The sequence below is a fragment of the Oncorhynchus clarkii genome, chromosome 20 (genome assembly GCF_045791955.1).
Source record: "Oncorhynchus clarkii lewisi isolate Uvic-CL-2024 chromosome 20, UVic_Ocla_1.0, whole genome shotgun sequence".
In the NCBI taxonomy this organism is placed as follows: Eukaryota; Metazoa; Chordata; class Actinopteri; order Salmoniformes; family Salmonidae; genus Oncorhynchus; species Oncorhynchus clarkii.
This window is the reverse complement of record NC_092166.1, coordinates 74235465-74307553: the sequence shown is the minus strand read 5'-3', so window position 1 is coordinate 74307553 and position 72089 is coordinate 74235465. Positions and strand designations below refer to the sequence as shown.

Sequence of the window (72089 nt, the reverse complement as noted above, 5' to 3'; positions counted from 1 at the left end):
TATGTGTTCACTTTCAGCTTCCTGTGTCAACCGGAAGTGCCTTAAATTGGGGTCATAGAAGCTGTTTCGAATGGTTAAAAAAAACACACACACGCACACGCACACGCACGCACACACACACACACACACACACACACACACACACACACACACACACACACACACACACACACACACACACACACACACACACACACACACACACACACACACACACACACACACACACACACACACACACAGCAAGGATGGAGTGACACAGTACGGGGCTTAAAGACACACAGAGCCTGCAATGGCATTACCATAATCTCTAGGCTGTGCCGAATTCAACGAGATGCCCCGCTTGACCGTAGCTCATTCGGTCTGAGCGCAGCGACCGGGGAAATATGTAGGCCCATAATGAAGCCTGGACCTACATTTAACCTGTTGCGACGACCAAACCCGGATCCGGGATTCTATTTATAGACCTAAGCTCATTACCATAACGCAACGTTAACTATTCATGAAAATCGCAAATGAAATGAAATAAATATGCTAGCTCTCAAGCTTAGCCTTTTGTTAACAACACTGTCATCTCAGATTTTCAAAATATGCTTTTCAACCATAGGAAAACAATCATTTGTGTAACAGTAGCTAGCTAGCGTAGCATTTAGCGTTAGCATTAGCGTTAGCATTTAGCAGGCAACTATCACAAAAACAAGTAAAGCCTTCAAATAAAATAACTTACCTTTGAAGAACTTCTGATGTTTTCAATGAGGAGACTCTCAGTTAGATAGCAGATGCTCCGTTTTTCCAAAAAGATTCTTTGTGTATTAGAAATAGCTCCGTTTTGTACATCACATTTGGCTACCAAAAAAAAAAAAAAAAAAAAAAAAAAAACGAAAATTCAGCCCTCAAAACGCGAACTTTTTTCCAAATTAACTCCATAATATCGACTGAAACATGGCAAACGTGGTTTAGAATCAATCCTCAAGGTGTTTTTCCACATATCTCTTCAATGATATATCCTTCGTGGAAGCCTGGTTTCTCCTTGCTCTCAAATGGAAAAATAATTGCACCTGGCTTTACGCTCCAATTTCGACGCAGGGACACCAGGCGGACACTTGGAAAATGTAGTCTCTTATGGTCAATCTTCCAATGATATGCCTACAAATACGTCACAATGCTGCTAACACTTTGGGGGAACGACAGAAAGTGTAGGCTCATTCCTTGCGCAATCACAGCCATATAAGGAGACAATGGAAAACAGAGCTTCAGAAATTCTGATCATTTCCTGGTTGATGCATCATCTTGGTTTCGCCTGTAGAATGAGTTCTGGGGCACTTACAGACAATATCTTTGCAGATTCTGAAACTTCAGAGTGTTTTCTTTCAAAAACTGTCAAGAATATGCATAGTCGAGCATCTTTTCGTGACAAAATATTGCGCTTAAAACGGGAACGTTTTTTATCCAAAAATGAAATAGCGCCCCTAGAGATCAAAGAGGTTAAAGTGCTTTTGGGTGACAGTGAGAGAACCGTTAGGGTTAGAAGTACAATTCAACCTCCGGAATCTTCCTGAGGTCCTCCCGATCTGTGCAAGCCTAACCTTGACCGTGTGGCGTTAACCCTTAACAGTGAAAATAATGTGTTTACATCAAACAGTTTGCAATGACTTCTCTTCCCATATGAATACATTGCCTGCCACCATAAATTCAACCTGAAGTCTATGTGGGTTATGAATGCCTTATGAACCTATCTTCGATGACAATTCATTAGGCCACTATGAGGTCTACCTGTGTTGATTCTAAGCTTCCTGGAGCAACTGGAAATGGTTAAAATCACCCTAAAGGTGTTTTGATGTACCAAACCTGCAATTTGTGTAACTCACTGCATTCAACCCTGTGTAAATCAGTCAATTCTTAACGTAAAGACTTTAAACACAGGATTCTGTAAAAGCCTACCCCAATGAGGATATGTGTTTACTTTCAGCTTCCTGTGCCAACCAGAGTCATAGGGGCTGTTTCGAAGGGTTAAAAAAGTAATATCTTTCCACAACTTAATATGTATGATTAGGCAACCCTCATGAACTGTAAATCAGTCATGTCTCCCATCAGATTTCCAAGAAAAACTCACACAAACACACAGCAAGGATGAAGTGACACAGTGACATCACTGCCCGGCCATCCCGAGTTCATCAGTCCAGTCAGTATTTTTGAGCATAAAAATTAAAATCCAACCAGGAAGTGCCGCATTTTTTGAAACCGCCTCATGCCAATGACTCCTTATATGGCTGTGAATGAGCTACGGATGAGCTTACATTTTCCACGTTTTCCCCAAGGAGTCTACAGCATTGTGATGTCTTTTTAGGAATTTCCCTTGAAGAATGGCTATAAGGGACCATATATGGCATGGTGTCTCCCGCAGAAAACCTTGCGTAAAATACTGAGGTAGCCATTTTTCCAATCGCTTCTTATGAGAAACCAACTGCCTCGAAGGATATATTATCAAATATATTTGTTAAAAACACCTTGAGGATGGATCCTAAACAACGTTTGCCATGTTTCTGTCGATATTATGTAGCTAATTTTGCAAAAAGTTTGCCGTTATAGTTGTAGCATTTTTCGGTCGATTTCTCAGCCAAGCGTGGTGAAGAAACGGGAGCTTTTTCGCCTACAAAAATAATATTTTTGGAAAAAAGGAACATTTGCTATCTAACTGGGAGTCTCCTGAGTGAAAGCATCTGAAGTTCTTCAAAGGTAAATTATTTAATTTGGTTGCTTTTCTTATTTTTGTGAAAACGTTGCCTGCTGCCAGCAGAGCCTAGCATAGCATTATGCCATGATAAACTTACACAAATGCTTGTCTAGCGTTGGCTGTAACGCATATTTTGAAAATCGGAGATGACAGTGTTGTTCACAAAAGGCTACGCTTGTGTTTGAATATATTTATTTAATTTAATTTGCAATTTTCATGAATAGGAAAAGTTTCTAGGGGTATTTATGTCCGTTGCGATATTCTAATGCATTTGAAGCTATGATTACGCTCCCGGATACGGGTTTGCTCGTCGCAACTGGTTAAAAAACAACAGAGTCCCACTTCTCCCTCATCATACATGACAAATAGACCGTCTAGGTTGATTCATGGCTTAACATAGTGCTATATATCATTTGGGCAGTATAAATGCCATTTGGACATGGTTCACTGACTTTTGGGTTTGGAAACCGACTTCCTATGATCGTACATGGCAAATGGACATAACATCCTGATTTGGCACTTTCAATACTTTCATAGTGCATTTGGACATTTCTTATGGCATTTTGCAATGGTTCACTGACTTTTGACTTCCTATGAACTCATATTGCAAATGGACAAAACATCCTGATTTGGCACTTTCAATACTTTCATATTGCATTTGGACGTTTCTTATGGCATTTGGAAATGGTTCACTGACTTTTGACTTCGACTTTTGACTTCCTATGAAATCATATTGCAAATGGACAAAACATATGTCTTATGGACAAGTTAAAAAAAAATATGACAATAAAATATGACAAAAGTATGTTCATACAGTTCTTATACATGTATAATTGATCATTTTTTTTGAAAGAATTTCGAAAAACAGTCCAGAAAGCACTTTTTTCAGGGGGTGATACGTTTTCAATATTTTTTCAAATTTTCAACATTTTACTCTTGAGTCTTGACTTGATGTGCATTTGCAATATGAAAATTTACTGTGGAGCGCACTTGCCATCTATTGGATTTTTGCTGTGTGACACTTGGCATTTGCCATATGACATTTGCAATAAGTTTTGAATGAAATGGCGCCCATTTGGGTGGTATTGTACATCGTGTATGTGTTTGGTACGGTGCCAATAAGTTCCAATTCATTTTTGTCCATTTCAGGGGGGGTTATTCCCTTACTCGTGTTTCTTGGCCCAAGCAAGTCTCTTCTTATTATTGGTGTCCTTCAGTAGTGGTTTCTTTGCAGAAATTCGACCATGAAGGCTTGATTAACACTGTCTCACCTGAACAGTTGGTGTTGAGATGTGTCTGTTACTTGAACTCTGTGAAGCATTTATTTGGCCTGCTATTTCTGAGGCTGGTAACTCGAATGAACTAGTCTTACATTCTTGTGGCAGTCCTCGTGACAGCCAGTTTCATCATAGCGCTTGAATGTTTTTGTGACTGCACCTGAAGAAACTTTCAAAGTTCTTGAAATGTTCTGGATTGACTGACCTTCATGTCTTAAAGTAATGATGTTGTTTGTCTTTGCTTATTTGAGCTGTTCTTGCCATAATATGGACTTGGTCTTTTACCAAATAGGGCTATCTTCTGTATACCCCCCCCCCTACCCTGTCTCAACACAACTGATTGGGTCAAACGCATTAAGAAGGAAATAAATTCCACAAATTAACTTTTAAGAAAGCACACCAGTTATTTGAAATGCATTCCAGTAGAATACCTCATGAAGCTGGTTGAGAGAATGATAAGAGTGTGCAAAGCTGTCATCAAGGCAAAGGGTGGCTATTTGAAGAATCTCAAAAATAAAATATATTTTGATTTGTTTAACACTTCTTTGGTTACTACATGATTCCATATGTGTTATTTCATAGTTTTAATGTATTATAGTAGTAAAAGTAAAGAAAAACCCTTGAATGAGTAGGTGTTCTTAAACCTTTGACCGATAGTGCACATGTACTGTAGGTATGGGTAAAAGTGACTCGGCAATCAGGATAATTAACAAAAAAAGAGTAGCAGCAGTGTATGTGAAGAGTGTGAAACTGTGAGTGTGGCATCATTATGCAAATGTGTGTGTGTTTTGTGTGTGTGTGTGAACGTGTGTGTGTGTGAGTGTGTGTGTATGTCTGTGTTGGAGTGTCAGTGTAGTATGTGTGAGTGTGTGTTTAGAGTCCAGTGATTGTGCATAGAGCTGATGCAAGAGAGTCATTGCAAATAAGAAGGGGGTCAATACAAATAGTCAGGTTGGCCATTTGATTAATGAGAGTAATTGCATTAAAAAAGGGTGTCAATGTAAATAGTCCGGGTAGCCATTTTATTAACTGTTCAGCAGTCTTTTGGCTTGGGGGTAGAAGCTGTTCAGGAGCCTTTTGGTCCCAGACTAAGTGCTCTGGTACTGCTTGCCGTGCGGTAGCAGATAGAAAAGTCTATGACTTGGGTGGCTAGGGTCTTTGACAATTTTTAGGGACACCTGGTAGAGAGGTCCTGGATGGCAGGGAGCTTGGCACCAGTGGGCTGGCCTTTATGCACTACCCTCTGTAGCGCCTTGAGGTTGGATGCCAAGCAGTTGCCATACCAAGTGGTGATGCAGCCAGTCAAGATACTCTCACCTGTGCAGCTGTATAACTATTTGAGTATCACAACTGTGTTGGTGTGTTTGGATCATGATAGGTTCTTAGTGATGTGGACACCGAGGAACTTGAAGCTTTCATCCCGCTCCACGACAGCACTGTCGATGTAAATGGGGGCGTACTCGCCCCTCCGTTTACTGGTGTCCATGATCAGCTCCTTTGTCTTGATGACGTTGAAAGAGTGGTTGTTGTCCTAGCACCACACTGCCAGGTCTCTGACCTCCTCCCTGTAGGCTGTCTCATTGTCGTCGGTGATCAGGCCTACCACCCTTGTGTTGTTGTCTAACTTAATGATGGTGTTGGAGTCATGCATGGCCACACAGTCGTGGGTGAACAGGGAGTACAGGGGGGACTAAGCACACACCCCTGAGGGGGTCTGTCCCCTGTTGAGGGTCAGAGTGTCTGATATGTTGTTGCCTACTCTCACCACCATTAGAAAGTCCAGGTTTCAGTTGCAAAGAGAGGTGTTCAGTTCCAGGGTCCTTAGCATGGTGATGAGCTTGGAGGGCACTATGGTGTTGAACGCTGAGCTATAGTCATTGAATAGCATTCTCACGTAGGTGTTATTTTGGTCCAGGTGGGAAAGGGCATTGTGGAGTGCAATAGAGATTGCATCATCTGTGGAACTTTTGGGGCGGTATGCAAATTGGAGTGGGTCCAGGGTGTCTGGGATGACAGTGTTGATGTGAGCCATGGCAAGTCTTTCAAAGCATTTCATGGCTACAGATGTGAGTGTTACGCGGCAATAGTCATTTAGACAGGTTACCTTGGCGTTCTTGGGTACAGGGAGAGGTTGAAAAGACACTTGTGAAGACTCTTGCCAGCTTGTCAGCGGATGCTCTGAGTATGCGTGCTGGTAATCCGTCTGGCCCTGCGGCTTTGTGAATGTTAACCTCTTTAAAGGTCTTACTCACATCGGCTACGGAGAGCTTGATCACATAGTCATCCGAAACAGCTGGTGCTCTCATGCATGGTTCAGTGTAGCTGGCCTCGGAGTGGGTATAGAAGGCATTTACCTCTTCTGGTAGGCTCGTGTCACTGGGAAGATCGTGGCTGGGTTTTCCTTTGTAATCCGTGATATTTAATAAGCCCTGACACATTCAACGAGGGTCAGAGCCGGTGTAGTAGGATTCGATCTTAGTCCTGTATTGATGCTTTGCCTGTTTGATGGTTTGGAGGGTGCAGTGGGATTTCTTATAAGCGTCCGGATTAGAGTCCCGGCAGCTCTAGCCATTAGCGCATTGCGGATGTTGCCTGTAATCCATTGCTTCTGGTTGGGATATGAACGTACAGTCACTGTGGGGACGATGTCATTGATGCACTTATTACTTGCACTTATAAGCCAGTGACTGTTGTGGTAAACTCCTTAACGTCATCGGATGAACCATATGGCCATATTCCAGTCTGTGCTAGCGAAACAGTCCTGTATCTTAGTATTCATCGGACCACTTCAGTATTGAGCTCGTCACTGGTACTTCCTGTTTGAGTTTTTGCTTTACGCAGGAATAGAGAAGATAGATTTATGGTCAGACTTGCCAAATGGAGGGTGAGGGAAATCTTTGGATGCCAGGTACGGAGGCCCATACAGTGAATTTATAAAATATACACTACATGCTCGTCGAATTTCTCATTCCAAAATATGGAGCTGGTCCCCCCTTTGCTGCCTAAACAGCCTCCACTCTTCTGAGAAGGCTTTCCACTAGATGTTGGAACATTGATGTGGGGACTTGCTGCGGGGACAAGAGCATTAGTGAGATCAGGCACTGATGTTGGGCGATTAGGCCTGTCTTGCAGTCAGTGTTCCAATTCAACCCATAGGTGTTTGATGGGGTTGAGGTCAGGGCTCTTTGCAGGCCAGTCAAGTTCTTCCACACTGATCTCAGCAAACCTTTCTGTATGGACCTTGCTTTGTGCACAGGGGCATTGTCATGCTAGAACAGGAAAAGTCCTTCCTCAAACTATTGCCACAAAGTTGGAAGCACAGAATCGTTTAGAGCGTCATTGTATGCTGTAGCATTAAGATTTCCATTCACTGGAACTAAGGGGCCTAGCCTGAACCATGAAAAACGGCCCCATACCAATTGTTCTCCTTCTTTAACGTGTGCACTATGCATTCGGGCAGGAAGCGTTCTCCTGGCATCCATCAAACTCAGATTCGTCCATCAGACTGCCAGATGGTGAAGCATGATTCTTCACTCCAGAACGTGTTTCCACTGCTCCAGAGTCCAATGGCGGTGAGCTTTACACCACTCCAGCCGATACTTGGCATTGCACATGGTGATCTTAGGCTTGTGTGCAGCTGCTCAGCCATGGAAACCTGTTTCATAAAGCTCCTGACAAACAATTATTGTGCTGACGTTGCTTCCAGAGTTTGAAAATTGGTACTGAGTGTTGCAAACGAGAACAGACAATTTCTTCCTAGAACTGTCTATGAATGGTTCCACCATCCTTATCAGCATTTAGAATTTAATTATTTATGGCAATAATTACATATATCGTAAGGCCTTTCTTTGAGGGCCTAGTTATACCCTACACAATGGTGTCAGGAAACTTCTGGTACAGGCCTCATCAGGCCTGCAAGTCACATTTGGCTGGCGTGCATAGTGATGTGTAATTCCTATTAGAATCCAGACAGAGTTAGGATATCCAACAGATGGAATTTTTTAGCACCAGCAACCTGCATTCAGAATGAGTGTCAAAGTAGGGAAGATTGAATACTGAGACTACCTCAATAATTTAAACAGGAACAACTATCCCAGTAACGGGATAACTAAGTTGTATAACCACTAACAGATTATATTAGTTTAGAAAAATGTTATTTATCTTAGTGTAGCATACAAGTAATCAGCAAATAAATGTACATGCAAAAACACAGATATCCTGTACATTTATATACAATTAAAAAAATCTGAAGATCACTCTGCAATAGAGCATGCTGTGAATATGGCTCTATGTAGAACCCTTCTTTCCTTCCAAAGAACCCTTATTGCCTTCTAAAGAATCATCAAAGGATGTTAAAGGTTCTAGGTAAAACCCTTTGCCTTTGTTAGTGCATTGTGGGGGGGTTGCTCTGTATGTCGCTCTGGATGGGAGGCTGTTAAATGACTAATGTGATGTAGTTTTTGAGCGGCTTCACTGCAAGTATATTGCATTTTTTAAATATTCAATGTAAAAAATATATATAAAAAAATAATTATATCCTTCTACAAAGAACCCTTTTGGAACCCTTCTTTTAAAGACTGTACATGCATATTCATTTTGAAGCCATGTTGAGAAACCAAAACCTACAGGGTGTATTTCTGTCCATGGAGCAACAGGAAGAGAGACGTCCCAAATGGTACGCTATTCCATATGGGCCCTGGTTAAAAGTAGTGCACTCAACAAGGAGCGTGGCGTGACTGAAGAGAAAGGCGATGCTGGGTCCTTTTTATTATGAGAATGTCTGTCTGTCTGTCTGTCTGTCTGTCTGTCTGTCTGTCTGTCTGTAGTTCTGTCTGTCCATATCTCTCTCTCTCTATCTCTCTCTCTCTCTCTCTCTCTCTCTCTCTCACTCTCTCTCTCTCTCTCTCCCTCTCTCTCTCTCTCTCTCTCTCTCTCTCTCTCTCTCTCTCTCTCTCCATTGCACCAGTGTAAACAAGTGATCACAGTATATCCTCTTACATCTCTGATGACTTTCTCCTTCCCACTGGGAACAGACATCAGTTCAACATCTAGTTTTAATTTACATGTGATTGAGTTGTCAACTAACTATAATTCAATGCGAAATAAACAAACATTTAACCATGTCATTGGATTTAGGTTAAAAGTTTATTACTTTTTGCAATTCCAATTCGTTTTTCACGTTGATGCAACATCATCACATAGATTTTAGGGGTTGAAATGACGTGGAAACAACGTTTATTCAACCGTTTTTTGCCCAATGGGAGGTTCCATCTGTGTCGCAATGGAACATCTTTTCAGTCGTGAAAATACGCATGATGGAAAAACTCTAAAGATATCAGACATAATTTTTTATTTTCCTTTCTCTTTTGTGTGTGTGTGATTTGCCAGTTGGAGAACTGCATGCTGGAAAATCTGCAACAAATTTCCACAGTCTGAGCCAAAGCAGTTCATTATTTTTTTTATTTTTTTATTTTTTCAGTTTTATGTCAATCAGGTTTAGTGTTTGTAGGAACACATGTGTTATGCACATACAGACCTAAATATATTTGGCTTTTAATTCTTCAACTGACATTGAATCTTGAAGTGTTGCCATCATGATTATTATCTGACCCTGCTGGTCATCTATGAAGTTACGTCTTCAAAAACAATCTGGACTTAATCAGGAGTGGATGTCCACGCCCACATGGAAATCAAATTAGTATAATAATTTCATCCGTCAGTTAAAGCTAGAGACAGCTGTTTGTTTTTTACATGGGCTGTGTCTCAATCCGCTGCATCCGATGGTGTCGGCCATTCGGCTCTACGATGGAACCTACAACAATGTTTGGTTGACCAGGAGGCATCCAGGAAACAGGTCTTCGAACAAAAAAGTCAGTAAAGTCAGAGCGGTTTGAGATACAAATGAATGCAACCCCACTATGGAAAGCTGAGACTCTCACCAACACGGACATGTCTGTTGTGAATGGAAGTGGATTGAACATTTCCAAGTCACAGAACTATTTCCTGAGCTTTTCTATATCTCTCAGAATATAGAAACACACCTACCTGGTCATAAAATAACAAATTAAATAGATAAATGATCCATGGTATGACCATCTTAAAACAGTTGCATATGTATGCTAGCTTAATAGATATTTCCCTCTCGAGCAGGGATGGGCAGCTGGCGGCCCACTTTTGTAGGCCTGCGGACCAATAATAATGGTGCAGTCTGTTCACAATGTTTACATCAGCAAACCGCTTGCCCACATGATGCCATACGCGTGGTCTGCAGTCGTGAGGCTGGTTATTGTGTGACAAAACTGCACATTTTAGTGTCCTTTTATTGTCCCTAGCACACCTGTGTAATGATGCACCTGTCTAATGATCATGCTGTTTATGATATACCACACCTGTCAGGTGGATGGATTATCTTGGTAAATGAGAAATGCTCACTAAAAAGGATGTATACAAATTTGTGCACAAGAGAAATAAGCTTTTTGTGTGAATGAGTGAAATACTTTTCCTTCCAAAGAATTGTAATTAAGTATGTTACAAAGCAGCTTTTCTGTGTAGGAATGGTGTGGGCGTACTTCAACAACAGAATGGTGTGGGCGAACCTCAACAACAGAATGGTGTGGGCGAACCCCAACAACAGAATGGTGTGGGCGAACCCCAACAACAGAATGGTGTGGGCGAACCCCAACAACAGAATGGTGTGGGCCTACCCCAACAACAGAATGGTGTGGTCCTACCCCAACAACAGAATGGTGTGGGCGAACCCCAACAACAGAATGGTGTGGGCGAACCCCAACAACAGAATGGTGTGGGCGAACCCCAACAACAGAATGGTGTGGGCGAACTCCAACAACAGAATGGTGTGGGCCTACCCCAACAACAGAATGATGTGGGCCTACCCCAACAACAGAATGGTGTGGGCGAACCCCAACAACAGAATGGTGTGGGCGAACCCCAACAACAGAATGGTGTGGGCGTACCCCAACAACAGAATGGTGTGGGCCTACCCCAACAACAGAATGGTGTGGGCCTACCCCAACAACAGAATGGTGTGGGCCTACCCCAACAACAGAATGGTGTGGGCGAACCCCAACAACAGAATGGTGTGGGCCTACCCCAACAACAGAATGGTGTGGGCCTACCCCAACAACAGAATGGTGTGGGCCTACCCCAACAACAGAATGGTGTGGGCGAACCCCAACAACAGAATGGTGTCGGCATATACTGGTCATTAAAAATATCCATGCGAGTGGACCTCAGGAGGATGACATCATCTATGAGGAAATAGCATGCAATTTTTAAACGGTCTGTTTGAGAAACAAGTTTGAGGTGGAGGTTTTGAAGTGTATTTTCTCCAATTTATATTTTTGTTAACTATAGAATGAGTCGGCAACATTTGGGTATGAGTGAACAGAATATTAACTTTAAAAGATTTTCACTGGACAGTTACATTAAAATGGCATCATTTTCTCTCAGCCTCATGGCAAAATGTGAAGAATAGAATTAAATTAGCTATAAAAGAGCAAAACAAATGTATCTGCCCCATGGCAGAATGTGTTGAAATGCAGGAAGTTAGCTGTTTTCCCCCCAACAAATCTGTTTTCCCTGTTATTCTTCCACTTAGACTGTGTTTTCAAAATACCCCTCCGTATACTCCTCAAAATACATCTCAAGAGAAGCAAAATAAGTCATGTCAAACTGTGTAGAATTGCAGGAAATGGACTCACGGACTCCCTGTCAACTGTTCATCTCCCCCTTAATATGTACACCACTATTTGGCCCTTGTTGCAGACAGTCCAGATATAAACTCAATCGTGTCTGTTAATCCAATTGGCCCACTCAGTCTGTTAATTCAATTGGTCCATTCCATCTCTAGTGATTTCCTCCAAGTCCCTAGCACCCCCACAGCTACGTGTGTGTGTGTGTGTGTGTGTGTGTGTGTGTGTGTGTGTGTGTGTGTGTGTGTGTGTGTGTGTGTGTCTAACTTCCATGTCACCAGCACCCCCACAGCTGCCATGCACCTAAATAGTTCCTGAATGTTGAAAATACCTTTGAAGGATAGTAAAACAAACGTGTGTGTGTGTGGATCTTCCTCTTGACTGTGATGTTGTTTGGCATCTCCTGACTCATGCTTCGTACCTGTTTCCCACAGACCTGTGCTGGATTAGTGGCTCCCACTGTTTTACTGCAGACTGGATGTGTGTGGGGGGGAGGGGGGTTACAATGCCCCTGATGGAGTCAGTGAACCACAGAGGCAGATTCACACTTCTCACACCAGGTTCTCATTATTCCCCTGAAATGCTTGTTGGCAGTCACACCTCACACACGTCTGCTCTTCCATGTGGTTATTTACAGACATATGAGGAGTTTGTGTGTTTGCACACACTTTTTTACAATTAGGCCCTCATCTCCCACTTCTAATGTAGGCAGTACAGTACAGTATATGCACCAACTAAAATAACAACTAACTATACAGTAACTGCCCATGCACTGCCTCACACACATATCTCACTTCTAGAACGATTTCATTGTCCCATCTAGATTTTGCAGGCTGAAGTTTAGTTATTAGGTCTATGGTTAAATTCAGCTTTTTTTTCCTTCGAGAGACATTTAATATTTCAAGCCCTAAGAGGAACTTGTATAGGGGATGATATACTGGCATAAGGGAAGGTCCGACCATGAACTTGACATCCCTCAGGAAGGCAATTCTCCTCTGGGGTCAACTCATAAAGATGACAGTTTGGTCTGCTCAAAGCATCAACCCTCCCTGGACTGGAAAACCTGCTGATTCACTCAAGTGCTCTCCCCTCTCTCTCTATTTCCTGCATTAAAGGCCAAAGACAGTGAGAGAGGCTAACGCTGCATTTATAACCAAGTGGGAAGGTGGAAATGACCAAGTGGGAAGGTGGAAATGGCCAGTTGTGAAGATGCATTCACATTCACATGCTTTGAACTCGTTGAGAATGCCGATTGGCTAATGTCCAACAAGCTGAATCAACCAAAAACTAAAAGCTTTCCTATAAATAATGTTTTGTTATTGAATTTAACTGCTGAAAATGCCGTTACCGAGGTAATTTCCTTAGTAGGTGATAGGTTAAATACCCCCTTCCCACTTGATTATGAACACACCATTATGCACTTTGTCATAGAGGCGGGAGAAAAGGTGAGGTTAGAGGTAGCCTAAAGACCTTACGGTCGCTGTAATAGCATCTTCCCTGTAAGGTTTGAATAGAAGGCTGCCGTGATCAGGGCACAGAGCCAGCACAAGATATGGCTCGGAAAGCATACCTTAATCCAGGGATGAGAGATGGCATTGTACGCCTAATCATCCCATTCTCTAAAATGGTACATCAAGAAGATTGAAATACTGATTGCCTATTAAATTGCATGCTAGGCTAGTTAATGTTAAAGCAACCCATTGGATTCAGCAACGCTCCAGTAACTACTCACCCCAAACGCTAGGCATCACATTTTCATGGAATTCATTGGGCTGCTGTAGCATTAGCTAGCCTAGCATGCTGACGAAAACAGCAGTTTAATAAAAAACTAGCAGTATTCCAATCTTCTTGACATTCATCATTTCAGGAGAATTAGGAGTACATTGACATATTCCATCCCCGAACTGAGGTATGTTTTCCCAGCCATATACTGCGCTAGGCCCTCCACATTCTGGCATAGCACCTTTCCGACTAGAGGGAAGAAATTAACGAAAGTGGGATTCTGGCTGGGTCAGAAACTGTATGTATTAAGTCTCAGAGTAGGAGTGTTGATCTAGGATACATTTTGTTATTTCAATCCAAATAAATATATATATATATACACTACCAGTCAAAAGTTTGGACACACCTACTCATTCCAGGGTTTTTCATTCTTATTTTTACTATTTTCTACATTGTAGAATAATAGTGAAGACATCAAAGATATTAAATAACACGTATGGAATCATTTAACCAAAAAAGTGTTAAACAAATGTTATATTTTATATTTGAGATTCTTCAAAAAGCCCCCACTTTGCCTTGATGACAGCTTTACACACTCTTGGCATTCTCCCAACCAGCTTCATGAGGTAGTCACCTGGAAGGCATTTCGATTAACAGGTGTGCCTTCTTAAAAGTGAATTTCTGGAATTTATTTCCTTCTTAATGCGTTTGAGCCAATCAATTGTGCTGTGGCAAGGTAGGGGGAGTATACAGAAGATAGCTCTATTTGGTAAAAGACCAAGTCCAAAAATATAGCAAGAACAGCTCAAATAAGCAAAGAGAAACGACAGTCCATCATTACTTTAAGACATGAAGGTCATTTAATATGGAACATTTCAAGCGCTATGAAAGTTTCTTCAAGTACAGTCGCAAAACCCATCAAGCGCTTTGATGAAACTGGATCTCATGAGGCACAGGAATGGAAGACTCAGAGTTACCTCTGCTGCAGAGGATAAGTTCATTCGAGTTATCAGCCATAGAAATTGCAGCCCAAATAAATGCTTCACAGAGTTCAAGTAACCGACACATCTCAACATCAACTGTTCAGAGGAGACTGTGTGAATCAGGCCTTCATGGTCAAATTTCTGCAAAGAAACCACTACTGAAGGACACCAATAATAATAAGAGACTTGTTTGGGCCAAGAAACACAAGTAATGGATATTAGACTGGTGGACATTTGTCATTTGGTCTGTAGTACAATTTGGAGATTTTTGGTTCCAACCACCGTGTCGTTGTGAGACGAGGTGTGGATGAACTGATGATCTCCGCATGTTTATTTCCCACCGTAAAGCATGGGGGAGGAGGTGTTATGGTGTGGGGGTGCTTTGCTGTTGACACTGTCTGTGATTTATTTAGAATTTAAGGCACACTTAACCAGCATGGCTACCACACCATTCTCTAGTAATATGCCATCCCATCTGGTTTGGGCTTAGTGGGACTATCATTTGTTTTTCAATAGGACAGTGACCCAACACACCTCAAGGCTGTGTAAGGGCTATTTTACCAAGAAGGAGAGTGATGGAGTGCTGCATCAGATGACCTGGCCTCCACAATCACCCGACCTCAACCAAATTGAGATGGTTTAGGATGAGTAAGACCGCACAGCGAAGGAAAAGCAGCCAACAAGTGCTCAGCATATTTTGGAAAAGCATTCCAGGTGAAGCTGGTTGAGAGAATGCCAAGCATGTGCAGCTGTCATCAATGCAAACGGTGGCTATTTGAAGAATCTCAAATATAACATATATTTAGATTTGTTTAACACTTTTTTGGTTACTACATCATTTCAAATGTGTTATTTCATGGTTCTGATATCTTCACTATTATTCTACAATGTAGAAAATAGTAAAAATAAAGAAAAATCTTTGAATGAGTAGGTGTTCTAAAACTTTTGTCCGGTAGTGTACATATTACCTCCATCACCTCAAGTTCTTCATACCACTGCACGTTGACTCGGTACCGGTACTCTTTGTATATAGTCTAAATCTACGCAGGTGAAAACTAAATGTTAGTCTAAAAGAAATGTGAGATAATGTCTAGATGCTTTTTATAGAAGAGATCAAGTTTATAAATTGCGTGGCTGGGCTGATGAGACAGTGGATTGCACAGTCAGATTTTAGAATAAGGCTGTAATGTAACAAAATGTGGAAAAAGTCAAGGGGTCTGAATACTTACCAAATGCACTATACTTCTCTCCCTCCCTCCCTGCACCACTCCTTTAGTCTATCCTGTCATCCTTTCATCACCATACACCCAGCGTCGCTCTTTACCCACTGTTGTTTCAGGTGCAGGTGCTGTGCAACATCTGGTGCCTGCCTGGTCAATATGGTGTCTGGACTGTGTGAGGGTGTTCATGTGTGCCAAAAGCTTTGACACTTCTCCTCAATCCGCACATGTTCCCTGTCTCCCACGGACAGCACACACTTTGTAGATGTCATGAAACTTCATATGTGTCACGCCCTGACCGTAGATTGCTTTGTATGTTTGTATTTTTAGTTTGGTCAGGGTGTGATGTGGGTGGGTATTCTATGTTTTGTTCTATGTTTGTATTTCTATATGTTTGGCCTGGTATGGTTGCCAATAAGAGGCAGCTGTCAATCGTTGTCTCTGATTGAGAACCATACTTAGGCAGCCTGGTTTTGCCCTTCTTCGGCAATGTCATCTACAAAATAGCTTCCAATACTCTACTCAGCAAACTGGATGCAGTCAATCACAGTGCCATCCGTTTTGTTATCAAATCACCTTATACCACCCACCACTGCGACCTGTATGCACTAGTAGGCTGGCCCTCGCTACATATTCGTCGCCAGACCCACTGGCTCCAGGTCATCTATAAGTCTATGCTAGGTAAAGCTCTGCCTTATCTCAGTTCACTGGTCACGATAACAACATCCACCCGTAGCACACGTTCCAGCAGGTATTTCTCACGGATAATCCCCAAAGCCAACACTTCATTTGGCCGCCTTTCCTTCCAGTTCTCAAAAAATCGCTGAAGTTGGAGACTTTTATTTCCTTCACCAACTTTAAACATCAACTATCTGAACAGCTAATCGATCGCTGCAGCTGTGCATAGTCCACCTGTAAATAGCCCATCCAATCTACCTACCTCATTCCCATACTGTTTTTATTTAATTTACTTTTCTGCTCTTTTGCACACCAGTATCTCTACTTGCACATCATCATCTGCTCATTTATCACTCCAGTGTTAATCTGCTAAATTGTAACTATTCGCTCCTATGGCCTATTTATTGCCTACCTCCTCATGCCTTTTGCATGTCACTGTATATAGACTTTCTTTTTTTCTACTGTGTCATTGATTTGTTTATTGTGTTATTGGCTTGTTTATTGTTTACTCCATGTGCAACTCTGTGTTGTTGTCTGTGTCACACTGCTTTGCTTTATCTTGGCCAGGTCACAGTTGCAAATGAGAACTTGTTATCAACTAGCCTACCTGGTTAAATAAAGGTGAAATAAAAATAAAATAAAAAAAGCCAATTCCTCCTTTGGCTGCCTTTCCCTCCAGTTCTCTGCTGCCAATGACTGGAACAAATTGCAAAAATCACTGAACTTAAATCAGTTCCACACACACTCCACAAACAGAGGTGCGTACAAAGCTCTCCCTCGCCCTCCATTTGTTAAATCCGGTCACAGGTCTATCCTCCTGATTCCTGCTTACAAGCAAAAATTAAAGCAGGAAGCACCAGTGACTCGGTCTATAAAAAAAGTGGTCAGATGAAGCAGATGCTAAACTACAGGACTGTTTTGCTATCACAGACTGGAACATATTCCGGGATTCTTCCGATGACATTGAGGAATACACCACATCAGTCACTGGCTTTATCAATAAGTGCATTGCGGACGTCGTCCCCACAGTGACTGTACATACATACCTCAACCAGAAGCCGTGGATTACAGGCAAGATTCACACTGAGCTAAAGGTTAGAGCTGCCACTTTCAAGGTGCGGGACTCTAACCCGGAAGCTTACAAGAAATCCCGCTATGCCCTGGGACGAATCATCAAACAGGCAAAGCGTCAATAAAAGGCTAAGATTGAATCATACTACACCGGCTCCGATGCTCGTCGGATGTGGCAGGGCTTGCAAACTATTACAGACTACAAAGGGAAGCACAGCCGCGAGCTGCCCAGTGACACGAGCCTACCAGACGAGCTAAATCACTTCTATGCTCGCTTCGAGGCAAGCAACACTGAGGCATGCATGAGAGCATCAGCAGTTCCGGACGACTGTGTGATCACGCTCTCCGTAGCCGACGTGAGTAAGACCTTTAAACAGGTCAACATACACAAGGCTGCGGGGCCAGACGGATTACCGGGACGTGTGCTCCGGACATGTGCTGACCAACTGGCAGGTGTCTTCAATGACATTTCAACATGTCCCTAATTGAGTCTGTAATACCAACATGCTTCAAGCAGACCACCATAGTCCCTGTGCCCAAGAACACAAAGGCAACCTGCCTAAATGACTACAGACCCGTAGCACTCACGTCCAGAACCATGAAGTGCTTTGAAAGGCTGGTAATGGCTCACATCAACACCATTATCCCAGAAACCCACTCCAATTTGCATACTGCCCAAACAGATCCACAGATGTTGCAATCTCTATTGCACTCCACACTGCCCTTTCCTACCTGAACAAAAGGAACACCTATGTGAGAATGCTGTTCATTGACTACAGCTTAGCATTCAACACCATAGTACCCTCATAGCTCATCACCAAACTAAGGATCCTGGGACTAAACACCTCCCTCTGCAACTGGATCCTGGACTTCCTGCTTCCTGACAGGCCGCCCCCAGGTGGTGAGCGTAGGTAGCAACACATCTGCCACGCTGATCCTCAACACTGGAGCTCCCCAGGGGTGCGATTGGTTTGGACTAGATTGGTCCAAACACACCAAGACAGTCGTGAAGAGGGCACGACATAGGCCTATACCCCCTCAGGAAACTAAAAAGATTTGGCATAGGTCTTGAGATCCTCAAAAGGTTCTACAGCTGCAACATCGAGAGCATTCTGACCGGTTGCATTACTGCCTGGTACAGCAATTGCTCTGCCTCCGACCGCAATGCACTTCAGAGGGTAGTACGTATGGCCCAGTACATCACTGGGGCAAAGCTGCCTGCCATCCAGGACCTCTACACCAGGCGGTGTCAGAGGAAGGCCCTAAAAATTGTCAAAGACCCCAGCCACCCCAGTCATAGACTGTTCTCTACTATCACATGGCAAGCGGTACCGGAGTGCCAAGTCTACGACAAAAAGGCTTCTCAACTGTTTTTACCCCCAAGCCATAAGACTCCTGAACAGGTAACCAAATGGTTACCCAGACTATTTGTATTGCTGCTACTCTCTGTTTATCTTATATGCATAGTCACTTTAACTATACATTAATGTACATACTACTTAAATTGGCCCCACCAACCAGTGCTCCCGCACATTGGCTAACCGGGCTATCTGCATTGTCTCCCACCACCCGACAACCCCTCTTTTTACGCTTCTGCTACTCTCTGTTCGTCATATATGCACAGTCACTTTAACGATCCCTACATGTACATACTACCTCAATCAGCCTGACTAACCGGTGTCTGTATATAGCCTTGCTACTGTTATTTTCAAATGTCTTTTTACTGTTGTTTTATTTCTTTACTTACCTACCTACACACACACATATCTTTTTTTCCCCGCACCATTGGTTAGAGCCTGTAAGTAAGCATTTCACTGTAAGGTTGTATTCGGCGCACACGACAAATAAACTTTGATTTGATTAGCGCAAGTGGGGGAATGTGTTATGCTATGCCATGGGGATAAAGTGTGGCCTACTTATCACATACTCTGGAGAAACTCTTAAGAGATTTGATCACTAAATAAGGGCTTTATTTTTCTAATAAGAATTAAGCATACTGTACATGGGTGTTAAATAAGAGATAATTTGTATTGGATGACTAAGGAGCAGAAGTCAGTCATGGTTGAAGCAAACAGGTCTATTAATCACTCTAATATAAGTATTAATCCAATGTCCGCTATAGTGTTGTCCAAATCAACTATGTGCTACCAGACAAACGGGTCCAAGTTCTTTCATGGCTGAAGGTTTTGGCCACCAGCCTGTTTTGCTCTGCATTCTTTACCAACTGAATCCTGACCCAGACATGTCAGCTATTGTTCTACTTTTCCCTTCTCAATAACATATCGGTATTATAACACATAATGTTTAGAAACTATTTAGGAATCTAATGGGAACAACCAAAAGCGATTATTCTCCCCTGATAACAGAGTGAGAGAAACAAAAGATCTGGGAGAAGGAAAAGAAGGGGGCTGTACGGGCCGTGGCGTTTCATATGGCCAATGTTCTCTCATGCCAGAACAGCATGTAAGCCGACGTTATTACATTTGGGTCCTCTGGTCCGGATTGGCAGGGCCGTGGCGTTTCATATGGCCAATGTTCTCTCATGCCAGAATAGCATGTAAGCCGACGTTATTACATTTGGGTCCTCTGGTCCGGATTGGCAGGGCCGTCTTCATCCTTACACATAAATCATTTCTGAAACCTGACATTAACAGGTGTGGGGGGAGTTCCTGTGGTGAGGTGCCCCCACAGCGTATTTACTGTTGAACACTCCATTCCCTTCCTACCCAGCGACCTCATTTGAACTCCACAGTGAGTCAAAAAAAGTGAATGGGTAAGTCCTCAGTGGGCACAAAGTGGTTGATTCAACAGTTTCCACTTAATTTTGATGAAATTATGTTGAACCAATGTGGAATACACATTGAATTGACATCTGCGCCCAGTGGATTGGCCTAATACTTCAACTTGTTCAATGAGAAGACAGATTTTTGCACCACTGAACATAACCCTACTGAATTTCGGGGTAGTGGGGTGGTTGACTGGAAACTGTTCATTATTTTCTGTTCAGTAAATACTTCTGTAACCATGGAGCTTGAAATACAGCAGTCCTACTGTATCTGCTTTGTCAGTTTGGCGTCAAATGGCATGTTGGAAGGCCAGATCTGGGTTCAAATAGTATGTGTTGTCTTTCAAATACTTTATTTGTGCTTGATTGAACCTGTCTGGCTTCTGTTTGGCTGCGTTTACACAGGCAGCCCAATTCTGATATTTTTTCACTAATTGGTCTTTTGACCAATCAGATAAGCTCTGAAACGATCTGATGTGAAAATATCTGACGTGATTGGTTAAAAGACCAATTAGTGTGTAACCATAGCCTTTGCTTTATGCATGGCACTCTCCACCTTCCAGGCGTTTTGTGTGTCTTCTTCTGTTGTCCCTCTGCCCCCATGGTTACATTACATAATATTTCTGTTTTTACTGGAATACAAGAAGAAGGACTCTGAAATGGGCATGAATCTGCGTGCAGTAATGTTTAGAGAGAGAATGGTAGTTAATTGATGTCAGTGAGCAGTAGCCTCGGCCCATTGTTCTGGTTCTGGTTCTGGGCTGTATTGTTTTGTCTGGAGCTCGCCTGTAGCATCTCAAACAGTAGGAGATCATTATAAACAGCTGTGGGAAAAATAGTCATAGCTTCAATTAAGTCATATTTAATTTGGTCTCTGGCCACACGCACTCATGTGCAAAACATGTCAATACCCATTATTTTTTTGTTGTAATGTGTGAAGAAAATGGCATTGTTTCCTTAATAAAGTCCTATTTTCATGGATCCTATTTTCTTATTATTATTACTCTTCAGTTTCTTTTTGTTCTTCTTCCCTTCACTGGTTTTGGATATTATGACTGTAGAGTCAAAGGAAGTATGTCTACATTCCTTAGTTAATAGCAGCTGACTGTTGATTCAGACGTTAAGATTATTATTCATCAGTTTACTAATTTGTTTTGAATAAAATTGTATGAATTTTTCTAACCAGACAAACATTGCAATAATTATACATGATTTACAACAGTCCCTTAACAGAAACACATTCTAGTCGAGGACACCACGAGACCTCCTCACAACGTTAGTATCTAGATCTATGGTTCCTGTTGGGCAGTAGAGCAGAGCAGCAAACATCAGGACTTTACATTGCACCGTGCTTATCAAGTGTCAGTTTGCTGTGAGAAATATCTCAGTCTGGGTGTGGGCTTCTATGAGACGCACAGACATACAGCCAGTGGGAAAGAGAGGAAATGCTTTATATACCAGCAACTGTCACAGAAGAGTGTGAAGCTTTTATGACCATGCCAGTGGAATGGAGGGGGTAGAAGATCACCTTGAAGGGGGAAGAAGCGGATGGAAGTGTGGTCCTGGATCCTGGAAGGTCCTGGGTTCTGGAAGTGTGATCCTGGGTTCTGGAAGTGTGATCCTAGGTTCTGGAAGGCCCTGGGTTCTGGAAGTGTGTTTCTGAGTTCTGGAGATACTGGGTTCTGACACTCTGATAACCCCTAAATTAAGGAACAAAGTCTTGAGAGAGCTTTAAAATACTTACTGGGAGTTGGTAGCTAACTAATACAGCTCCAATTAGCTCTGCTTATCCTGTTCTATTGGAGTCTGCAGAGAATATACACTACTATGGCCCCACAGGTAGCTATTAGCCAATATCAGATTCACCACCAGTGAAGAGCCAATAGAATAAATACTAGTTGAATAAATCAGAAGTGAACTAGAGGCTCTTTTGTCAGTAGGGGGGAAGTCTAGTGTTACTTCAGTATGCATACATCAGTCCTCCTGCAGAGTCCCATGCCCGGGTTTTTATTTTTCCATCATATTTTTGGGAGTGTTTTTAGAGCCAGACCTGAAGCTCCGATAGTGACACACATGGACGCACACACTGTTTGTGGTTTTCCTTGTCTCTTGTTCCTTGCTCCTCCACTGTGCACGTCAAACTAAAGGACGTTTCATGTGAACTAAAAAGAGTCTATTATCTCAACGTGCACCTCGATTGAGATTTGGTGTGCTTTCTCAGATATGGTCCTGTGATAGGCTAACGTCCTGCCCAAGGGGTGTACTTGTACATCAAGCTGCCTCACACTACAGAAACAGGAGATCCTGTTTTTAGGCCGTTTTATAGGCCACATTTACTTTCTCAGATATGAGGAAGGTCTGATTCATTCTCTTAGCTCTCAGCTTGCATTAGTGTCTGAAACAATCCCATTTCCACTCACAGTGCCTTTTATAGCTCTTGATTGTCATGTAAATCCCCTTTACAAGAAATGCTGGTGGAATTTCAATGAACAAGGTTAACATGGAGTGTAGCCAGTCCAGTTACTAAGCTTGAAATCACATGACTAACACAAGTTACAGTAACTTATAAAGATTATATTGACTATATTTCTTAAGATGATTCAGATTCAGATCAGATTCAGAGTGTTTAATAGTCACATGTACAGGGTTGCAGGTGTGATTGCAGGGTACAGTGACAATCTTAGGCTCTGAGCTCCAACATGCAGGACTCTGAAATAAAATTAAAATAAGGAAAAAGGTAATAAAAACAATAGAAATAGAAATAGCACTTTATAATAATAACAACTGTGGCAGAAATAAATGTCTCCATTGGGGTGGAGGCAGAGTAAAGTCAGTTGGGGGAATGTCCATAGTGGGAGTAGAAGGGGGGGGGGGGGGGGGGGGCAGCAGGAGAAAGAATGTCCATAGGAGGAGTAGGTAGGTGAGAGGAGGGATGTCCATAGGGGCAGTAGCAGGGGGAGGGGGGAACAGGTAGCTAACTATTGGTGGCTATTCAGCAGCCTGATGGTCTGAGGGTAGAAGCTATTGGCCAGTCATTCAGTTTTTGCCATGATGCTCCTGTACTGCCCGCATCTGAGTGATTGAAATGGGGAGAACAGGACATGGCTTGGGTGGCTGGGGTCCGTGATTATTGTGAGCGGACCAAGTAATTGGGCGTCACTCTAAAGCGGGAAGGTGGAATAAACGAGTCAGGAGTAAGTTTTCTTGATTGAACACAGTTCTCTATTGAGGGCATTGGGTCAACACAAACACTCCAACATAATCAATGAAAATCCTCCAAGGAAAAACATACATCTTCTTCTCCAGATGAAACAAGAACATAATAGGATTATCTTTAAACTACAACAAAAAGTCACGGGATTGTCACCGTCTTAGTGGTTCTTCCTGGATAGCTCCTCTCTCTCGGTGGCCATCTTCCAGAGATAGTTTTCCCCCTGCTCTGCTGGTTCCATTCTCTCTCTTATAGGGGAAGGAGAGTATGTCATTAGTACCGTCAGCTGTGCTTAATTGCCTCTGGTTACCTTGTCTCCCATGCCTTGTTGGGCTACTATCCATGAGCCCAGCCTGCCCTCTGGTGGTCCTTCCACATTATCTTCTTGAATTTCCTGCGACACCTGGTATTGTAGGTGTCCTGTAGGTCAGGCAGTGTGCACCCAATCACCCTCTGAAGAGCCTTGCGGTCTGCGGCGATGGAGTTGCCGTACCAGGCTGTGATGCACCCTGACAATATGCTCTCGATTGTTCCCCTGTGGAACGCAGTGAGGGCCCCCTGGCACAGGCCAAATTTCTTTAGCATCCTGAGGTTGAAGAGTCTCAATCAAGGTGCACGTTGAGATAATAGACTCTTTCCTTCTTCACAACGGTGTCCGTTTGGTTAGACCATTTCAGCTTCTCTGAGATGTGTACGCCAAGGTATTTGAAGTTATTGACCGTCTCCTTGGCGGCCAATGTTAACGAGGATCGGTTATGCTCAGCCTGAAGTCCATAATCAGCTCTTTTGTTTTGCTAAAGTTGAGGGAGAGGTTGTTTACCTGGCACCATGCTGTCTCTATGCAGAGAATACAGGAGGGTAGTGAGGACGCACCCTTGTGGGGCCCACGTGTTGAGGATCAGTGTCGAGGATGTAATGTTGCCTACCTTCACCAGCTTTATAATGAGCTTATAGGGCACTATGGTATTGATAGTTCTTGACTATAAATGTAATTTGTTTATTAAATTAAGTCCTCTATGATTAACGTTTTGATTCAAGTCTTTGTCATGTCATTGCCGCAAAGATAATGGCTCCAATATGGGCTACGGGAACTCAAATCGATAACACATGTACAAGTCACTGCTACATGACCTGAGACTTCACAACGCAATTATCCCATTGTCTGTTCTCCAGCTGTGTGTGTGTGTGTGTGTGTGTGTGTGTGTGTGTGTGTGTGTGTGTGTGTGTGTGTGTGTGTGTGTGTGTGTGTGTGCATGTGTGTCTGAATGGAACACACGTCTCTGCCTGTCAATATCTCTCTGTCGGATCGTTCAAGTGAGAGTTGTGAATCACAGACTTTTTGTATCTGTCTGGTCCATTGGAGCCAAGAGCATCATATATCAACAATAAATAATCCATCAGTCTCACACACACACACACGCACGCACGCACGCACACACACACACACACACACACACACACACACACACACACACACACACACACACACACACACACACACACACACACACACACACACACACACACACACACACACACACACACACACTCTGCTTCCCCACAACAGACACACTCCTACCAGGAACCATTTCAAATGAAAGATTATTTGTCACGTGCACCGAATACAGGGAAATGCTTACTTACAGGCTCTAACCAATAGTGCAAAAAAGGTATTAGGTGAACAATAGTAGCAGTAGCGGTAAGAGAGGTTGGCAGGTGTTGGGTGGCGGGACACAATGCAGATAGCCCGGTTAGCCAATGTGCGGGAGCACTGGTTGGTCGGCCCAATTGAGGTAGTATGTACATATGTACATGAATGTATATTTAAAGTGACTGTGCATATATGATAAACAGAGAGTAGCAGCAGCGTAAAAAAGGGGTTGGGGGGGGCACACAGTGCAAATAGTCTGGGTAGCCATTTGATTACCTGTTCAGGAGTCTTATGGCTTGGGGGTAAAAACTGTTGAGAAGCCTTTTTGTCGTAGACGTGGCACTCCGGTACCGCTTGCCATGTGGTAGTAGAGAGAACAGTCTATGACTGGGGTGGTTGGGGTCTTTGACAATTCTTAGGGCCTTCCTCTGACACCGCCTAGTGTAGAGGTCCTGGATGGCAGGCAGCTTAGCCCCAGTGATGTACTGGGCGTACGCAATACCCTCTGTAGTGCCTTGCGGTTGGAGGCCGAGCAATTGCTGTACCAGGTAGTGATGCAACCAGGATGCTCTCGATGTTGCAGCTGTAGAACCTTTTGAGGATCTCAAGACCTATGCTAAATCTTTTTAGTTTCCTGAGGGGGAATAGGCTTTGTCGTGCCCTCTTCACGACTGTCTTGGTCTGTTTGGACCATTCTAGTTTGTTGGTGATGTGGACACTAAGGAACTTGAAGCTCTCAACCTGCTCCACTACAGCCCCGTCGATGAGAATGGGGGCGTGCTCGGTCCTCCTTTTCCTGTAGTCCACAATCATCTCCTTAGTCTTGGTTATGTTGAGGGATAGGTTGTTATTCTGGCACCACCCGGTCAGGTCTCTGACCTCCTCCCTATAGGCTCCCTATTTCAGGTCTCCCTATAGGAGCCCTATAGGCTCTTCCCTATTTCAGGTTTCCACCATCACCCACGTCTGAGGCAGCCAGCAGCCAATACATATTTTCTGAGTGCAAATAAGATATTTGATGGAGGATGCTGCATACTTCGCTAATACCACAAAAGATTAAAGACATAACAAGCATTTAAAGGAAAACAAAGGAGGGGTGATTATGATGATAGCTCTGGCTTGGCTTGCCTAGAAAATATCAGGCTCCTCATTGTTGCCATGTTCAATATTTGACCTACATTCTTTGTTGTGGGAGAGATAAATCTAAATAAATGTATTTGTTGTAGCACACATCACTAGCTACATCTGTAACGTCTGGTTTTATTTTGTGCAAGGCTGGGGCAAGGTAAACGCTCCAGTTCTGATTTAAGGAGGCTGGGACTGAGATTCCCCATTTCACACCAAAGCTGTCAAACCCAGAGACCCTCAGGGAAGACAAGAAACACTGTAACACTCTGGAGCCAATATCTGTTTTTGCGGTTTGTCCATATTATGCTGGGTTACATGAAAGTTTGTATGTAAGATATGTGTGAAAAATGGCACCCGAATTAATACAAGCCCATCAGCAAGGAAGTGAGTCATTAGATCCAAGTGTGCTTTTACCTTTCTAGGCCAGCAGCTTTGTCTCAGTGGGCTAACAAAGTATTTTGATGGTATGCAGAAGATCCGGGTTTCAATCCTTGATCTGTCAGTCACAATAGCATGATTTATATCTACCATTCTCCTCAGTCCTTCTACATAGCATGTTAGCACTAACCCCCTCTGACTAGCAACCAGACCGCTCTTTGACCTACATTCTTTGTTGTGGGAGAGATAAATCTAAATCACATTCTTGCCCCCAAACTCAACATGATAGAGAGACGTTAATGCACACAGCTTTTAGCCCTTTATCTCTCTCGCTCTCTTTCCTTTTCTCTGAAAGCAATGAATCTGCGGACTCCATGCCCCACCAACGGTTGGCAGTCCGACAGGACTAGGGATATTTTCCCAATGACTAGTGGGACTCATGCCTCCAAAATTAATGACTTATTTTATTTCAGTTGACAGGCCCACTTCTCCAGTAACGCGCCTCTTTTTGCCAGCAGGAACTCTGTTTACTTTGTTCGGCAAACCAGCGCTAGTTGAGTTAGAGTCCGTGTTTGTTCATTAAGCATAGTGTAGCAGAGTTAGGGACATTAGCACAAAATCATGATTCTAATAGAGAAATTCTGGGAAAACAAAATGATCCATGCCATGCTTCCCAGGCATAGAGTTTAATTGATTGTTTAATTCTTGCAGTGCAGTTTGATGTAATCCACGTTTTTTTGTTGGCATGCAGAGGAGGTGGACTACGGGCTCGATGCAGGGCTCGATTCAATCCTTTTTTGCTGAAGAGCTGCACTACAACGCAATATTAATTTAAAGATAATATTCCCTCATTAGCAGAGACTGAATTCACTGTAAACTCGCTATAGAGCTGAACTTTAGCAACACCGATTGAATAGAGCCCTAAATGTCTGGACCTAGGTTGGGTCTTTTGGGAGTGTATGGTAATATCCAGGAATAGCACAATTATACACAACTGGAAGGACACATACTTTTTTGGGTGCCTCAGGTGACCATATATTATTGTATTTATCTGTAGGTATAATGTTAACATGGACTTTTTACATAAAGGAAATGAAAAAGACAAAATATGCTCTTTCATTTTGAATGGGATGTTGCCTATTCCTGAGTTCCTGGCAAGTTTGCCTGGGGAAGCATGCACAGATGGTGGTGTGGAGGAGTCGTCATAATCTTGTTTGAGAGCAGTATACTTGCTGAGTTCTATTTTCCAAGGGAAAAAATGTTTTTCTCTATTTGGAATCCTCATATTTCCTTCCATGTTATGCTGTGAAGCCTCAGCCACACACCAACTACATGTATTTATATCTCGACTGGCTCAGAGAAGAGATGAAGCAGGGCGGGAAGGGGAGGAGAGGAAGAGGGATGGCATGGCAAGGAGCAGCCATGTGGAGAGTCGCGAAGAGAGATAGGAGATGGAAAGCGAGAGGCAAAGTGAGAGAGAAAGAGAGAGAGAGACAGAGAGGGAGAGAAAAAGAGAGGTGGCGAGCCTGGGGATAAGAGACTGGAGACAGGCAGGTATTTCCCACCTCTGTGTTTGAAGGAGAAGAACATCACACAGGGCAGTTTTCCCTTTAAACCTGTTTGGATAAGAGGTTTCCCTTCCATTTTTCTCCCTCAGTCAGTCTGGGGCCAGGGCTCTCTATGCGTCCAACATGGTACCCTATTCCCTATATTGTGCACTATGTTTGACGAGGACCCTTAGGGATCTGGTCAAAAGTAGTGCACTATGTAGGGAATAGGGGGACATTTGGGACTTAGCCCACGGTGCTCTGCTCTTGCTGGCTGCTGTGTCTGTCTCCCTAGCCTGGGCTTGTTTAGACTGACGTTGTGGTGCCAAGGCCCACATCCGTCTTACTGTAGCCGAACTAGCCAAATAGGACACGCACGCACACCCACACATATACCCACACCTACACCCACAAACACACACACACACACACACACAGAGTTGGGTAGGTTACATTTTTAAATGTAATCTGTTACGGTTACTAGTGACTTGTACAAAATTGTAATCAAGAATGTAATTTTTGGATTACCCAAACTCAGTAACGTAATCAGATTACTTTCATTAACATTTGGTTTACTGTCTTCTGAAGAGGCATTAGAAGAAGACAAAAAGGATCCATCAAAGACTCGCTCAGGTGGAACAAACTTAAACATTTTTCGCAAGCATCCTTTTGGAATTTATAAGTAATCATCTAGTTTTTCAGAATTATCTGTAATCTGATTACAATATTTTTCAACTGTAATGTAACTGATTACAGTAATCAACACTGTACACACACTGACACGTCTGGAAACCGGCTCTGTCTAGTCTGGCTCTGTCTGGAAATCTGCTCTGTCTAGTGTTAGGGTCAAAATGAATGTAGACTTGAAGCCAGGGTTAGGGTTGTGATTGTGGTTGAGGCTAAGGTTAGGGTTGTGATTGTGGTTGAGGCTAAGGTTAGGGTTGAAATGGATGTGGACATGAAGCTAGGGTTAGGGTTGTGATTGTGGTTGAGGCTAAGGTTAGGGTTGAAATGGATGTGGACATGAAGCTAGGGTTAGTCATTTGCTCAAAGGACTCTAAATTACAGCCAGATTTGAGAACACATTTCGAACAGAATGCATAAATAAATATTTTGGTGACTTCAGATGGTGCTCCAAACCTCTCTAAAGAACCACCAGGAAAACTCTCTGGGCCTGGTGCCAGGACCTTGCGGCCGACCCATACCCAGGCTGTGGTGCATGCCACGTGGGCTTATTCAGTGGGCCTCAGCCCTAAGGGCCCAGACACTAAGCCACACAACCACAACTATATCTTTTTAACCTGGGATGGGGCTGGAGAAATTTAACCCCTCTCATCAAAACGGCAGTGTGTATCAAAGAGAAGGCCTTTATTCTCCCTTTTATCAATCCACCCCTTTATCTCCTTCCCCTTTTGTAGGAGTTAACCCATACGTCTCCTTGATCTCGGCACACCTCATGGACAGATGGTACAGCATGTATTTTACATATGCTCTTATCCAGAGCAAATTACAGGAGCAATGAGGGTTAATAAGTGCCTTGCTCAAGGGCACATCAGCAGATTTTTTCACCTAGTCGGCTCAGGAATTCAATCCAGCGACCTTTCAGTCATTGGCACAACACTCTTAACCGTTAGGCTACCTGCCGTCCTGCAGACTCCTCAGACTCCTGCAGATGCCTCAGTAGTTAAGCCCCCATTGTTCTACCCCTCCACCCATCCTTTAGTGTTTTCCTGTTCCTACCACCCCCGACACTTCATCAGATGCCACAGATTCTTTCCTGGTGCTGATGCTCCTGTCACGAAGACCTCAAAAAGACCATCACACTATGCAACAGCAATAGACTGTACATAGACTTCTACCACCCCTCTGCAACACATGTACAACAGCAATGTACAACACACATAACACTAACATCTATTAACATAACATCTATTTTCTGCTGCTGTTTTCACACTATTTATCTTATCACTTTGGTTCCATATATTGTAGAATCGAATATAATAGAATATAATGTGCTGTTTGGCTATTAGTTAGTGGTTTTCAAGGTCCACTTTGGGTTTTTCATTGAGGATGTGCTGCTACTTGCATGAGCAAGTCATTCTGTGTTATTATACTAGTGATGTGAGCAGCAACGTGACAAGAAAAACCATCTGAATCCCATTTGCTGCTGTGCATTCCAAGGAACACAATTGCTTGTGCAAATGGATGTATAATTTAGTGACTGCATAATTTTATTTTAAATGGTTACTTAGTTTTTTTATTAGCGTTGAACTTGACAATGATTTGTGTGCATGCGTGTGTGTGTGTTTGTGTCTGATCTTGGAGCAAAGACCTCTTCGAACATTTATTTTTGGGGATTTTCACAGCAAGGTCAGATAAGGAGCTTCTCTCTCAGAGATATTGTTTACTCCCATTAAGGCGTTAGGGGCGGCTCCTCACTTGTGAATGGGGTGTACATTTTCCTGTTTTCAATATATATTGTTCAAGACAAGCTGTTCAGTTACTTACTACTCTGCCTCGCAGTGACTCTGCAAGCAGCAGTAAGCCGTGCGAACATTGCTTGAATTGTTTTGCCAGCTATTTGCTATGGGGGGGGGGGGGGGGGATCGCAGGATTTTACAGCATAAATTATAACAGCACAAAGTAAATGGACTGTGCTTGGGTGCCCAAATCACAACTTCTGGGTCTGCTCTAATCTCTTTCTCAAAAAGTCTCTCACGCCAGTAGGCTTATATCCGCACGTAAGATGAGATCTGCTATATCAGGTACAGATGGCGCGAAAGCAAAAAGCTCATTTGAATTAACTTGTAAATAAATAATCATAACAGTCATGGCAGCCTGGGACCTGATAAACTGGACATCTACATGCAACAAGAGTCAAAGGGCAGAGGAATACACTAGCTAGAACCTTCAAATCGTGGATCTGATAGGACAGAAATTCACGAATGTGGCTGGCCAATTTTATTGTTTCCCCCCATGGTGTTAATAACATTCTACTGTAGGTGACAGGACAACATGTTGTGTGGACTAAAACAGCAAAAAAACGTGTGTATCACAAAAAAAAAAAAAATCTAATGAATTAGTCAGCTACAGTAATTTTGAGAAACATTGAGAGATAGTTAGGTAGATTTTTTTTGTCAAATTAACCAGTTATCTACCTTTGATAAGCAGCTATCTACAGTGCAGTCAGAATGTATTCAGACCCCTTGGCTGAAGTCCTAAGTGCTCTGGAGCAGGTTTTCATCAAGGATCTCTCTGTACTTTGCTCCGTTCATCTCCACCTTGATCCTGACTAGTCTCCCAGTCCCTGTCGCTGAAAAACATCCCCACAGCATGATGCCGCCACCAACATGCTTCACCGTAAGGATGGTATTGGCTAGGTGATGAGCGGTGCCTGGTTTCCTCCAGATGTGACGCTCTGCATTCAGGCCAAAGAGTTCAATATTGCTTTCGTCAGGCCAGAGAATCATGTGCCCTTTACTGAGGAGTGGCTTCCGTCTGCCCACTCTACCATAAAAGCCTGATTGGTGGAGTGCTGCAGAGATGGTTGTCCTTCTGGAAGGTTCTCGCATCTCCACAGAGGAACTCTGGAGCTCTGTCAGAGTGACCATCAGGTTTTTGGTCACCTGACCAAGACCCTTCTCTGTAGGAAGAGTCTTGGTGCTTCCAAACTTCTTCCATTTAAGAATGATGAAGGCAGCTGTGTTCTTGGGGACTTGACATGCACGGTCAACTATTGGACCTTATATAGACAGGAGTGTGCCTTTCCAAATCATGTCCAATCAATTTAATTTACCACAGGTGGACTCCAATCAAGTTGTAGAAACATCTCAAGAATGATCAATCAAAACAGGATGCACCTGAGCTCAATTTTGAGTCTCATAGCAAAGGGTCTGAGTACTTTTAGTTTTTTTTTTGTAATACATTTGTAAAAATGTCTAAAAACCTGTTTATGGGTTATTGTGTATAGATCGATGAGGAAAATAAATAAGTTAATCCATTTTAGAATAAGGATGTATCATAACAAAATGTGGAAAAAGTGAAGGGGTCTGAATACTTTCCAAATGCACCGTAGCTATGGCTAGCTGATAGCTTGCCCCCATGCCAACTCCCATGCCAATTTCAAGTCTTTCTAAACTAATATCTGACTTATATGCACTAGCCAAGTGATCATGCTTTGTGACATTATTTTAGCTAGATATCTTCAGTCAGATAATGTGTTTTCACTTATTGCATCTGTATGCTTGTTGCATTCTCCCTAGTGCACTCGTTAGTTTGTGAGCTGCCTGCTCATTCTAAATAGTGTATTTATGCTGTTGTTCAAATGCACAGATCGCTTTATATATCTTCTCAATGAAACTACCAGTAGTTCAAAACTTGGCATCATATTTCTGTCATGTTGCTTTGTTGACAACTCCAACCCCTCAATGTCATTTCATGGAATGTGAAAGGAGTTAACTAACCTGCTAAAAGGTCCCATCTTTAGCATCCAGCGTGGGACAAAAACCTTTCTATCAATATTGACTGCCACATTTAGAGCTCTTAACATGTTCCAAGTTTGGAAAATGGTTTACATAATAGCTTAGAAATTAAAGTTTTCAATCTCATCTTTGTAGAAGCTAGATTCATATATCGGGGCTATATTGTTTTGTTATATTTTCTCTTAATACTACTTAAATTATTTTATATTTTCATTAAATAATGAATCGATTTAATGTCAAATATAAACACGTTTTCATTTTCTTCCATAATTGTCATTATCTCAATGAAAAAGAGATGGTGTACAAACAATTTATTTATGAAACAAGATCATTTCTTTTAAGTGATAGACTAATGTAGACAATGTAGATCTAACAACAAAGGAAAAGCTGAAAAATTGACATTTATGCATTGCAAAATCCCTCACAAAATACAACTAAGCTAGTTACTAACTACAAAAAACAAAACTCGGCAACAATTAACGCTATACAGACAAACAACAATCAAAAAGCTATACATTGCAAATATCCTTGATCCATATAAGTCAACCAAAAGTTCCAAGAAACCTTTTTACTAGATTTTTGATAGATTCTAGAATGGCCTTCATCTGGTTACATATTTCACTCATTCAAAGCAGAACGTTCTTTCATCATCCATCTGTGAACAACACATTACATTTACATGAATTCAAATGCTCCCTGTCACACCAGGCATACACACTCAAACCTCAGACCATCAGTTGTCAAGGTCAAGGATGCTGTGAACTGTTAACATAATAATCACTGTTGCTCTCTCACAGGTACTACTACTACATCTAACCCCATACGTGACACTCTTACCATTACATCAATGTTTCAATCATCTTCACTTCCTCAACACTTAAGGCTGTGTTCCAATGTCCATACTAGCATACTACTTAGAATGCAGGCACAATATCCTATTGCTTCATTGTAAGGGGTATGCTAGAGGGATATTGGAATAGAGTGTTACAACTAACCCAAACTATAGCTACTACACCTTCTCTTAAAACCACTGCATTGTTTTGTATATTTTATCTGAGTGATTATAGGGCCTTTCTTGAGAATTTGGCTAACATATCCATCAAGTACACTGAACAAAAATATAAACGCAAAATGTTAAGTGTTGGTCCCATGTTTCATGAGCTGAAATAAAAGATCCCAGAAACTTTTCATAAGCACAAAAAGCCTATTTCTCTCAAATTGTGTGCACGAATTTGTTTATATTCCTGTTAGTGAGCATTTCTCTTACGCCAAGATAATCCATCCACCTGACAGGTGTGGCATATCAAGAAGCTGACTAAACAGCATGTTCATTACACAGATGCACTTTGTGCTGGGGACAATAAAAGGCCAGTTTTGTCACAACACAATGCCACAGATGTGTCAAGTTTTTGAGGGAATGTGCAGTTGGGATGCTGACTGCAGAAATGTCCACCAGAGCTATTGCCAGAAAATGTAATGTTCATTTCTCTACCGTAAGCCACCTCCAACGTCATTTTAGAGAATTTGGCAGTATGTCGAACCGGCCTCACAACCGCAGACAACGTGTATGGCGTTGTGTGGGCGAGCGGTTTGCTGATGCCAACATTGTGAACAGAGTGCCCTGTGGTGGTGGGGTTATGTTACAGGCAGGCATAAGCTACGGACAACGAACACCATTTTGTCGATGGCAATTTGAATGTACAAAGATATTGTGACAAGATCCTGAGGCCCACTGTGAGGCCCATTTTTTTTAAAGGTTTCTTTGACCAACAGATACATATCTGTATTCCCAGTCATGTGAAATCCATAGATTAGGGACTTATGAATTTATTTCAATTAACTGATTTTCTCATATGAACTGTAACTCAGTAAAATCAATAAAATTGTTGCATGTTGTTTTATTATTTAAATTTTTGTTCAGTATAACACATGGCATAACACTGCATAGTACACAAAGTTTGTGATAGTGTATTTTTAACTTGATGTTTGAGAAATTTTATGTTGATATCCAACAATCTTCAATTGTGAAATTTCGTCAGTGTAAACAAATAAATAAATTATTTACAATCTCTAACAAAAAAGCAAACAAACAAAACAAACAAACCAGCAAGACATAAACTCGTGATAATAATTTACAGAAGAAATTATAATACAAACTTAGTATAAACATCTTCATCCCAAAGTACTTTAAAATGCTATAAGACGGTCTCACGGTCAACCTTTTTAGAGTTTGACAAACATTTTAAATGAGCAACTGAAGACCGTTTTAACAAAACTGCATTCTGGGTGGTATAAGAATCAATACAAAAAATAAGAACTTTGTTCAAGTTAGCGACGTACATCAGTGTGCTTTGGTATTGATTAAGAGTTTGGTGGATATTTGGCAGTAAATATTAAAATTGATCCAATTTTTCACTGCAGGGCTGAAACTGCTGAGGTCAATACAGAAACCTTTAGTTGCTAAGCAACCTAGACGCCTTTATTGTACATTGTACTTAGCATCAAGTTGATCTCTTTTCCAGCACAAACAATATCAATATTTATCGAGTAACAATAATTTTATATTTTCTTTTGTTAATGTAAAGCTGTAAAAAGTTTGGAAGAAATCGGAGTAAAGCACATAAGTGGTTGTACAAATAATCCCTATAATATGTTGTCAACATCGGTTACTTAGTTTTTATCATTGCTAAGACCTTTTTCATTTGTCCACAAGGCCTTTTTCATTTGTCATCGGTTTTCATTTCTCAAGGATATGTCTTTTCACATAAGGCACTCAGAAAAACTGGAAAAGGCCTCGGCTGCCTCTTCAATGGAAAGTTAGAGACAAAAATACTTTGGTGGGGCGAAGCTGAAGCTCCATTTCATTGGTTGAAATGACGAACGAATCAGCAAAAGGCTGATGATCAGGTTATGAGGTTTAGTGTCTTTAGCCATTTGAAGTTTTCACATCCAACGCTCTTCAGTTATCTAGTGAAAATAGGAGAAAATGTATGATTATTTATTCTAAGCACATTTATAACAAAAAAGCTAAGGAATAACAGCATATCCAGAGTCATACAGTATATAGAGTAATCTATACAGCCGTATACATACACAATATGGTATGGAAATATAGCCAACAATACAGCAACCGGTGGAGCATTGTGTGTATCATACAGTAAAGCGTGAACAAGCAATATTCTCGTATTTGAGATCAAAGTAGCACCTGAAACCCTTTAAGACCACACACACACACACACACATCAGACCTCTCACACAGTGTCACACACACACACACACACACACACACACACACACACACACACACACACACACACACACACACACACACACACACACACACACACACACACACACACACACACAGTGTCACACACACCAGACCTCTCACACAGTGTCACACACAGTGTCACACACAGTATCACACACAGTGTCACACACACACACACACACACACACACACACACACACACACACACACACACTGTCACACACACACACACACACACACACAGTGTCACACACACACAGTGTCACACACACACACAGTGTGACACACACACACACACACACATGCACACACACACACACACACACACACACACACACACACACACACACACACACACACACACACACACACAGTGTCACACACACCAGACCTCTCACACAGTGTCACACACAGTGTCACACACAGTGTCACACACACACACACACACACACACACACACACACACACACACACACACACAGCGTCACACACACACACACCAGACCTCTCACAGTGTCACACACACACACCAGACCTCTCACACAGTGTCACACACACACACCAGACCTATCACACAGTGTCACACAGTGTCACACAGTGTCACACAGTGTCACACACACACACACCGAAAAATCTGAACCACACACATACAGTATGCACACAACATAGTCAAAGGGCTCTATTACATCCATATAGCCGAACTTCAGCGTTACAGCAGAAACAAAAGCGTGACTTCTGTTTTTTTTTGTGATTTTTTATACAGCCGACACAAAACAGATACACCTTTATGATTGTTACCTGATGGACAACACAGTTGGAAACTCCAGCTTATCTGAGTATTGGAAAAGATTTGGAAGGTTTTAAAAACACTTTTTTTTACCCCTTCATCTGCATTTTGTCTCCCAAATAGGAGAGATCTCTTCCACAATTACCAACCAACCATTCTTTTCACAAACCATTCACAACTGTACTAGCCTGGTCCCAGATCTGTTTGTGCCATCTTGCCAACTCCTATGGTCATTGGCGTGACACCATAGGAGTTAGCAAGACAGCACAAACAGATCTGGGACCTGGCTAGAACGGTGTTGCTAACTACATGACTCACCTCTACACTCATATTTGAGATCAGAGAAGAAGACCAGTTCCTGGGAGAAGACAAACAGGCCTAACCGTCCTCCAGCAAACGTCTTGTCATACACTGGTCCTGAGTCTGCCAAGATCTGTTTCCCTTCATAGACCACAACCCTACAAAACACAACAAGACAATACATGAATGATTGAAACTGAGTGGAGTGCTGGAGTACTGTACATTTGGACAAAGCACACTATGGACAAAACACCCTGGTTAACAGCTTAACCTTTGCGACTCTAGGGGCAGTATTTTCATTTTTGAAAAAAAAAACATATATTTTGTCAGGACAAGATGCTAGAATATGCATATGATTGACAGCTTTGGATAGAAAACACTCTAACGTTTCCAAAACTGTAAAGATATTGTCTGTGAGTATAACAGAACTGATGTTGCAGGCGAAAGCCTGAGAAAAACCCAATCCGGAAGTGCCCCATATTTTGAAAGCGCTGCATGCCAATGAGTCCCCATTGAGCTGTGAATGTGCTATGAACCAGCTTACGCTTTCTAGGTATTCCGAGGTGTCTACAGCATTGTGACGTAGTATTACGCATTTATGTTGAAGAATACCCGTAGGGGGCTACATTGCGCAAGTGGTCACATGATGCTCCCGGAGAAAATCTTGCGTAAAGTACAGAGGTAGCCATTATTCCAATCGCTTCTACTGAGAAACCAATTCTCCCGGTGGATATATTATCCAATAGATATTTGAAAAACACCTTGAGGATTGATTCTAAACAACGTTTGCCATGTTTCTGTCGATATTATGGAGCTAATTTGGAATATTTTTTGGTGTTGTCGTGACCGCAATTTCCGGTTGATTTTTCAGCCAAACGTGAAGAACAAACGGAGCTATTTCGCCTACAAAAATAATATTTTGCGAAAAAATGAACTTTGGAGTTTCGTGAGTGAAAACATCTGAAGTTCATCAAAGGTAAACGATTTAATTTGATTGATTTTCGTGACAAGGTTGCCTGCTGCTAGCAAGGCATAATGCTATGCTAGGCTATCGATAAACAAATTACACGATTACATCGATTACACAAATGCTTGTCTAGCTTTGGCTGTAAAGCATATTTTGAAAATCTGAGATGACAGGGTGATTAACAAAAGGCTAAGCTGTGTTCCAATATATTTCACTTGTGATTTTCATGAATAGGAATATTTTCTAGGAAGATTTATGTCTGTTGCGTTATGCTAATTAGTGTCAGATGATGACAACGGTCCCGTTCACGGGATGGGGTGTCACTAGAGGTTAACCTATAGTTTATTATCATAAAAAGTATTTTCAGACTGTTACTGAGGAAAGTGCGATGGGTGTGATTGGCTGGATTCAATCCCGGGTCTCCTACATACCACGAGACTGTGTTAGCCCACTGAGCTAAAGCCTAGGCATTAGGCTAGACCTGCTCACCTGATGAATCCAGTCTTGGGTCTGTGGATGAGGTGCCACCTGTAGGCGGTGTAATCCTTCCAGCCAATGTTCTTTGGGTCGTGCCACAGAGTGCGCACCTGTGGACAACAGATAAGGAAGCCATTTAATTATTGAAGATCTATGATTTATGATTACTTTATAAATTCGACTGGCTGCTTGAAAGATTGCTTAATAGAGGGTGTGGCTAAACCAGAGAAACCATATGATTTTTTGTCTCTACGAAATTATATATTGGATCTTAGCATACCTGATTTTTTGTGTTGCCTGTGTGCCACAGGGCGTTTCTCAGGTTCTCCCCTGTGCCCGTAGTTGAGTTGACCACCTTGAGAGAGACACCAGAGATACCAAAGGCCTTGGAGGGTTTGTCTTCCCAGTAGGTCTGAGTGATCTGCTTCCACATCACCACGTAGAAGCGGCCGCTCGACTGGTAACCGAACACAAAGCCAGCATAGTCATCATCTCGGTCCGTGTTCACGTAGAACGTACCACTGAAGTCCACCGCGTTGAACTCATCAAAGCCTAGGACGGTGGAACAGAAAAAGTGAACACCTAGGGTGGTTGGTGGGACACACATTTGAATAATACTTCTGCTCCTCTTGATATTTATAGATCATAGAAATAGTTGGACATCTTGCATATGGTAACATATCAGATCTAAATTATCATACAACTGTATAGGGTTGCAAATGTCCTGAAATCCATATTGCGGATTCCTGGAATCAGGAGGGAATAAACTGGGAGGGAATCTGGGATTTCTGAAAAATCAGGCAAAAGGGAAAGTTTATTGAATTTTGCTACCCTACAAGGGAATATTTGAAAGTATCTGAGGTAAGGTCGCCCACTGCGTTGACAGGGTCAGAGTTGACATTCTGCACATCTCTAAACTGTAGTGATTTAAATATCTTTAATCTATCGCTAATATTTCTCTCTCTTTTACGGCAGTATAGGGACTACATATTGAGGTTATATCCTACTCACCAACAGCGATGCCAGGGTCAGAGTTGACGGTCTGTACCAGCTCCTTGCCTTGATGTCTAACCACCCAGTTGGGGTCGATCTGCGCTGTTCCCTTGGGGTCCAGGTGCACCATCTGAAACTTCCGGAAGTTTGTGACGCTGACGGCATTGTTCTCAGGACACACGTCAAGGAAGTCCGGGATGTTGTCGTTGTCAAAGTCGTCTTTGCAGGCGTCTCCTCTACCGTCGCCTGTTGATAGAAGAATGGAAGATGCTGGGTTAAAATACAGAGGCCTATTGTGAGAACTTTGACAGAGACTATGGTGTTTATTTTTATTTATTTAACCAGGCAAGTCAGTTAAGAACAAATTCTTATTTACAATGACGGCCTACCCCGGCCAAACCCGGAAGACGATGGGCCAATTTTACACCGCCCTATGGGACACCCAATCACGGCCGGTTGGAATACAGCCTGGATTCGAACCAGGGTGTCTGTAGTGACGCCTCAAGCACTGCGATGCAGAGCCTTAGACCACTGTGTCACTTCCTGTGCTGAAACGTGTCACCTTTTTGAATGAATAAAAGAGCACCATGAATTCATAATATATATTTGTTGCTCTCCTATTCCTTTTTAATGGAACGATAGGTGAAAACTATCCATGGCGACTACAGTAGGCCTATATAACTCCCTAGTTTCCACACCAGCAATAATGTTGCAACATTCCTACCACAGGGAAGGCAGACGTTTCACTCACTCTACCAGCGTTTCAGAAAAATAATCGCAAGAATTGCAATTCCTGTAGATTTTAATATGTCTGCCAAGTCCAATAAGGAGTCTCAGCCATCTGCATGCCGTGACAACTTCTACTGAAACATGAGGCCATAGTCTATTAGAAACAGACTCATAATACAGAGCAAAGGGAAGTTGCCAGCGAGCTGTAAAGCCTGTTTTCTCCACTTTCTCCTCTACTCTTCTGTAATTGCACAGGAAGCTGACTTGATTCTATCAAATAAACACCTTCTGATGAGGTGTTAAGAGGGTTAAGGGATCTGGCTCTAGGGTTTGTCTTTGAGAAGTATCTCATTCTCTTTCTCCTTCTCTCTTTCTCCATCGCTCTCTCTTTCACTCTCTAGTTCCCTCTCCCTCCCTACCTCTCCCAGTCTCCACACAGCCTGCTTCTAGTTAAAGCCAGTTACACAAACTTCAGGTAACTCTGCATGATGAAATTGAAATTGGGCACTGTGGATTAGCACAGATGCCCCCTTCGGAAATAAAACTTCATGGCCTGGCGGCTGGGTGTCTGGCGGATGATTCCCTCATGGGTTCCCGCACGATAAAGTCCCACGCTAATGACGTCATCAACCCTAACCCAGAAATACCCATTTTTGTTAACTCCTTAATGTCTGACCCACCATACTTGCACCACAATAAAACTGCGGGAGCATTCAACCATTCAACAGTGTACAGACATCTATATTTCTATCATCAGTTGACTTTTTGTACCCTACACCTGCAAGTTCCTGGATGTGTGAACACTACTTCTAAACCGCCCACCATACTTCACATTTTGGAGAGAGAGAGAGGGAAATGGAACAAGACATATTGAACGGTAAATATATGAATGAAAAGGTGGTTAAGAGGTAAAAGGCACCCCATGTTTTTTATGGTGGGCAGATGCAGAAAAACGCTATTCCGATATCATACACAACCGCTGTTAAAGTAGTAGCTATAGTTTACAGGACAATGGGACATGGCATGTTGACCTATATCTATAAAGATTAGTGTAAAAAGGAGGGTGGACAGGTGCAGGGACGTCTCAACGGAAGATTCTTGTATCACAAGCAATCCTCTGTGTGATGTTAGATAGTATCTATGGTAGTGTATACAGGGCTATTACAGAAGTCACAAATCAACCTACTGGATACTAATTCCTCCTCAGGCAGCTATAGGCAGCTACTGTTACAGCATTCTTCACGGGCATGAGGGTATTCAACATGCTGATCCATGGTGTGTTTGTCTGTGTGTGTGTTGTCTCCCTTACCATCAGAGTCCAGTTGATCTTTGTTGGGTGTCAATCTACAGTTGTCCCTATCGTCAGGGATACCGTCATTGTCATCGTCAAAGTCACAGGCGTCCCCCTTGCCGTCCTTATCGTGGTCAGCCTGGTTGGAGTTGGCGACGTAAGGACAGTTGTCCAGGTTATTCTGGTGACCGTCTTCATCGATATCCTGGTTGTTGTCACACTGGTCTCCTACAAGGTCATTGTCTGTGTCAGCCTGTTAAAGAGGACAGGAGAGGACAGGATTGTTACAGTGGCCAGCATGATTAAAAAAATCCAACATTTTCCAGAACTTTTCCAAATGTTTTCCAGAAATCCCGGTTGCAAGATTCCCAGAGTGAGGAATAAGAAGGGTCATCCAAATCCTCCAACTGGGAATGTCTAGAAATCCTGTGAATTTGGGGAGCGTTTATGGAATTTTGCAACCCTGATAGCGATGATGTCCTTTTTGTAATTACATAAAAGGCAAAGTGACTGTTCTTTATTCCCACCTGGTCAGGGTTGTGTAGCAGAGGACAGTTGTCACACTGGTCACCGACTCCATCCATGTCAGTGTCCTTCTGGTCATTGTTGTACAAGTACGGGCAGTTGTCTTGCTCGTTTAGGATTTCTAAAGGAATAGGGAAATGGACATTAAACAACATGCAGCGGTAATATCATGTGTGCAGGACATATCTGTAGTCATAATCCTAGATATTTGCTTGCCTGTTCTTGCATGTGGCATTTCGCGTTTCGTGCCATAGAAGTAGCTAATGCTAATCAATCACTTCATAGTTGAGGGCGGAAAGATTCATCGCAAAACCGTGCCAGCTGGTCATTCCTTTGCATGATTTACTATCCTGCAATAATCCATCAAATATTTTCTGAGTATTCATTAAGATTTTTTTTTTTAAATCATGACTAGTTCAGAGCCAACTACTGTCAATAGCAATACAAATGAATGACTTTTAAATAATATATTACACGGAATATAAAAGTTATAAGAGTTGAAGGAGCCTTTCCCTGTTCTCACTTAATATCATTATAATACAGCAATGTATCATGTTTAGTAACATGGTAAGAAAAGGCTAGTACCATCTCCATCAATGTCGATAGCACAGGCGTCACCTTCCCCATTGTGGTCTGTGTCGATCTGGGCAGGGTTGTGTTCGTAGGGGCAGTTGTCACAACGATCCCCCACATCATCCTTATCAAAGTCAAACTGTCTGGGGTTGTACATTAGAGGACAGTTGTCCTGAGGAGAGAGAGAGAGAGAGCATCAAGTCAAACTGTCTGGCGTTGTACAGGAGAGAACAGTTGCCCTGAGGAGGGAGAGAGAGAGAGAGAGAGAGAGAGAGAGAGAGAGAGAGAGAGAGAGAGAGAGAGAGAGAGAGAGAGAGAGAGAGAGAGAATCAAGTCAAACTCTCTGGCATTGTACAGGAGAGGACAGTTGTGCTGAGGAGAGAGAGAGAGAGAGAGAGAGCATCAAGTCAAACTGTCTGGGGTTGTACAGGAGAGGACAGTTGTCCTGAAGAGAGAGAGCATCAAGTCAAACTGTCTGGGGTTGTACAGGAGAGGACAGTTGTCCTGAAGAGAGAGAGCATCAATTCAAACTGTCTGGGGTTGTACAGGAGAGGACAGTTGTCCTGAAGAGAGAGAGCAGCGAAATGGGAATGATTAGAGTGTCCGTTTTCTTGGAGAGGGCATTTGATTCGCTATTGAACTCATCTAAATACCCTGATGAAGACATTTGCTGAAAAATGTGTTGGATTTAACAATCAAACATTGACCTTTGAAGCAAACTTCCATTGTCATACACTCTTAGAATAAAGGGTTCCAAAACAATTCTTCGGCTGTCACCAAAGGATAACTATTTTGGTTCCAGGTAGAACTGTTTTTGGTCCCAGATAGAATCCTTTTTGGTTCTAGATTGTACCTTTTCTTCTAAGACTGTAGCAAGAGTTAGTGAATCTTTTCATCCATCATCTATTTAACACATTTGCCTTATAAAAGATATCTTACTCTTTCATCCACGATTCCATCGTTGTCATCATCCTGGTCACAAGCGTCTCCCTGACCATCTTTGTCAAAATCTTCCTGTCCAGAGTTAGGCAGGTTTGGGCAGTTATCCTGTTAAATATTGATAAATAAATGGAAACAGTTTTAGAAATAGCCACAGGAAGAAAAAGGTCAAAGATTGTCATACCGTAAGATTAGAAAATGTGGAAAAAATCTGCAGGTCTGTTGTTGAGGATAAAAGTTATTAGGACAGTTTCCTGGACTTAATAAGATTTAGCCTAGTCCTGGACTAAAGCGTATGCTCAATTGAGAATCTCAATTGAAAGTCCTTTTTATTCCAGGAAGGTCTAGACTTAAAAATGCACTCCACAATCTTAAGCACAAGAAATGTGTAACATATTGCACAAACTGGATTGGTAACATATCACACCAAATGGATGACGTAGAACACAAAAATAGGGACCAGTTTTGGCTCGTGAGCACCACTTTCAAAACTACTGGCTGAAATTATACAAAAGTTCAAGAGTGCATATTTAAATGAGGACTAGAGACTAGGCTTACTCTGGATCCAGGAAAGTGGCCCACAGAGAACATAAAGTTAGAGTCTGTTACCTTTTTGCAGTGATAGGTGGCGTTGGCCCCACACACCAAGTTCTGATTAGGCCACCCATCCAGGTCTGAGTCCTCTCCACAGATGAAGCCATCACCAGCGTAGCCGATCCTGCACTCACACTTGTACATGGGTTCACTAAAGTGGCTGATGTAGATACACTCTGAGGACCGGTGACAGTTGTGGGTCTTGTCTTTGCAGGGGTTCTCTGGCTCGCAGACCTGGGGGGAGGGAGAGAGAGAGAGAGAGCATAAAGTCAAACTCTCTGGCGTTGTACAGGAGTGGAGAGTTGTCCTGAGGAGAGAGAGAGCATCAAGTCAAACTGTCTTGGGTTGTACAGGAGAGGACAGTGCATGAGCATAATAAACGTTCTGTAAATCAGTGAGTCTCATTTCTTGGGGTGAAGTGTATTCTCAGATGTCATGTTATGTTCTGTCATGTCCTCTGCTCTGCCATGAACCCTGTGGATTCTGCTACAGTGTTTTATGTAGCTACGGCAAGAGAATCAAAGACAACACTGTCGTATCTCTATTGCTACAGATGTCCATCAATAGGAAGTGATTTGATGCCACTCCGTGACCTCATATGGTACAACGTTACAACAACGTTACGTGATGACCAATAACAAGGCCTTTCTTTTTTTCATCAGCTCTGGGAAACAGATGAGACAATGAGACAATTCCCCTTTCCCCTTTCCTCAAATCAATGTGTACGATGTTGGCCTAGGATCAGAGCCGGTACAGTTTTTAAAAGCCAGTGACAAAGCAATGATTCACGAGGTCTGTTACGCAATGTTAGGGCAGAACAGCAGATCTAGGTTCAAATACTATTTGAGATCTTTCAAATACTTTAGCCTGTAGTTTTTTTTTACTATTCCATTGGTTTCATTGTGCCAGGCAAGCTCAATCAAGTCCAAATAAAGAATTGTAAATTATTTTAAATAGTATTTGAACCTAGGTCTATTGGATAGTGGAGTGATGATTCAACTTTCCAAAACAAATCTGTGTGTGAACTCAATTATCATGGTTTCAAAGCAGAAACGATGTATGTATGCCACAACAGATGTTGTCAATTCTACGTCTATTCCACATTGGTTCGACGTAATTTCAGAAACAACGTTGATTCAACCAGTGTGTTCCCACTGGGAAATAGCTATTGACATGACAGAGCTGCATTAAACAGTAATACATGTGTTGCTAGAGTGGAAACGTAGATAACACAAACAACAACATCAGAGAGACATAGACATCACTTTATAGTTCTCATCCCATCTAAGACCTCCACTCATACTGTAACACCAAGCACAGGTGAAGTATGAAGAGAGAAGTATTGCAGATGTTTGCTATTATATATACACATCTCTATATATCTATATCTATATATATATATATATATATATTACAGCTTCATAACATTCTCCCTCTCTCTCTCCTTATACAGAGTCAAGGTGTGCTATGTTCATGCATAGTGGAGTCCACCCTTGCAGCAGAGTGTAGACTCATTCTAAAAATGTGGGCCACTAATAAATCACTGATGATGGGCGATTAGGCCTGACTCACAGTTGGCGAGGTGTTCGATGGGGTTGAGGTCATGGCTCTGTACAGGCCAGTTAAGTTCTTCCACATCGATCTCGAAAAACCATTTCTGTATGGACCTCGTTTTGTGCACAGGTGCATTGTCATGCTGAAACGGGAAAGGGCCTTCCCCGAACTGTTGCCACAAAGTTGGAAGCACAGAATCGTCTAGAATGTAATTGTATACTGTAGAGTTAACATTTCCCTTCACTGGAACTAATGGGCCTGAACTATGACAAACAGCCCCAGACCATTATTCGTCCTCCACCAAACTTTACTGTTGGCACTATGCATTTGGGCAGGTGGTGTTCTCCTGGCATCCACCAAACCCAGATTTGTCCTTCGGACTGCAGGTGGTGAAGCATGATTCATCACTCCAGAGAACGTATTTCCACTGCTCCAGAGTCCAATGGCGGTGAGCTTTACACCACTCCAGCTGAAGCTTGGCATTGCGCATGGTGATCTTAGGCTTGTATGCAGCTGCTTGGCCATGGAGACCCATTTCATGAAGCTCCCAACGAACAGTTCTGCTGCTGATGTTGCTTCCAAAGGCAGTTTGGAACTCGGTAGTGATTGTTGCAACAGAGGACAGGTAATTATTATAGCGCGTCAGCACTTGGCGGTCCCATTCTGTGAGCTTATGTGGCCTACCACCTTGTGGCTGAGCCATTGTTATGCCTAGACATTTCCCCTTCACAATAACAGCACTTACAGTTGACCAGGGCAGCTCTAGCAGGACATAAATGTGATGAACTGACTTGTTGGAAAGGTGGCATCCTATGACGGTGCCACGTTGAAAGTCACTAAGTTCTTCAGTAAGGCCAATCTAATGGAAATTGGATGGCTGTGTGCCCAATTTTATACACCTGTCAGCAACGGCGTAAATGCAGTCTAAATAATACACTAGACCTAAAACCGATGTTGAGTGATACAGACCTGTTTGTTCTTCTTGGCAGCTTCCACCCCCATGCCGAAGGGCTGCGTTCCCTTGTAGCGGGGTGGGCAGGACAGACAGTGGAACCCTGGGTCTGTGTTGATGCAACGCGATGCTCCACCAGCTTTAAAGCATATGTCAGACACCATGTCACACTGAGGAGGAAGAGGATCAAATCAATCAATCAGAGAGCAGAGACCATGTCACGATGAGGAGGAAGAGGAGCAGATCAATCAGAGAGCAGAGACCATGTCACGATGAGGAGGAAGAGGATCAGAAGTAGATTATATCAAATTGATCAATCATAAAATCAATCAAATAAATTGATCTATCAGAGATCATGTGACACTGTGGCGGAAGAGGATCAGAATAGATGATATTCAATCGATCAATAATAAAATCAATCAGATCGATCAGGGAACATGTGACACTGTGGAGGAAGAGGATCAGAATGAGATGTAGATTCTAAGTAGGGCAATAGGTCATGAATATGAATGAGTAAAGGAAGATCCTAAGGTAATGGTTAGACATAGCCTGGGGATGAAAATGTATTTAGGGCTAAGGTTAAGGTTAGGGTTAACCATTAGTTAGTGGGTTAACCAAGTATCTGACTTGTGTAACATGCTTCTTTAACCCAAAATTACCTCGTTGACGTCTTCGCAGTGGGTTCCGTTGCCGCGGAAACCGAGAGGGCATGGCCCACACTCCCAGGATCCGTCGGGGGCACTGTTACAGTCCACTCCTCCGAAGCATGGGTTAGACAGACAACCGTCTGACAGGGAACAATAACGCAGTGGTTAGAAAAGACTTTTAACAGAGTTAGAAAATAGTTAGAACTAAAGCAACCGTCTGACAGGGAAGCAATTCTCCATAGTTTGTTGGCGACTGGTTAGGAAGAGAACCAGGACATGCCTAATGCAGCTACATTTGGACATTTGTTTATTTAGAATATTGACATTCAGCTTCCCTAGGTTGTTCACTTCAGGTTGCTCTCTTCATTTCTCTCAAAGTTAACAGGTTTCAGTGCTTTCAAAGCTTGTTGACCAAACACAATGTGCATTCTACAAAGAGGCAAAACACATCCTTCCAGACTTTGTTATCAGCACAAATATTTGACAAAAATTTGCCTGGAGGCCATTCTTAGAGCACTTATCACAGGAATGTTGAAATTAGAAATAATAACTCAACTGGAATGCAAGAACGAACTGGAATAACTCAAAGGGAGTAAGGAAGGTTAAAATGCCTCAAAGGGAAAGAGAAAGGGATGAGGGGTTGGGTCAGAGGTGCTGAATGGGACACACAAACACACACACTCACCGATAGGGCATTCTTGTTTGTTGCAGGCATCACTGTCGTTGGTCTCCCCAGGGCACTTCTTGCCTCCGTACTGGGGTTCGGGGCTGTTACAGACACGGGTCCGACCCTTAACTCCACCCCCACAGGTTGCCGAGCAGATCGCCCAAGGCGACCACGGTCCCCAACCACCGTCAACTGCACATGGACAACAAATAAACAGTTAGTAGATCATCACAATGTTTGCTGATCTCTTAGATCACAATGGGGGCTAGTCTTCCAAGAGTCCATGGGGAGGTTTTACAATCTTTGATAAGACATGACTGTCTTATCAAGTCTCTTTACTGTAAGAAAGTGTAGCAAAGAATTACAGTAGTAGTTGTAGGCCTACAGTCATACACAGAAAATATGTAACCACTTTGCATCCATTCTGTAGTGGCCAGTGCACTCTCAGTTTTATGAAAGACAGACACATAGCACTGTTAGCATGTGAACGGTGCCCCTTCTATACGAGTGGGTAGAGGTGTAAAACACTTCTACTTCTCCCTGTTTGTAAATCCAAGTAAGTGGGTATGAATCAGACCAAAATACTTGTTCAAACTACTTTATACTGGATTCAAACAGTATTTGATATCTTTCAAAAGAAAGAGTCTAGCTCAACCAATGCACAGCTAAATTATTTGAAAGAAAGCTAAAATGTTAAACCCAGGTCTGGTATGGACATTGTGTCTATAGTCTTGCTCTAGACAGACTGGTTGCCTCCCAGGATGCAGGATTTCCAAGGCAACATTGTCTATGTTGTCCCGCTAGGACCACCATACTCACTGGGACAGGGCTTGGCCTCACAGCGCTGTGTATCTCTCCCCTGGCCCTCACAGTCCTTGCCCCCCAGTTGTGGTGTGGGTGCGTTGCAGTGGCGTATCCTGGTGATCTGGCCCTCGCCACACGTCACTGAGCATGATGACCAGGGAGACCACAGGCTCCACCCACCATTCTGACGAACTGAACACACACAGTTAAGTCAGAGCATAGGGAAAAGACATGTGTAATATATTCAGATTCAAATATCGTATTGCTGGGTATTTTGGTTGCAGTATACTGGGTACTAGTGAGTCAGTGCACAACCCTGCACGGGATCTATTTACCACAACAAACAAACAAACAAACAGACAGACAGACAGACAGACAGACAGACAGACAGACAGACAGAAAGAGACAAACAAAGACAAGTCACAGGGTTTTGAGCCAGAGAGGGATGAGGTCTCTGTCCAACCATCTCCACCCCAGCAGAGCAGCGTTCCTCTATATTTATATTTATTTATCCTGTTCCAACATGACACATCTGCTTCTACTGACATACATTCTCACACACACACACACACACACACACACACACACACACACACACACACACACACACACACACACACACACACACACACACACCACACACACACTCACATAGCAACTGCAGGAAAATATTGTTTTTATGTTGTAGGTGGAGGCCCGAAACTGAAAATGGTGAAGTTGATCGATCCCTGTCATCATTCATCATTCTTATGATGACTATAACTTTGTTGGCATCTTCAATTCTTGCACAATTTCTCATAAAAAATATATTTCAACACTATCTGCTCAGGCAAATTTGCTGAACTGCTAAATTTGTAACCAATCAGAACTCCTGTACATACCCCTCATGATGAAGGCAGCCAACTTCTATCTACGATGTAAACACAGCCTCTTGTGAAAACACGAGCTGCTGTCTGATGAAGAGGAACAGATATAGCTAGCTAGCTTCCAAAGACTGAAATAAGATAAATGTGTTTTCGAGTACCCTTGAAACATGCAGCATGCAATACGAATTGTCTTGATTGTATGAAGAGGTAACTCAGTTGAACTTTAAGCAAATTTATTGAAAGCTAGCCAATGTTACAGTAAATAACCATTTTTGTGTATCATTAGTATCTGTCAGTGAACCCATTTTATTGAACCATGCTTTGGCACGATTATGCAGTGCCTTGCGAAAGTATTCGGCCCCCTTGAACTTTGCGACCTTTTGCCACATTTCAGGCTTCAAACATAAAGATATAAAACTGTATGTTTTTGTGAAGAATCAACAACAAGTGGGACACAATCATGAAGTGGAACGACATTTATTGGATATTTCAAACTTTTTTAACAAATCAAAAACTGAAAAATTGGGAGTGCAAAATTATTCAGCCCCCTTAAGTTAATACTTTGTAGCGCCACCTTTTGCTGCGATTACAGCTGAGAGACTGAAATTTTTTCCCATTCCTCCTTGCAAAACAGCTCGAGCTCAGTGAGGTTGGATGGAGAGCATTTGTGAACAGCAGTTTTCAGTTCTTTCCACAGATTCTCGATTGGATTCAGGTCTGGACTTTGACTTGGCCATTCTAACACCTGGATATGTTTATTTTTGAACCATTCCATTGTAGATTTTGCTTTATGTTTTGGATCATTGTCTTGTTGGAAGACAAATCTCCGTCCCAGTCTCAGGTCTTTTGCAGACTCCATCAGGTTTTCTTCCAGAATGGTCCTGTATTTGGCTCCATCCATCTTCCCATCAATTTTAACCATCTTCCCTGTCCCTGCTGAAGAAAAGCAGGCCCAAACCATGATGCTGCCACCACCATGTTTGACAGTGGGAATGGTGTGTTCAGCTGTGTTGCTTTTACGCCAAACATAACGTTTTGCATTGTTGCCAAAAAAGTTCAATTTTGGTTTCATCTGACCAGAGCACCTTCTTCCACATGTTTGGTGTGTCTCCCAGGTGGCTTGTGGCAAACTTTAAACAACACTTTTTATGGATATCTTTAAGAAATGGCTTTCTTCTTGCCACACTTCCATAAAGGCCAGATTTGTGCAATATACGACTGATTGTTGTCCTATGGACAGAGTCTCCCACCTCAGCTGTAGATCTCTGCAGTTCATCCAGAGTGATCATGGGCCTCTTGGCTGCATCTCTGATCAGTCTTCTCCTTGTATGAGCTGAAAGTTTAGAGGGACGGCCAGGTCTTGGTAGATTTGCAGTGGTCTGATACTCCTTCCATTTCAATATTATCGCTTACACAGTGCTCCTTGGGATGTTTAAAGCTTGGGAAATCTTTTTGTATCCAAATCCGGCTTTAAACTTCTTCACAACAGTATCTCGGACCTGCCTGGTGTGTTCCTTGTTCTTCATGATGCTCTCTGCGCTTTTAACGGACCTCTGAGACTCTCACAGTGCAGGTGCATTTATACGGAGACTTGATTACACACAGGTGGATTGTATTTATCATCATTAGTCATTTAGGTCAACATTGGATCATTCAGAGATCCTCACTGAACTTCTGGAGAGAGTTTTCTGCACTGAAAGTAAAGGGGCTGAATAATTTTGCACGCCCAATTTTTCAGTTTTTGATTTGTTAAAAAAGTTTGAAATATCCAATAAATGTCGTTCCACTTCATGATTGTGTCCCACTTGTTGTTGATTCTTCACAAAAAAATACAGTTTTATATCTTTATGTTTGAAGCCTGAAATGTGGCAAAAGGTCGCAAAGTTCAAGGGGGCTGAATACTTTCGCATGGCACTGTATGTCTAATTTCAATGTAACTAGATGCAGGCTAAGATAAACATTCAATCATACACTTCACATAGAAACCCCAATAAAAGGGTGGGTGTGTGTGTCATGTGCTAGAATGGAGGTTTAAAAAACGACAGCTGCATACCCACTTTAGCCAATACATACGGCATAACCTACACATATAGGACACCTTGCAATACAATCTTCTCTAAAAACACAATGTGCTCTGCAATAAGATGACCAGAGTTTTCTAAATAACCAGAGTTGCTTTCTCAAATAGCAGCTGCCCAATGCCATGGTGGACATGCATAATGTTGGATGCATTGGAGTATAAGATATGGAGAAGGATAAAGAGCAGCAGTTGGGAAATTAATGTTTGAGGTTCAGATACTACATGTTCAGTGAATGTGAGTATATTTAGGTGGTTTAAATGATACAATTTCCTACTAACCTTCTAAAAGTTGACGGTGCCAAAATCTTGGCGCCGTCAATCATTATTTTAGTAACTATGACTGAGTGTGAGATACAGTTGAAGACGGAAGTTTACATGCACTTAGGTTGGAGTCTTTAAAACTTGTTTTTCAACCACTCCACAAATTTCTCGTTAACAAACTACTGTTTTGGTAAGTTGGTTAAAACATCTACTTTGTGCATGACACAAGTAATTTTTCCAACAATTGTTTACAGACAGATTATTTCACTTATAATTCACTGTATCACAATTCCAGTGGGTCAGAAGTTTACATACACTAAGTTGACTGTGCCTTTCAACAGCTTGGAAAATTCCAGAAAATGATGTCATGACTTTAGAAGCTGATAGGCTAATTGACATCATTTGAGTCAATTGGTGGTGTACCTGTGGATGTATTTCAAGGCCTACCTTCAAGCTCAGCGCCTCTTTGCTTGACATCATTGGAAAATCAAAAGGAATCAGCCAAGACCTCAGAAAAGAAATTGTAGATCTCCACAAGTCTGGTTCATCCTTGGGAGCAATTTCCAAACGCCTGAAGGTACAACGTTCATCTGTACAAACAATAGTACGCAAGTATAAACACCAGCTGTCATACCGCTCAGGAAGGAGACGCGTTCTGTCTCCTAGAGATGAACGTACTTTGCTGCGAAAAGTGCAAATCAATCCCAGAACAACAGCAAAGGACCTTGTGAAGATTCTGGAGGAAACATGTACAAAAGTATCTATATCCGCAGTAAACAAGTCCTACATCGACATAACCTGAAAGGCAGCTCAGCAAGGAAGAAGCCACTGCTCAGGGGCAAGCAAAAAAAAAGCCAGACTACGATTTTCAACTGCACGTGGGGACAAAGATCGTACTTTTTGGAGAAATGTCCTCTGGGCTGATGAAACAAAAATAGAACTGTTAAGCCATAATGACCATCGTTATGTTTGGGCTTGCAAGCCGAAGAACACAATCCCAACCGTGAAGCATGGGGGTGGCAGCATCATGTTGTGAGGGTGCTTTGCTGAAGGAGGGACTGGTGCACTTCACAGAATAGAGGGCATCATGAGGGTGGAAAATTATGTGGATATATTGAAGCAACATCTTAAGACATCAGTTAAATGTTAAATCAGTCAGGATGTTAAGTCACAAATGGGTCTTCCAAATGGACAATGACCCCAAGCATACTTCCAAAGTTGTGGCAAAATGGCTTAAGGACAACAAAGTCAAGGTATTGGAGTGGCCATCACAAAGCCCTGACCTCAATCCTATAGAAAATGTGTGGGCAGAACTGAAAAAGCGTGTGCGAGCAAGGAGGCCTACAAACCTGACTCAGTTACACTAGCTCTGTCAGGAGGAGTGGGCCAAAATTCACCCAACTTATTATGGGAAGCTTGTGGAAGGCTACCCGAAACATTTGACCCAAGTTAAACAATTTAAAGGCAATGCTATCAAATACTAATTGAGTGTATGTAAACTTCTGACCCACTGGGAATGTGATGAAAGAAATAAAAGCTTAAATAAATCATTCTACTCTACTATTATTCTGACATTTCACATTCTTAAAATAAAGTGGTGATCCTAGCTGACCTAAGACAGGACATTTTTACAAGGATTAAATGTCAAGAATTGTGAAAAACTCCGTTTAAATGTATTTGGCTAAGGTGTATGTAAACTTCCAACTTCAACTGTATGTTTTCCATCATGTACGTTTCATGCATATACATACGAACAAAGAACACAATCAACAAATAGTGTTTCACCATTTATTGAGTACGGAGACAAATATCAAAGGTGTCTCAGGCAGTATTTGAAGTGTCTAAATATAGTGTAACCTACCAATCAATGTATATCAAGTGCCATGGAGGGCACAATCTTACAATGTTGCAGTCCTTTACTCTCTAAGCCAATAGCCTGGACCTCTGATGGACACTGTAGAACTGTCATCAACACATGATTCAGTATTCCCCTTTCTCTCTAGGAGTATTTGTGAACCCAGGTCCTCTAGGCGTATCGAAAGGATCACACCCTGGTCACCATATGTAGCTGACAGCTGTAGAGAGAGACAATTGCCTTAGCAGAATGCAATCTAAAGCTTGTGTGGTCCAGAGACGAGAACTCTACCATCTATGTCAAAAGCCTGGGCTCCTGACTGGGACAATAGAATTCTCCCCACTGCATAGTACAATAGTAAAATTATCTGTTTTTCACCTCTGATTCTACATTGAATTTAGTCTTTGAGATGCTCAAACAAGTACGTGTATCTGTAGTTGGTGTTCTTCAACTCTAAACTGCACTCGATTGTGTAAGACAAAACACACAAAGGAAAGACAACAGCCATATGCATTTTTGACCTCAATGTCTAAATAGTGACAGCAGGGATAGTTCAAACTGCAGGACTTGGTGAAAAGATTATGGGAGATAAAAGGAGAGACAATAATGAATAAAGATGCTCTAACAAGCATGTGTATTTGTAGTGGGTGTTCTTCAACTCTAAAATGCACTAGACTGTGTAAGATAAAACAGGCAAATGCATATGCGATCCCAATGCCTAAATAGTGTTCAAACAGCTAGGTCAAAGTGCAGTATGATGGTTCTCCTCATAGGTGAGTGAATCAGCCAATGCTTGGTGAATAGCACTTGATCGATCTCTAAGAGCAGGAAACAGGAGAGCTGAATAGATCATGTGAGACAAATGTGAGAGACATCACAGTAAAGAAATGTAGTTTGTGAGCTAGAAAATGAACTTACTGACAGTCTGAGGAAGGGTGCTCTGCAATCATCCTACACCAACTATTGACAAGGATAATGTGACATTTCTTATTTGTCAGTATGAATGAAATGAGTGGGTCCTGTCTTGATGTCTGTATTAGATTTCAATACTTGTCCTATAGATTTTTGTAGTCTTCAATTATTACTGGGAATAAACTGATTGCGGAATGACATGCTAGCTAGTGATAAAGCAATCTGCTCCTGCTAGCTAGAAACATATCTACTTGTTGTAACTAGCTACTGTAGCTAACTAGCAAGCTAGCTAGATTACTAAGGTTGCTGTGTTCTAAGTTGGGAGTCATTTTACAGCTTGCATTGATGGTATCACGTTTCTCTAACTAAATAAGTACAAATAAAATAAAAATACTTCACCTGATAGCAGTTTGTTGGATGGCGATCTCTCTCTAGATGTCACCTGCTTTTTGCTAAGTTAGATATGGATAACGTGATTGGCAGATGTGATTAGCAGAGATAATACCATGGATAGTACACGAGTTGTGATTGGTTTACAAATTAGCACTCTGCGGCGTTAGTGTGTCCAGCTAGCGAACATAATAGTAAGTATTTAGATAAAATATGCAAGAATTGACAACAAAAATAGAACTGTGTTAAGAAGAAATAAATATAATAAAAAACAGCTCCTCCCTCGTGGAAATCTAAAGCGGATAGCTTGCTATGGCCCATCACCTATTTCCTGTCTGTAAACCTATTATGATGCTGTTTTGGTTTGTGCTAAAACTACTCTAACTTAGTCAGTGGTAATGGTATGAGTTGGGAGCAAGCAGAGATACCATCGTGCTCACCCATAGGTCCTTTGTTGGTCTAATCAAATCAAGTCAAATCAAACTTTATTTAAAGTGCATTTAAAATCGCAAAACACATTAGAATAAAACAAGAAAACCAATAGTGTCTAATCAATAGAGTTCAGCAAACAACAAGGTAGGTTCACACAAAGTGGACTGCAGCAGAGACGTTGAGACTCACCTCGGCTGTCACATTTTCCCAGGCTGCATTTCCTGGTCTGGATGGATGGTCCGGAGCAGGTGTTACTGGTGGCATCACATGAGCGTCCCCTCTGTTGAGTACCTGTCCCACAGGTGACAGTACACTCTGTCCACTCCGACCAGGGGGACCAGCCGTCCTCACTGTCCTTAGCTGGAGGAAACAGAAACACACAAGGGGTTATTGACAAATCATGTTTTATTCTGGCTCTGATATTGAAAACCCGCTTCCTTGGAAAAAGGCTTTATTTTTAAAATATTTTTTATTACAAAATAAGCTCTCAGGTGATCTTTTCCCCCCCAATTCAATAAAATGTCAAATAAATGGAAACGTCAAAATAAACGTGCTATCTTTCTAAAATGAAGTCAACTCATCGTATTATTGCATCTTTTCCCCACCACACCCTCTCCTCTACAGTCTCTCGCATTGTTTGAGCTTGGAACGGATTCAAAAGCTGCAGAGAAACAAAGCTCTGGCCAGCAGTCTGCTTTGATTTGTAGGTTTTATATCATGGTTCTAAGTCCACAGTGACCATTTCAGAGTATGAAAGCATTGCAGCCTGTAGTACCTCTGGTTTCATGTAGAACCATAAAACATGTGGTCGTCCCTTTACAGACCATCCGGTTTACAACAATAACACTGCTATATTATTAAAGCGTGATATGCATGGTAACGTTGTTTCTCCAGTACTCAGATCTGGCATCGGAGGCGTTGTATCTAGAAAGGACTTCAGCCAAATGTGAAATGAAGCAAGGTGTGTGTGTGTGAGAGAATGCATGTTACAGTAGTTGTTTATTGGTCAATGTGATGCCATTGTTTTTACAGTGCACGGGAGTCTAGTTTTCACTTCAGTATGTTTTGTAATTGCGATTACTCCTGTAAAGCTTACTTAAACAGTCATTAAAGGTGTGGTCTGCAATTTGTAAATACATTTTTTGGCCACATTCTGCTATTTTTGGGCAGGGTTGGGCTGTTGAAAAGGCAGAATGCGGCTTTAACAATAGAATGTTGTGTAGAATGAGTGACTACTTACACAGACACACAGGGCAACACTCTCCGTCGATGAAGGAGGGGCTAGCACAGGCCACAGGAGGACAAGTGATTTGGTGACACACGATCTTTGAGTCCTGTAATGAGAAAAAAAACATTTTGACATTAGTTGCTATCAAGTGATAGGTGATCAGACCTACGTATGAATTAGTGTTTTGTAAGTCCATAGGAGCTGGGCACCTTTAAAAGGTGTAGGACACTGATTCATTTGGGATCAATACATAAATCAACCAACCAAACAAATCTATCATTCTATGAATAACCATATCTATCCCCCTAGCACATTCTATGTCTCTCATGTCTCTCCATTTAAGGTGGTCTGTATATCTCCTACCTGGCAGGTACACGTGGTGCAGCTGTCCACCACCCAGTCCTCCTTATCTTCAAACAGTCGTCCGTCCTGCCAACACATGTGTTTCTCCTTGGAGTTCTTCATCTTCCCCAAAGCATCCTTCATTACTGTGTTCTCCTCTGTCTGGAGAGAGGAATCAGACAGACACATAGCTCATCACTGACACTAATATTAATCACTAATCACCGTTTTTTTCCACTGTCTGAGGAGTGAAGATACAGACGCAAATAGTCTACAGTCTTAAACTTCTGCCTGAGTATACAACAACAGCCAGATAGACAGACATAGTCTACAGTCTTAAACTTCTGTCTGAGTATACAACAACAGCCAGATAGACAGACATAGTCTACAGTCTTAAACTTCTGCCTGAGTATACAACAACAGCCAAATAGACAGACATAGCCTACAGTCAAAAACCTCCCTAAAGAAAGAAAAGGACAATAAAAGCACATGTCCATAACTCCATCCATATTGAAGGAAGATGTATAGAGCTTTATGTATCCCCTGTCCGAAGATAGAAAAACAGACAGACAGACAGACAGAACGCTACGGAAAAATGTAAATCTGACAACAAAGGTACATAGAATAACTTCATACCTCCCTCCATATGGAGTAAAGATGTAGGGAGGTATAGTACTGTAGATGTATCTTTTTAACCCAATTTGTGGTCTTTTGACCAATCAGATCAGCTCTTTTGCCTATAATTGAGAAAAAGATCCGAAATGTGGTGCCTGTATAAACGCAGCTACTTCAAGGAGGGCAACAGGGTCACATCTTTATTAAGTTGTAAAAGTTTGTGTGTGTGTGTGTGTGTGTATGTATGTGTGTGTGGACGTGTGTATGTGTGTGTGTGTGCATTTACTGAACTCCATTGCTCTAATGTTGATGGGAAAGCAGACATTTAAAGGAATGTTGTTCTATTTGCACATTGTAACCTCTGACCATAGAGTTGAATGGATTCCTGCTGGCTGAGCTTCTGAAACACTGGGGTACTATCAGCAGTACATGAGCTAGAGCCTAAGTGTGTGTGTGTGTGTGTGTGTGTGTGTGTGTGTGTGTGTGTGTGTGTGTGTGTGTGTGTGTGTGTGTGTGTGTGTGTGTGTGTGTGTGTGTGTGTGTGTGTGTGTGTGTGTGTGTGAGATGGTGGTAGTGTGCCGTGAGCTGCAGTGTTATGAGTGGTTATGAGACACCACTTGGTCTGGAAGAGCCTTGGGGACCATAAGTGCTTCTCCTCCCAGTGAACAGTTAGTGAGTTGATTCCCATGGATCACGCCAACACACACACACACACACACACACACACACACACAAGCACACACACACATACATGCACACACACAAGCACTCACGCACGCGCACACACATACACACACAAACAAAGAGGAAGGAGAAGGAAGCACATGGGCTGGTTAAACATAGCCAGACATCAGAGTGGAGAGGAGCCACTAGCTGGAGCCAATCACAGCCAAGGGAACACTTCCTATATCCACATGTTACATCCAATAAAACCCAGCCTCACTGACTCACAATCTGACTCTGACTCACACACTTAACTCAGCTGCTAAAGTAGTTTTAGCATGCCTGGCTTCATGACTTCAAACAGGGTATTTGGGTCACTTTACCAGCAACTCTCTAGAAAGTCTCAGTTCTCTCATCTTAACCTCTAAAGAAGACTTCAACCTACACATACTCCCAATTTTCCCTAATCTTCTCAGTCACTTCTAACAACAGTCTATCATTCTATAAACATTACTTTAAATAATCAAAGTAACTGGTCAGCATTCAGTTCATTAAGTACACTAATATGATCGCATACCCGGTTTCATCGAAAGCAGTAATGACAGTAGACATCAAATACATATTATAAGCTAGGTGGTTATAAACTAGGTGGTTCGAACCCTGAATGCTGATTGGGTGACAGCCGTGGTACATCAGACCGTATACCACGGGTATGACAAAACATTTATTTTTACTGTTCTAATTACGTTGGTAACCAGTTTATAATAGCAATAAGGCACCTCTGGGATTTGTGATATATGGCCAATATACCATACCCCTTCAGGCCTTGTTGCTTAAATAATGTACTATTTTCTTATTTTCTTGCCCGCTCCCCTTTCCCGATTGGAGGACAACTGTACATACCACTTTCTGCAGGCCGTCTATGAGGTTCCCCACTACAACCCGCAGTCCTTTGAGCTCCTGGAACATGGTGCTGAGTTCCTCACAGGATCGTTCACACATATCTGCTCCCAGCTTCTCTGTCTTTTGGCCGATGAAGTTAGTGGTGATGGCTGTGGAGGTACTCACATCCTCCATATCTGTGCTCTCACTCACCACCACGTTGGCCTCGTCTGACAGGGAGACAGGGGGTTCCAGGTGGACAGAGAGAGAGGGAGATTGGATGAATAATTGATCAATACATACAGAATATGATGAACAATACATGTGATGAACACTACTGATGCAGGAGTGTGATGATGAGGTAAGCAGAAAGGACATAACTGAATGATTTTCCTCTCCTTTAAGATCACCATACTGAGTCCTTAAAGGAGATGTCCATGGAGCAGAAACAGCATGGAGATTGAGGGATTGCATATATTTGACTTTAGGAAATAAAATCTTCCATCTCAAATCAAATTCAATTTTATTGGTCTCGTACACATATTTTGCAGATGTTATCGCGGGTGTAATGAAATGCTTACATTTCTAACTCCAACAGTGCATTAATATCTAACAATACACAACAATACACACAAATCCCCAAATAAATACTATATAATATCCTTTATATGAATAGCAGTAGTTATTCAGCAGCAGTACTTACAGTATATAGGATGAGCCTTGACTAGAATACAGTATACAGTGGGGCAAAAAAGTATTTAGTCAGCCACCAATTGTGCAAGTTCTCCCACTTAAAAAGATGAGAGAGGCCTGTAATTCATCATAGGTACACTTCAACTATGACAGACAAAATGAGAAGAAAAAAAATCCAGAAAATCACATTGTAGGATTTTTTATGAATTTATTTGCAAATTATGGTGGAAAATAAGTATTTGGTCAATAACATAAGTTTATCTCAATACTTTGTTATATACCCTTTGTTGGCAATGACAGAGGTCAAACTTTTCTGTAAGTCTTCACAAGGTTTTCACACACTGTTGCTGGTATTGTGGCCCATTCCTCCATGCAGATCTCCTCTAGAGCAGTGATGTTTTGGGGCTGTTGCTGGGCAACACGGACTTTCAACTCCCTCCAAAGATTTTCTATGGGGTTGAGATCTGGAGACTGGCTAGGCCACTCCAGGACCTTGAAATGTTTCTAACGAAGCCACTCCTTCGTTGCCCGGGCGGTGTGTTTGGGATCATTTTCATGCTGAAAGACCCAGCCACGTTTCATCTTCAATGCCCTTGCTGATGGAAGGAGGTTTTCACTCAAAATCTCACAATACATGGCCCCATTCATTCTTTCCTTTACACAGATCAGTCGTCCTGGTCCCTTTGCAGAAAAACAGCCCCAAAGCATGATATTTCCACCCCCATGCTTCACAGTAGGTATGGTGTTCTTTGGATGCAACTCAGCATTCTTTGTCGTCCAAACACAACGAGTTGAGTTTTTACCAAAAAGTTATATTTTGGTTTCATCTGACCATATGACATTCTCCCAATCTTCTTCTGGATCATCCAAATGCTCTCTAGCAAACTTCAGACGGGCCTGGACATGTACTGGCTTAAGCAGGGGGACACGTCTGGCACTGCAGGATTTGAGTCCCTGGCGGCGTAGTGTGTTACTGATGGTAGGCTTTGTTACTTTGGTCCCAGCTCTCTGCAGGTCATTCACTAGGTCCCCCCGTGTGGTTCTGTGATTTTTGCTCACTGTTCTTGTGATCATTTTGACCCCACGGGGTGAGATCTTGCGTGGAGCCCCAGATCGAGGGAGATTATCAGTGGTCTTGTATGTCTTCCATTTCCTAATAATTGCTCCCACAGTTGATTTCTTCAAACCAAGCTGCTTACCTATTACAGATTCAGTCTTCCCAGCCTGGTGCAGGTCTACAATTTTGTTTCTGGTGTCCTTTGACAGCTCTTTGGTCTTGGCCATAGTGGAGTTTGGAGTCTGACTGTTTGAGGTTGTGGACAGGTGTCTTTTATACTGATAACAAGTTCAAACAGGTGCCCTTGATACAGGTAACGAGTGGAGGACAGAGGAGCCTCTTAAATAAGAAGTTACAGGTCTGTGAGAGACAGAAATTTTGCTTGTTTGTAGGTGACCAAATACTTATTTTCCACCATAATTTGCAAATAAATTCATTAAAAATCCTACAATGTGATTTTCATTTAATTTTGTCTGTCATAGTTGAAGTGTAATTACAGGCCTCTCTCATCTTTTTAAGTGGGAGAACTTGCACAATTGGTGGCTGACTATATACTTTTTTGCCCCACTGTATACTGTACATATGAAGTCGGTAAAACAGTATGTAAACATTATTAAAGTGATCAATGTTCAATGACTATGTACATAGGACAACAGTCTCTAAGGTGCAGGATAAAGTACCAGGTGTTAGCCAGCTAGAACAGTGACTAAGGTTCAGGGCAGGGTACTGTGCAGAGGCCGGCTAGTGTTGACTATTTAACAGTCTGATGGCCTGGAGATGGAAGCTGTTTTTACAGTCTCTCTGTCCAAGCTTTGATGCACCTGTACTGTCTCCACGTTCTAGATGGTCATGGGGTGAATGGGCCGTGGGGTGAACGGGTCGTGGGGTGAACGGGTCGTGGGGTGAACGGGCCGTGGCTCGGGTGGCTGATGATCTTCTGTCAACTATACCATCAGACAGCACACAGAAACTGAGGAGGGCAGGCTGGGGTGGAGGTGGGGGGGTTTAAAAGCACATGAAAACGTTCTAAGAGAACTCAAAATGTGTCTGCTCACAACTTGATTAGAAAAGCAGCTTTGTGTCATAATGTTTCTTTACCCCAGCGATGAGAGGGAGGGCACTTAGTAGAGTTCTCATAAGTAAAGCACACTGTTTTGTTTCATCATCCACTTCCATTTTAGTTTTAACATGTGTCCTCAGCCCACCTAGGGCCAATAGGGCTCTGGTACAAAGTAGTGCACTATATAGTGAAGAGGGTGCAAATTGGGACACAGCCACAGTGGGCCTTAATGGTGGGAGTCGGAGATAGAGATGGATTTTTGCAAAAATCCCAAGCTAGGAAATTGTTTCACGGTGACGCTCTCAGAGTGAATCACAGAGACGTTCTGCTGCGGGCGCCAGGGCCCGATGGGTGGTTGTTTGTTTTATAAACAGAGCAGAGCTCAGCTGTGGTTTGATGGGGTGGGATGAGCAGGCTGGGCTGGGCTGGCAGACAGCTGGGCCTGCATCAAGTCTTCCTTTGGAAGAGAATGGTCTTGGTCTCACTAGTCCAACACAGACCTGGGCTCAAATTGTATTTTTTTTCTTTCAAATACTTTGAGCGTTTGTTTGATTGAGCCTGCCTGGAGAAGAAGCATCCAGCTGCAGATTATGCTCGCTGAGGCCACCTGGTCTGCAAATATCAAAGCGCATGCGCATGTGGCACAGATGATATTCTGCATCTCCGTTGGTATGTGCGCACGCAGTGCTCTAATGCCCTGGACTAGAGCTATAATCTGTCACTACCTCTAGTCCAGGGCATAGCTAGTAACTGAGAGAGAGAGAGAGAGAAAGAGAGAGAGAGAGAGAGAGAGAGAGAGAGAGAGAGAGAGAGATTGGCTTTTGACAGGAAGGGATGTGTCTGTTTATCCATCAGTCTCCCTCCTCCTGGGGGGCTGTTAGTGTGTGTGTGTGTGTGTGTGTGTGTGTGTGTGTGTGTGTGTGTGTGTGTGTGTGTGTGTGTGTGTGTGTGTGTGTGTGTGTGTGTGTGTGTGTGTGTGTGTGTGTGTGTGTGTGTGTGTGTGTGTGTGTGTGTGTGTGTTTGCTGAATTCCCAACAATAGGCCAAAATGACCATAGGAATTGGCAGGACAGCAAAAACAGATGTGGGACCAGGCCGGGTTTTTCCCCTCTACTTGTTGGATGCTTTGTGTTTGTATCATAGAGAAGATAATGCTTTTGTTATACCCATTGCCTCAACAGTCCCTACAGTTTACAATCACTAAGCAATATTTAGTTATTCTATGATCCACATTGTCTCACCCATAATCCTGTGGTTCTCATGGATCCCAGAGGTCTCACTTCAAGTGTTTGACTGACTATTACCTGGTCTACAACATGATAAACTGTCCACAGATATAACATACATCTGTTTAATAGTATATTGTACTGCTTTTTATTTATTTAAACTCTGATAAATGCATAAGAAAATGACAGATAGAACATCAGATAGATTAGTGGCCCCAGAGCAGAGTCTCAGACTGGGGTTCCTGGTGAGGAAAGGCCTGAGGAACGCAGTGTGTCCAGCCAAGTGTGTTTGTGTGTGTGTGTGTGTCTATATGTGTGTGCATGTGTGTGCATGCCAGGTGTAGAAGTTGAGCAGAGATGAATGGGTGGTTAGGGACTCTAAATCAGGCTAGGTCCCAGTCACGCTGGCCCCGTTTAATCACAATAATCTCCCAAGTTATTATTCTACCTTTATTTTTAACAAAGAACACAGACTGAGACCAAGGTCCATTTTACAGCTGAGCCCTGCATATACATGTTAACACATACAGTTTAGGTACAATGATTAAGAAACTACAGAAGACAAACAAAACAGTCACAGATAACAGTGTTACTATTCCGAAGAATAGTAAACAAACAAGAATATGACCGACTGGGACATTTTGTTAGTCCCCACGATGTCAAATGCTATTTCTATGGGGTATAGGGTTAAGGTTAGAATTAGATTTACGTTAAGGGTTAGGGTCAGGAGCAAAGGTTAGGTTTAGGTTTGGTTTTTGGGTTAAGGTTAGGGTATGGGTAAGAGTACAGGTTAGGGTTTATTGTTAGGGGTTAGGGAAAATAGGATTTTGAATAGGACTGAATTGTGTGTCCCCACAAGGTTAACTGTACAAGACTATGTGTGTGTGTGTGTGACTTTAGGACATATCTGATGAGATATTCTGGTTGGTTCACAACTCCTTTTTCCTCCTCTTTCAATTCTTTCCTCTCCTCTTTTTGACTGAGATAGAGTGGAAGAAACACAATATTTCAACTGCTTCTCATTAACTGTACAACGTGGCAGTTTTGTATGACTATGAATCGTGTGATTTTATGAGTGACTTTTGAGCTAGCGTTAGAGATATCTGATGCCAGGGTAAGACCTTGGCTGGTAGGAGCATCTAGACTTTTTCCAGTGACTCAATGGGAAGTCTTGGTGACATAACATAAAATGTGCTCACTCAGGTAGAATCGAATGGTACTTGTGTCAACAATGGAGCTACAAGCACACAAATTCTGGCACGCACGCACGCACGCACGCGAGCACACACACCCACACCCACACACACACCCTGGGGTTTCTGGATCTTCTCAAAAGCCCCTACTGAGGATTACAGGGCCTCACGCCCAGTGTGAACAAAAGCAGCAGAGAGGCTACTACCCCATCAGCCAATTCATGACCTCACTATGTGTGTGTGTGTGTGTGTGTGTGTGTATTCAGGGCAAAGCGGTGGTGACTCCCTTAATTGCTTCCAGCATAGCATTTTACTTTCTCTATTTTTCTTCCCCAGGCATTTCTTCCACTGCCAATGGAAATAAATGTAAGCATCTGTACAGTATCTCCTTTTGTGTTGACGACCGCAGCAGACACACACACACACACACACGCACACGCACACGCACACACACGCGCGCACACACACACACACACACTTGTTGACCTCGCGCAACCACACTGACACAGCTGTTTCCGCTAACATGATGTAATACTGTCAGAAATCTCCACATATCAGATCTACAAGCTTTCTGTGACCCACTAAAACTAAAGATCGAAAAAAAAGTGATAGAATAGCGGAACCAGAAACAATGGAAATAAAGAAGAACTCCATCTTTTTAAGTGGTTGGAGTCTGTTTTGGAAATGTGTTACGGTTTTATCTAAATTAAACGCAGAAGACCAAAGCTGTAAGAGGTTGCATGTGACTGTGGCTGCAATCTGAACTGGCACCCTAATGTTGTGCACTATAGGGAATAGGGTGCCATTTGGGATGCAGCCTATGAGGCAGAAGGATGGATCGTTCAGTCACATCTGCATTGGATGGAGCTTTAATAGGGAGTTTAAAGGAGGTCATAGCAGGTCAGGAAGGACGAGTTAAAGTCGGATCATCAGAATATTCAAAGCATGAAAACAATACCACAGATACACAAAAAGGGCTAGCTTCAGTCAGTCCCAGATCTGTTTGTGCTGTTTTGTCCATTTATATGGTCAATGTCGTGACAAACTTGGGATGACAAAGACCATAACAGTTTGCTGTACAGCACAAACCGGTTTGGGAAAAGGTTACTAAAGGCTGAGTTTACACAGGCACCCCAATTCTGATATTTTTTTGACTAATTGGTCATTCGACCAATCAGATCAGCTCTTTTGGTCATCATTGTGTTCTGGATTTGCAGAAGTATCTGTTCGAGCACGGGCGTGATCACAGAGAGTAAATGGTCGAAGCGGATGTAGCGGGGTAGTCTGTGTCTCAGCCGCAGAATTGCTTGGCGCCCAGAGTCTTGCGTGTGATACCGCTAATATCAGAATTGGGCTTTCTGTGTAAACACAGCCTAAATGATAATTGCTGTAACACAATACAGCACGATTTTAGACGGTCTTCCAGATGATGTCCTTGAAATAAATATCCATATCGTCCCAATTGGTAGAATTCAGTCTATCCAAACTACAGCGGCATGTTCTTAGGGCACGCATTGGAAAACATTCTAAAACTTTTTGCAATGGCAAACAAAAATGAGCCTTTCTCATTGGACAAGTCTAGGTAGTCCCTCCCTGTTTGAAACTTTTTTTTTCTTCATTTGGTGCTTAATGAACACAACCAGTACAGTAAAGTTAGCCAAAAACCCTTACCAGCCTTAGTGACACAGCCTTTGTTCCTCAGAACATCATCCACGGATGTGTCGAACATGAAGCGAACATTCTGCAGTAAGCCCTGTGTGACAAGACAAGAGATTGATCAATGACTACTTGGACAGTTGTGTGTCACATTGGACTAGCAGCTAGGAACAACTTATTTGGTATTCGCTTACCTTGAGCTACTATGTCAAGGTAAATTAATACCGAATGAGTTATTCTTAACGATTAACATTAGACTCATCCTCATGACTCAAGGGGATATATCTGAAATGGAATCCATTTCCCTATATTTAGTGCACTACTTTTCTTGACCCCAAAAAATATTGCCATTTTGGATGCACTTCATGCCATATTTCCAGTAGGTCCTTGTTGAACCCTTGAACCCTCCTCGAAGGGAGGGCCATTGGCTTCTACATGGTCTGGAGTCGTGTAGCGTGAAGTGACAGGCTCAGTAAAACCATAAAGGCCCGTGTAGTCTGTCAATAAGAATATTCTCTCATAATTACATGGCTCACTTCTTTGTAATACTATATGGTGTATTAACTTCTTAAACCTTTATTATGACTAATAATTATGACTAAGAGTAGGTTAGGACTTTTGGGCATGGTGTAGTAGGGTTTTTATTTTTAACAAAGGCACACCCTGCGGAAGACCACACAAGTAATAAAGTGCAGAAGGAAAATTGACATTTCTCCCTTATAAAAATATGGTCTTAAAGAACAGTCTACATTAATTTTTTTTACTACTGGGAACCACTGGGAACCAAGCTTGAGTTGAATAGCATAATATAGTGGTCTATTCTACAGGAGAAATTCTTACCCTGAAATGGTTTTCGCGGATGGATCCCTTGGCGACGAACATTCGGCTATCCTCTGCCTGCAGGTGCTCGTAGAAAGGCTCATCCAAGATGAAGCTGTCGATGAGACTGCAGCCCACAAACAGATTTGCATTTTCGCCATGAACATGAAGTGTGATATTCTTCCACTGCGAGTCGGACAGGTCAACATCCTCGAAGGAGACAACATTTTGGGAGCCGTCCACCCAGTAGACAAGGTCCAGCGTGTTGGCACGACCGTTGGAGACGATTTCAAACTGCCGTTGGCCGTTGGCGCCTTCCAATGCGATGAGGGTTCCCCGCGAGCCGCGGTCCTGACGCATGCTGGCCACGAACACGAAGCCCTCGTTGTTCTGGATTTGCAGAAGCATCTGTTTGAGCACGGGCGCGCTCACAGAGGGCAAATGGTCAAAGCGGATGAAGCGGTAAGCGGGGTTGTCCGTGTCTTGGCCACGGAATTGCTTGGCGCCCAGAGTCTTGCGTGTGATACCGCTAATATCAAACAGGTCAAACGTTGTGTCGTCATCCATTGTGACCTCACCATCTTCCATGAGTCATACAGTGGATAGGTAAGGAGAGGAGAACGTGTACAGCCAATTAGCTTGATGAAACAGCATGGCATTCTTTACGAAAATCTGATCAACTGATTTTAACAAGGTCTATAACAGGGCTCTCCAACCCTGTTCCTGGAGAGCAACCCTCCTGTAGGTTTTCATTCCAAGCCCAGTTGTAACTAACTTGATTTAGCTTATCAACCAGCAAATTATTAGAATCAGGTGTGCTAGATTAGAGTTGTAACTAAAAAACCTACAGCACAGTACCACTACAAGAACAGAGCAGGGTTGGAGAGCCCTGGCTATTACCTAACTGGGTATGCTTCTATGCACAAGCAAAAGTGACAGCATCATATTCACTCATGCTTATTATTATTATTATTTTTTTTACATTACACTAAAACCTACAGCATCTACGAAAGCCATACAAACATCACACTTATTCATCAATACAAATGTTATTGAATAGTGGATAGAATAATGATGATGATAAGGCGTATAAACTTTATGCATAAGTAGATTTACCTTGAGGTAGCGCTGAGGAGCAAAGTAATAAAATAGGCAGCAAGTTGAGACTTCTCCTGAGTATCATATCTCCTTCAAAACACAAGAGACACAAAAGCTGATTATCATCAAAGGCACATTGTAAGTTGTTAACTTTATCACTTTTGTAATGACAATGTAATAATAAGTCAAGTAAAGTTGACGAAACTTTACTTCACATCTCATAAATAAAGTTGTCTAGCCATTATAGGCTATCTAGTTTTTATTTACATTCTGCTCTGCTGTCACAAAGCGACACCAAGTTCATTGCAACTGTGAATACTGAAGCTCTCAGTCATGCCATGCCATTACTTGTGCATCCCCTAACGTAAAATCCACAGATCTGCTTCAACAATAGCAACGCTGTAAAGCAGCCTAACAACTGTCTCTAAAACGAACACAGATGTATCTAGAAAGATACATCAATTAAGCACCTTACAACGTGCACATATAGTATTTAGGCTATTGGGAAAAGAGAATACACTACTTCTAAAACAATTTATTCAAATGCATAATGAATGAATCTATTAACAGCATATAGGTTTGCATATGAATAATTATTTGACTAAATGATTTTGACTAGCAGTAAACTTGAATGCAACAACTTACCTGGTGAAAGTGCAAATCCCCCTTTGAAAAAAATATGTTAGATATCCAATGAAAAAGGAGATAATAACAATATATATTATTCTGATAAGTATGAATAGTAGAATGAAAACACAAAAACTGTATTAACCCGGTGCATAAAATGTAAAGTGCGCTTAGTTTACTTCACTAGATCCACATTACGCAGGGAGGACTTGAGCGATAGTGGCTTAATCACTTGTCTCCCTCCCTCTTATATACTTACTTCTCACTACGACCCTGTCAGTCACGTTTAAGTATGAAATGTTAGGAACCGTTGCTGAGGCGGAACTACATAATTCCTTTCTGATAGCGTAATTTGCTCGTACCTGTTAGAGCGGCAGTTACCATCCACCCGTGACCCCCTCCCTCGCGCTCTCTCGTGCCCCAATCCCACTTCTCTATCAAGCCCACTTCATTAGCAAAATCAGAACGGAATTCGGTTTCGGGGAGGAGTTATTGATAGAGAGAAAGTTATAGCGAGGTGGTTAGGCTTTTAGTTTTGGGAGAGCAAAGCGCTTGGTTGCGAGGACTGTAGGAAGCACACACTACCCACGTTTTTCTGTGGATTCGCACAGGATGCTGAAAGACTGATGCTTTGTTACGCTTCATATGTAGCTGTAAATGAACACAAAATCCCCTCTCTAGTCTTTGCAGTCCAGCGTTTTCAAAACGTTCCCAAAACCTTTACGCACACGTTTTTCTTTTGGTTTAATTAATAGCTCCGAATTGTAACTTTTGTCAAGGCAAGCACATACAACATTTATACATTTATAGTCTGTTTACATATATTTTAGAGGCTATTTATAGGCTACAGAACATTGGTATTAAACCCTTATAAAGTGTAGGCTATTTATAATTATATGACAATAGGTTGACAATAATTCTATAACATAATTTCTGATATACCACATGCCTCACTTTTAAAATCAGTGTTCGTAAATTCACCCTGGTAGGCCTAATCTACTGCAATATCAGAGCACTCTGATTTGACAGTGAAGAGTGCAGAATAATTAAATAATTTATGAACGTCCCTAAACTTGGTTGTTATGACAGTTGTAAGTAGGCCTAAACATTGGCTAAAAAAAGTATCAATTGTTGCCATAACACATTTACTCTCTTGATAACATGAAAACACTCTAACCAGCTCTGCTAGGGCGAGTAAAATGTTCAGAGTGGGGTGTTCTCTAATTTGTGTCTGGAAGTAGCTATAGCTAGCAAGCTAGCCAAATTTAGACAGTTAGTTTGGGTGCTTGGTTGCCATTTTGAGGTCAGAACGGTCAGATCAACCCTACAACAACGCTCTGAATTTATAAATCCCCAGTGTGCAATCTTAGCGCACTCTGTTACGCCAGAGTGAATATACAAACACACCCGTAATGTTAAAGCCAGACTCAGTAAGTCTCATTTACTTGATTTGTATTTAAGAAATATCAAAATGTCGGGGCAACAAAACAAACCCAGGCAAGACATTATGTAAACAAACTCAGTCAAGATATTATGCAAACAAACCCAGGCAATAAACTCTATCTAAACTCCCATTTCCACTGACACTTAAAATTAGGGCTAAATTAGGGTCAAATTCGAGCTGGCTCGAATGGAATTCTCAAAAATTGAGCTGGATCGAGGGAATCCCAGGCCAATACAGCCCAGTTCCACAACTGGTGCCAGCTCGATTATAATTTGGGCTGGTGACGTCGTTGCTATCCAACCACCAGCTGATCACTGCTGGAGGCTGACACCACAGCTAGCCTGTTGCTTTTAGCTAGCACATGGACAAGCAATACTGCTGTAGTCAAACATGACACAAATTACCGCCATAGCTGGATCCTTCATTTATCTTTGCACTACACAAACTTTTATGAGAACAGTCAGCCCCTGAATGCTAAGTAGCTTCCCAAAGTTAGCTTGCAAATCAGAGTTGAAACAAGCTAGCTAGCTAACATGAGCTAGCAGGAACTTTAGCTGGCCAGGTCGCATTGAAAGCTAGGTAGCTACATCATATCAAAACTGTTGTTTGTTTTGCTTGGTTAGCTAGCTAGCTAATAGCTATTACCATGGCAAGAAAGGTAGGAATTTAGCTAGCTAGCCTGTTATACTAGCAATTATGCTAACTAACAGATTAGTTAGCTGGCTAACATTAGCAAATACATGGCTGACACTGGCGGGAGTATGGGTAACGTTAGTTTTCAGCATGGTGAGGGTGAATTAAATTCTTCAACATCTTGCTAGCTAGCAACATCATCGAAGACAGCTGCACAGTCAGATATTGGCTACCTAGCAACATGACATCATTTATCATTTCTGAAGGTAGTGGAAATGCAATTCGAGCTAGCCCACCAAGGCTAGCCTAACCTGGGTTGACATCAAAGTGCCAATGGAAACGTGGCTTAAGAGTTCTCAAAGTGGCCGCAGGGCTGGCCACCCTTCGATCAGTATCAGTCCACTGGAATACCGGACACACTTTCTCTGGGGGCCCATGCCCTTGTCTGACATTGATGTCGATTTTTTATGTATTAAATTAAATAATTTTGACAGTACTTCATTCATAATCATTTTTAATTTCCACATAGGAAGCTAAGTATTTTTTTATTGGGCTTCAAGAATGTGACTGATCAAAGTGCCTATAATAATTGAACTGATTGAAAGTAAAGGGATATCGGTGAACAAATGCCGTGGTCAAGACTACAATGGTGCCAGTGCAATGAGTTGAGGTTACTCAGATGTTCAAAGCGCATATCAGACCGAGAGCCTAATGCTTCTTATGTAGTTCTTTATTCATTTTAGTTTAGAAAACAATCTTTCTGAAGAAGCTGTCACCCCTGCTCCCACTCTCCCTCTCTGGCGCTCGAGGGCTTCCCTACATTACGCACACCTGTCACCGTCATTACGCGCATCAGCACTCATTGGATTCACTTGGACTCCTTCACCTTGTTGATTGCCCCATCTATATCTGTCTGTTCCTCCATTGGTTCCTCGTGTCAGCATTAATTTTGTTATGTTTTCATGTCCAGATGCTGTCCTGTCCTGTTTCATATCCGTTGTTAATTAAATGTTCACTCCCTGTACTTGCTTCTCGTCTACCAGTGTCGATCCTTACAGAAGTGACAGTTACAGGGAAACTGGGCAGAAAAGGGAGTGGTCTTTCAAATACAGCAGTTAACATCTTTAATTGACCCTCTTGCTTTCTCCTTAATTGCCGGCTTCAACATGTTACGGAAAGAGATTAACTGTATAGGAAACTCTGGGACATGTCGTCTGGATACTGGACAGCCACAGATTATAATCTTGAGCGGACAACAGTTCTTGAAGGATCAAACAAAAAAAAGCAGTTTACAATTTTGTTCATACTGGTGAACCAGCATTTGAGTTGTGTGGTTGCAACATCAACAAGTGTGTGCAGCACAATGGACATATAATGCACAATGTCTCAGGAATGACTGTCTGGGTTGTC

At 42.3% G+C, this 72089-nt stretch overlaps 1 protein-coding gene across 2 annotated transcripts; it reads right to left on the bottom strand.

Moving 5' to 3' along the window:
- Positions 1–32874: 32874 nt before the first annotated feature.
- On the bottom strand, positions 32875–68946 carry LOC139376892 (thrombospondin-2-like). Of its 2 annotated transcripts, XM_071119881.1 has the most exons (24): positions 68862–68946; positions 68621–68641; positions 67994–68065; positions 66899–67458; positions 66074–66155; positions 59196–59404; positions 57036–57176; positions 56685–56778; positions 55634–55804; positions 48664–48840; positions 47863–48036; positions 47190–47317; positions 46548–46700; positions 44040–44258; positions 43431–43538; positions 42504–42663; positions 41921–42039; positions 41412–41646; positions 39392–39619; positions 38661–38932; positions 38393–38490; positions 36955–37094; positions 36648–36681; positions 32875–35545 (listed from the first exon to the last, which is right to left on the bottom strand). In XM_071119881.1, the coding sequence occupies exons 3-24, from the start codon at positions 68058–68060 to the stop codon at positions 35542–35544; spliced, it is 3573 nt and encodes a 1190-aa protein (XP_070975982.1). In that variant the 5' UTR covers positions 68061–68065; positions 68621–68641; positions 68862–68946; the 3' UTR covers positions 32875–35541. The 2 variants fall into 2 exon arrangements, with proteins under 2 accessions (XP_070975982.1, XP_070975983.1); XM_071119882.1 differs by lacking the exons at positions 36648–36681; positions 68862–68946 and having other exon boundaries at positions 68621–68842.
- Between the last annotated feature and the right edge of the window lie 3143 nt (positions 68947–72089).

Bases quoted from the DNA above. Each gene is read 5' to 3' on its own strand.
- LOC139376892 (XM_071119881.1), bottom strand. From the start codon at position 68,060: ATGATACTCAGGAGAAGTCTCAACTTGCTGCCTATTTTATTACTTTGC. The intron at 57,177-59,195 runs GTATGTACAGTT...TCCTCTCTCCAG, and splicing joins TAGACGGCCTGCAGAAAGTG to ACAGAGGAGAACACAGTAAT. The intron at 41,647-41,920 runs GTGGGAATAAAG...CCTCTTTAACAG, and splicing joins TGCTACACAACCCTGACCAG to GCTGACACAGACAATGACCT.